General features: G+C 40.3%; 4 protein-coding genes across 4 annotated transcripts in view; 3 read left to right on the top strand and 1 right to left on the bottom strand.

The window, feature by feature from the left end:
- The window catches only part of LOC133645336 (uncharacterized protein YafE-like), a 21,974-nt gene extending 7,655 nt beyond the window's left edge, over positions 1-14,319 (top strand). The window contains exons 3-6 of the mRNA XM_062040235.1: positions 5,152-5,368; positions 7,936-8,039; positions 8,118-8,255; positions 14,095-14,319. Of these exons, the coding sequence (XP_061896219.1) occupies positions 5,152-5,368; positions 7,936-8,039; positions 8,118-8,255; positions 14,095-14,182 (547 nt within the window). The 3' untranslated portion in view covers positions 14,183-14,319. The remainder of the gene's footprint in view (positions 1-5,151; positions 5,369-7,935; positions 8,040-8,117; positions 8,256-14,094) is intronic.
- A 7,643-nt stretch (positions 14,320-21,962) lies between these two features.
- On the top strand, positions 21,963-31,597 carry LOC133645267 (uncharacterized methyltransferase Mb3374-like). Its single transcript, XM_062040178.1, has 6 exons — positions 21,963-22,070; positions 22,217-22,383; positions 25,513-25,729; positions 28,030-28,127; positions 28,206-28,343; positions 31,510-31,597. Exons 1-6 carry the CDS (start codon positions 21,963-21,965, stop codon positions 31,595-31,597), a joined length of 816 nt encoding a protein of 271 aa, XP_061896162.1.
- Positions 31,598-34,867: 3,270 nt separating this feature from the next.
- Positions 34,868-45,551, top strand: LOC133645193 (uncharacterized methyltransferase Mb3374-like). The gene is made up of 6 exons (XM_062040095.1): positions 34,868-34,975; positions 35,111-35,289; positions 39,020-39,236; positions 41,900-41,997; positions 42,076-42,213; positions 45,464-45,551. Exons 1-6 carry the CDS (start codon positions 34,868-34,870, stop codon positions 45,549-45,551), a joined length of 828 nt encoding a protein of 275 aa, XP_061896079.1.
- A 3,849-nt stretch (positions 45,552-49,400) lies between these two features.
- Positions 49,401-65,085, bottom strand: LOC133645120 (receptor activity-modifying protein 1-like). Its single transcript, XM_062039979.1, has 3 exons — positions 64,926-65,085; positions 55,418-55,544; positions 49,401-50,198 (listed from the first exon to the last, which is right to left on the bottom strand). Exons 1-3 carry the CDS (start codon positions 64,975-64,977, stop codon positions 49,943-49,945), a joined length of 435 nt encoding a protein of 144 aa, XP_061895963.1. The 5' UTR covers positions 64,978-65,085; the 3' UTR covers positions 49,401-49,942.
- Between the last annotated feature and the right edge of the window lie 7,004 nt (positions 65,086-72,089).

The raw sequence follows: 72,089 nt of genomic DNA, 5'->3' as shown, positions 1-72,089 counted from the left end.
AGCCAATTAGTTTTTGATATTCTGGTCCTTTCTTTCAACCTTACCTTGGGACTTAGGATGGTACCCCAAACTTGTGTTCTAGTCCGAGTCTTTTTGACCAAGGCTAAGTGAGTATTTTTAAAATGGGTGCCGTTGTCTGATCTAATGTTTTTGGGGAAACTATGTGGGGGAATTAGGTAATTCACAAGTCATTTAATTACTGATATTGCATCCTCTTTTGAGATTGGGGTTGCTTCCGGCCAACCACTGTAATTGTCAACACAAGTCAGCAAGTACCTTTTACCGGATTGATCATATCAATGAAATCAAAAACTATACATGCTTCACCCTCACCTCCTCCATATTCCAAATGAATCTACTAAACTACTATCAATGTGCAAAATCGTTATTTTCAAATAACATTTAGTTATAACTTCTTACCCACGGGAAAAATGTTTAAAACTATGGAATGTGTCAGAGTCGGATGATTGTCGATTTTGTTGTAAGGAGTCTGTATCCACCCTCAGTCACCCCATTCTGTTTCTGAAAAAAGGGACTGTGTTAGTAATACTATTACTTTCAGAAACATCTAAGAAAAAGGGCAACTGATAGTCAAGTACAGCAAGAGTAGAGGCGGAAGACAGGTCATGTTTGAGGTCAATGAAAGTAATTTAAGCCTCTGTGGACCACTGGAGGGTGGTATTAGGGTAGGAGACCCCTTAGCAAAATCAGAAATAACTCAAACTCAACTAAACCCTAAATTTTATGTAACTTATTCAATATGGTGAAAGCGACAAAATATGCTTATATTTATATTGACACAAATACTAGAAAAATACTAACCTTATGGCGGATGCTTTAGCAATAGTATTTTGATATTTTACCACATCTGGTGGCCCCAATAATTCATTAAGTCAAGCTCATGTTGTAGAAAGTTGAATGATGCGGACACGTTTGTTACTAAATACTTTCTATCAGACTTCTGTCATGGCAACTTTGTGTATGTAATGAGCAACTATAATTATTTGACATGCTTAAATGTGTCGTTTTAGCTCAGCTGTTGTGTAGCTGCTAGCTCCTCGTAGTCTACAGCCGGTGTCTAAAGTGCAGCCCATAGCTATGTGTTTAACAGAAAACTTAAACAATTGAAAATGTGGTATTTGGGTGTTGGTGCAATGTGTGGCAGCTATGCCGTGTCTTACCATTGGACCTAAGTTCTTTGGTTTTGTAGGTGAGACACAGAGCAAGGGAACAATGTGGGACAGCAATTGGGTCCATTTTACACCATGCTAGTTGTTGCAAAGATAGGTCAACATGAGCAGCCACACCTTGAGTTCCAACATATATAAATATAAAAGTGTCAAAGGCCTCCTAGTATGAGTGTCTAATTGGCTATCATAATATGAGGCGGGTCGGGTGGCGGTACACACGGAAACAGCTCAGTCAGCCAGGGTTGTCACTGTTAGAGCAGTTGGATGTCAGCCATTCCTGTTGTTTCAGGCTGTGGTATGAGCTCATGGAGGAGCCTTGGTAGTGGTGTTGCAGCTTGGTGGTTGAGCCGTCAGGTAACACCAGGAAGGTTCCTTCTGTGCGATATTGAATGTCAGGGTACAGTCTGTAAAGGAGGTCATTACCAATTAGGCAGGGTGTGTGCAGGTCAACCACGAAGGGGTGCTTCAGTGTGTGTCATGCAACCTGAACCAATTCTGCATGTGGTGGATAAGATGTCCCTGCCATGTGTTGTTTTTGGCACCGTGTATATCACGGTTAGCTTCGTCCAAAGTGTTTAGCCAAAGGTTCCCTCCCTGTGTTCCATAGCGTGTTTAATAAGAATGTATGTCATGTTTCAAAAATGTCTGGTGTGCACCGCCATCTGCCGGAGGAAAATGGTCAGTCGTGCAAGAGAAGTGGTTAATAATTTGAGTCATTTTAAGTTTCGGAGGTGGAGTCAATCTTAGAGGGGGCGTGTGAGTACCTCCTTCGCTTGTCACTAGAGTTGGGGGCGGTGGCTTAGTCAAAGTCTGGGTGGGTTGTTTAAATATTTTGACGCCTGTGTGACAGGCGAAAGACCAGTCAGTCCATTTTTTCATACATCCATCCATTTTCTACCGCTTATTCCCTTCGGGGTCAGCTACAATCGGGCAGAAGGCGGGGTACACCCTGGAAAAGTCGCCACCTCATCACATATTCGTCTCAATAATTATCAGTTATTTCGCTGCATTTCTTTTTTCCACGTAATCCCCGCTTACTTTTATCATACGCCAAACTCTTAAATTCTCGAGCACCAACTTTCTCCCTGCGTGTTTCATTGCCACCATCGCACACACACACACGAGCAAGCAAGCGCTCACGCACACACACATGCACACACACATACATACACACACACACACACACGTGTAAGCACTCACGCACACACACATGTGCAACCAGCAGCACATATACACACACACACACACACACACTCACACACACACACACACACACACACACACACACACACACACACACACACACACACACACACACACACACACACACACACACACACACACACACACACACACACACGCACATGTAAACACTCACGCACACACACACACAAGCAAGCGCACACACACACGCACGTTTAAACACTCACACAGACACACACGCACGAGCAACACACACGCACGTGTAAGCACTCACAAACACACAGGCACAAGCAAGCGCACACACACACACACACACACACACAAGAAAAAGCTGCACAAAATCTCTTTCTCTGCGTTTCACTTTACCATAAAACTTCCAGTTACTTTTCTTAATTTACCAGACGTTTGAGTTCACGACTTTACGAGTGTTGTAAACTTCCTCTTAACCCTTTCAAGGAACGTTCTCTTTTTTTTTCTTTTTTCTTTTTAAACTCTACCTGCTAATTTCATTGTCAACAACAGTACATTCAATTGATCATTAAACAGTAATGATTCATCACATTTCTCCCCACCCGCCATCACATCTGTTCTCGTCAAACTCCGTGGTCATTGTGTCTCTTTTGTCTCAGAATTTATCGTACCATACGAAGGGTCTCGAACCCGTTACTCAGAATTTATCGTACCATATGAAGGGTCTCGAACCCGTTACTCAGAATTTATCCTACCATACGAAGGGTCTCGAACCCTGGAACTTTATCTTATGAAAGGTCTCCAACCCTGAAACTTTATCTTACGAAGGGTCTTCAACCCTGGAACTTTATCTTACGAAGGGTCTCCAACCCGTTACTCTTTTAGGCGAGACCAAATCCCCAGGGCGAGCCACACTCAACTATTTGCTTACTCGTCAGTGAAGCAGCCCGTCACGGTAATCTTGACACAATGACGTGAGCCGACCACTATCCACAGCCACCATGCAATGGCGGGCACAGCAAAAATGCAATCAATCCATCAAAATCACCACTCTGTGTCTGGGGCACAAAACAGTGTTTGACTTACAGACTTCTGGGCAGACTCCTAAAGCAGTTTTTAGAAAAAGGCTCTGCTTACCTTAATTTATGTTTGGCCACATGAGTCTGTCCAAAAGAGTGCAAGAGATTTCCAATTGTCATCGTGTCGTCTCGGACGAAGCCCCCAAATTGTTGCGTCCCAGCAGATCTTCCTCCCAGAGAAATTAAGTTGTGCTGGCTGCTCCCAAGTTCTTTTTATGACACATAAGCTGAGTTCAATTTGACCACCAGACAGAATGGGTATTTTGTGATTTATTTTCAATGCTTTGAAAATAAATGTGAGACCAATCCAGTACAGAAGCGTTCACTAGCGCAGCTAAGATCGATCTGCCCCCCCCCCCCCCCCCCCCTATCCCAGCGTTGCTCTCTCTCCCTGTCTCTTGCCCCCACCTTCTTGGTCCTCGCTCCAGAATCACTACAGATGCCCATTGTGTTCGTTATCTCAATTCGGCCCGAGAAGGAAGAAAGGAGGACTCCTCTTCTCTGCCTCCTTCTTCAAGGCCGTCCACAGTGCAAGCACTTTGTCATGAGACGAACAAAAAGGAAACGAGTACAAGATGGAACATTAGCTATTTAAAATATGGCTATAGAAATATAAAAGAAGTAACACTTAAATATGGATATATGTAATTATTCACTTCTGTCACTATTAACGCCTTATTCTGCATGGCCTTATTATACAACCTGTAAGCCATTAACTAAGAGTCTTCCCTAACCCTAACCCCAACCCCAACCCCAACCTTTACCCTAACCGTAACTCTATGTTAAGCAACTAATTAATGGTTCATATATTCCCCATACTGAAGTGCTACCATTATTTTACTATGCAGAATAAACTGCAAAACATTACTACTTTAAACTTTGCAACTACTTCATAAAACTACTGTACTTGTTCGTAGTACATTCTTTTGTATTGTTTTTATACAATAGTTCTTATCCAAAAGTTTTTTTAAATTAAAAATGAAAATGTTACATGTTAAAAATGTGCTGTTTTGGGGGGCAAAAACCAATACATTTAACTTAATTAATATTAATGGAATAGGTTGATTTTGGATACAAGTGTCTTGAGTTAAGAACTCTGTTATAGAACCAAGTAACTTTGTAAGTTGTGGTGCCTCTGTAACTCTTTTTGCATCGCATGATTATTTCAAAAGGAATTTGTCAGGAGTATTTGTATGGCGTTTATTTAAATTCGGAAATGGCGTCATTAGCGGTGACGCCGGTGAGCTACAGTGTGTAGTGAAGCATGTTTAGCTATTCCTCGTCCTGCAGGGATGATACTTGTAAGAAACTTCCTTACTTTGTCGCCATGGAGGCGAATATTAGTGATTTAGAAGTAGCTAAAACACTGCCGACTGCGGATGTTTTAAGGCACCTCTTCCTGAGGGCGTTTCAGTGTTATAACTTAACCTTTATTGTTAGTTTTTAAGCCAAAATGTGTCCGTTCTCCCTTTTGTGTCTACACACTGTGTCTGCTTGTAAGTACTCCGTGTGTGTACGCTGCCGGACATGTTCCTCTGCTCATAAACCAGCAATGTCATGACGTGACGACGACGGGTGGTATACAATGCTGGCAAACACTGTCTTCAAAAAACAAACCATATGTAAAGTGGGGCGTACAAAAAACAAGTTCATTGGATTTGTAAAATGGTCTCTGTCAAACCTTTCAACCTCTCTCCACACGTCTGTAGGCAGTGTCCTGCAGAGGAACTACCGTTCGAGCCGAACCAGGTGGACCTCCTGGTGGCCATGACGGCGGCCCACTGGTTCGACCGACAGCGCTTCCTGAAGGAGGTCGACCGTGTGCTGAAGCCCGGTGGCTGCCTGGCCCTGCTAAGCTATGCCACAAATGACTTGGAGCTGGAATATGGCGATGCCACAAGTGCGCTTAACAAAATCTGTGAAGAGGTGATTTTTTTTAATTGTCTTTAACTGTGGCCAACAGTGGACTTCAGAAATAGAGGTGGGGAAACTGATCGATTCGTCGCATCAAGGTTATGTAGACCACAAGGAAGCATTTAAAAAGTAGGGACACATATTATAATTTCACCTCTTTAACATCCCTTGTCATCTTTTGGATGAACAAAAGCCTAAAGTAAAATAAGAAAACAAGCCTGCTGGCTTAACAAAACCAGAAATCATGATACTGATACAATTATTGTTTTAATTACTTTCCCTATACATCTAAAAGTATTCATATTCTCTTCATGTCATATTATACTCCTTCCAGTGCTGTTGTTTTTAGGTTAGAGTTTGTGTCCTATCAGAATTACGCTAGCTAATGTTGCCTTCAGAATCAACAATGCGGGCGTCCGTGCACTGTAAGTGAACGGGCACATACAGTTGATAGACAATTGCCATAGCCAATGAGATCACAAGTTGTTGTAAGTAAGGCCTTCTAGATGGCCTCACGTTGAACGTGACATTTACGCGTCCTGTGATTGAATACTCAGTAGGACCGTTAGCGGATTAATTTCAGTACGCATAGAGTTCACAGATAGTTGCGATAGCCAATCAGATCGCAGGTTGTTGACAGTAGCCTATCTGGGTAGCCTGATGTTAACGAGACTGTGATTGTATACTCACTTGTCATTCCAAAATGAGTATCCATTCACAAGTTTCAATACAGCAGGAAGCGGGAGGTGTTGCGCCTTAGCCATACCGGGATAGCAGAGAAGGAGAACAAAACGTTGATTAGGTAGCAGATATATATTTGCAAGGCCATTTTCAAGAAGGATATTTAAAGACAAACCACATCTTGCGAGACGATGTCGGCTAACCCCAGAAGCTAGCTCAGCTGTTCTGGCGATGAAATGGGGAAATGCTCGCCATTTCCACTCGAATAAGCCGATGACAAGGTTTACCACTGGCTTATATGGCGTTGAATGGGTTCTACACATTGTGAGTTCAAATATTTAATTTTTTCACTTTTAATATGTTTTTTACTATTTTAATTTTGACAGTACCACATACTATATGTTTAAATTGCTGATGCGTTTTAAATGCGACAAAAAATAACACTGTTTTGTACACTGTTGATGTGTTTCAATGAACAGTAGGGTGTAAATGTGTTCCTGTATAGTGTTTCTCCAGAAATGGTCATGTGGTGACATCAATCATGGTATATTGAGAGGTAATCATTGAAGTCGGACATGACTGAAGGACTGAAGGAGGGAAACGCACGACCCACCACTGGTGAAAGATCATGTGAGATAAGCTCATGCCTTGCACAATGTGGTGTACCCTGCTTAATGGCATGCATGATTGTAATTACTGTAGTATTTTGAGTAGTATAACAGTAGCAGTATACCCAGCTGGCACAATATATTGATGCACCTTTGATTATACATACATGTCCTTTAAAACTGACTTCCAAATAGTTTTGCAAAATAGTTATATTTATGAACTGAGACAACGTTGATGTCTAACGTTGGATCCACATTGTTGTTTGGGAAATGACCAAATTTCAATGGTCAAGTCAACGTCACAACCTGATATTGACTAAACATTGTCAGAAAGTATGTTGTTTCAACATTGTATATGTGTTGTAGAATATTGGTTGGAAAATAACTATAATTGAATGGTCAAATCAACGTCAGAACCCTACATTAATTAAACTGTTATGGTTACTAAGGGGAGGTAACGGCAACTGACACCAAGAAGCTGTATGTACAATGATTTATTATATATATTAACCATATATATAATAATAATCAAACAATATAAATAAACAATATAATGGAGTGTGAACTAGATCCAAAAGTGTATGTGGTGTAAGGCTATGTGTGTAGTTAGCTGAAGTGTGTGTTACCAAGTGTTGAACGAGCGATGAGGAAGTCCAGGGGAAGAGGGGAATCCGTGCCAAGCGAAGGAAGTCAAGGATCGAGGGAGGCAGTCAGAGTCCAGAGGGAGATCCAGGGAAAAGTGAGACGCACAGCTCACTTTCAAGGTGACGGAGGGTACTGCGGGGACGACACAAGAAAACACGCACTGAAAACACGAAGGGGCAAAACACATAGAGAGCAGGATTGTGTCAAGCAGGATGATAGCGTACTGAACGCCAACAGAAGACTATACCCCGGCGAGCGATGGCAGGTTGTCCAGGCTTAAGAAGACAGCTTGATCATCACAGGCAGGTGTGCCGATTGCCGGTGAATGATTGCAGCTGGCGGCTTCTGCTGGGCGGAGACGCGTGCGGTGCGTCCCTGGCTGTGCGCGGCCGTGGGCGTGTCCCGAGGTGCACTCACTGGAACGCACAGATAGATGAACGGCGTTGGCAGGAGACTGAGCCGTAACATAAACGTCGCCAAAAAGCATGTTGAGTTTGAGTTGCTCAACATCAGGACCTAATGCAACAAGTTCTCAACGTTGTTTCAATGTCTTTTGGGTAACATGCCTAGGACGTGCCAGTGGCTCATTGTTGAAATAGTTTTCACCTTCATGTTTTGTGTGCCTTAATTATTATTTATGATTAGTTTTCTGCAGTGTTGCAACCCTTCAGACACCCTCTGGCCTCCGCTTCCACTTCAAAGATCTACCTAGAACTGTTTGAATCCTGCTCCTATACGGACAAAGAGTGGTGAGTTTCTCAGATAACTGATTCCATACTGCAATATCTCAGCAGCTATATTTTAAACTTTATTGTTTTTAAATCCAGGAATGGCCGTCTAAGAGCTACAAGGACGGTGACTGTGAACAGTTACATCGGGATGGTCGAGACGCTCGCCATCTACCAGATTTTTAAGCAACAGGATCCCGCTGGGGCCAAACTTCTTTCTGACAACATCAGGAACAAGTGAGGCATTAACACATTCCTCCTGTTTCCCCTCAGCTCATCTGCATCTGAACATTGAATCCCTCTCCCTCCTGTACACATAACATGTCTGTGCTGGTATACTGTCGTTTATGGTGAATCACAGCTTTGTTACTCTTGAAAAATTGAAGGCACTGATGCCATGCATTTTTCTACTGAAGAGAAAAATGATGACATAGGATAAAACTATTGCAGTGTTATTAATTATTTGCAACAATGTATTTTGAGTCCAGCAGTGAAAACAATATAAAACAATATAGTAATGCTGCTTGAGGCTGAGCCAATCAGTGGCCACAATACTGATACTCTGTGGTATTGATATTTCTAATTTATTTAGCCATTTTTTTTCAGTGAAAGCAAATATTTAAAGAGCCTTGTGGCCAGTCATGGGCTAGCCTGGCCCAGAGGGTCAAAAGAACCCGCCCTTGGCTTTAGGCTGTTTATTTTATTTTTTGAATTTTTTTTTTTTAACATAGGAGCAGGTAAAAATAGAACACTATTTAATCAAAACAAAGGCACTTTGAGTAAGACGATAACACAAATAACTGACATTTTAGTTAACGAGTAAAAAAGAGCCGGAAATGTTGACAGAAATGAAATCCAATCATATTTAATTTTGTTTTATTGATGGGTGGGACAAGTCGGGAATATATCCAATCACAACTCTATAACGGCGTACTTAAGAAAGAAGGTAGGGGTTGGTTATGAAGCACAGACGATTAAATGGTTTTCCCTTTTGAGATGAGAAATTCAGTTGTCACCTTCAAAAACAAAACCCAAATGTGTGACTTTGACATGTTCCACATCCTAATATGTGTAGAACTGGAATAATGTGAAGAAGACATGCTATCATGCCATCAGGAGTCAGGTCATTGATCGTGACATCACAACTGTTAACAATCTATTACTCCCGCCGCGTGAGTGCGCATCACTCGCTAAACCTTCACTAAGACAAACTCTTATATTTGTGATTATTGTAAGGATATGTGTTGTAAATTATTCAAGCCTTTATAGCAGGGGTCCCCAAACTACGGCCCACCAACGTCCGAAATCCAGCCCGCGGGAAATCCCAAGTTTAAAAAAATAAAATAAAATGTCCTTTCTAATCCATTTCCTACTGCTTGTTACTCTCGGTGTCTCCTAGCCACTCAGGCAAATCATATTGTCTAAAAATGCATTTTCCCATCGATAACGTGATATCATCGGTAAAGTGCGTGCTCTTTCAATCAATTAGTGCGCGAGAAATAAATATATTGTTTGTATTACATCCGAAGATGCTTTCCTCTTCATTCACCTTAGGTGAATGGAGCCTTGGCCAGGAGGACTTGATATCATCAAACGGTTTCCAGCGGTCATTGGGTGTTTCGACCCTAAACCATAACACCCTACCGCTGGTGGGCCGGCAGTGGTGGCCAAGTCACTGCCTATCTCCTCCTCCTGGCTTCCAGCTCATCTCGTCTCTCCTACTCCATAACCAGCAAGAGGCTCTCTCTGCTGCCTCCCCCTCCTGTGAGCTGCTGTCTTTCTCTCCTTCCCTGTTATTCCCAAGGCTGTTGTCATAATCCCTTACCCGGATCATGGCATGATTTATGTTGGTAATGTTTCTGTTTTAGTCTGTTTACTGGGTGCACCCTCTTTCCCTGTTTACTGTTGGTTTCCATGGGCACTTATTCTCCTCACCTGTCTTAGTTTAACAATTAGTGTTCCCACCAGGTGTTTTGGTTAATCACTCCCCTTTATAGTTTCCTGTCACCCAGCAATAGTGGCTGGGTCAATGTTTGCTATAGGCAACATTTACATTCTCCTGTTTTTTTCTCCTCGGTGCATGTAGTAAGTTTGTACACACTAGCATTCCTTGTTTTTCACCCTTGGTGACATTTTGTGTTTTTTAGCTCCATGCTTGCTAGTATCCTTATTTTTATTTTTGATCCTGCCTTAAAATAATTAAATAACCTTAAATCTTACCTACACTCCCTCCTGCTTGTTTCCTGCGTTGGAGGAGAACACGACAATCGCAGCCATGCGTCGAAGACGTAACAGCTGTGAGCATTCTCCATACCGACTGGGCACGGAATCCTCTGCAGCCGACCTCGACCGGGAACAACCAAGCCTGCCATCCTTTTCCCCTGGAGTCATTCAAAAGGTCCTGGTATTTGGCACTTTTCCTTTCAAAGGCTTGGTCGCACCCTTATTCCCATGGGACTGTGAGTTCTATGAGAATGATCTTCTTTGCCTCTTCAGACCACAGCACCACATCTGGTCTCAGGGTTGTCTGGACAACCTGGGGGAACTGCAGCCTTCCTCTCAGGTCTACCTTAATGTCCCAAGAACGGCCATTTGCAATAGGCTCTTCCTTGATGTTGCTGTGGTTGGTGGCGTTTCTCCCTCCCTCACAAACTGGATTGATCTTGTTATCCCTTGTGGTTGCTGTTTCTTACATCTCTGCTGCTCCAAGGTGTTAGCCAGTGACATGAGCACCTTGTCATGACGCCATCTGTATCTCCCTTGGATGAGTGCTGTTTTACACCCTGACAGGATGTGCGCCATGGTACCCTTCTGCCCGCAGAGCTTGCATAATGGATCCTCTCTCATGCCCCATCTGTGCAAGTTTGTTGGAGTCGGGAGTGTGTCATACACTGATCTCAGCAAGAAAGAGATGCGGAAAAATTCCAGCTTCCATAGATCTGCCCACATGATCTTTCTCTTAGGGAGGTCCCATTTGGTCCAGGCTCCCTGGGACGCTAGTTCCACTGCTCTTGATTTTCGACCTTCCTCTTCCAGGTTTGTACTTCCTCCTGGATCATAGCTCTTCTTTCCCTGGGTTCTGCCTTACTCCACTGTTGGACATGGGAAGTTCCAAGACCTTGTCTTCCTGTGTATGGTGTTCCTATGATGTCACGTAGCCTCAACATGCTCTCAGCTTGTGCAACAGATGTGTCAGCGGCCCACTTGCGTCCGGTTCTCATAGTGACGCCTGCGTGTCTGACTTGTTCGTCCTGGGAGTCTCTGTATGTCATTAACACTCTGCACTTTGTTACCTTGAATTCCTCCACCACGGATGACAAGGGAAGCTGGAGCTGTCCTGATCTTATGTAGAGGCCTACTGATGTGAAGCTTGGAGGGATTCCCAGCCATTTTCTGAGGTACTTATTGATCTTTCTCTCCACTCTTTCTACGCATGTCATAGGGATGTCGTACACCGTCAACAGCCACATGAGTCTTGGTAACAGTCCATGTTGGTAGAGCCAATTTTAATTTTACCAGGGAGTCCTGATTTTTCAATCCTCCTCAGCCACTCCTCTGTCTGCTTTTCTGTACTGGTGATGTTGTTCCTGTCAGTAAGTGAGCCGTTGAACCACTTTCCAAGGCACTTTATAGGGTTCTCCTCAATCGATGCAATCACTTCTCCTTGCACTTGCAGTTTGAACCTGTTCATCAGTTTACCTTTCCGGATCACCAGGCTCCTTGAATTTTTGGGCTTAAACTTCATTCTGGACCATGTTGCCATGTGGTCCCAATGCGACCCCCCGAGTCTAAAAGTTTGGGGACCCCTGCTTTGTAGTGTCCGAAAAATGAAAGAGTTGCCCATTTCTATGGCATTACTAGATTTGGGTAGTAACATTTAATCTGTTATTTTTACTTAAGTAAAATTTTTGAAAAAATTGTATTTGTCTTGTTACTTTTGTGAGGAAGAAACTGTATATTTTTACACCGTTACATTGAGTTTTATTCCAATCGTTACATTTATTTGTATTACTATTATTTGTAATCTATTTATTAGGGCTTGCAAAGAGGAATTCATTCGTCAGCAAGCCTTCTTCGGGCAGACGCTGTCCCATGACTCTGTTGTGCCAATCCAACGTAAGCTTTAGTGACGTTTGACTGCATTCCACCCATCAAACGGCGCCTGACATTATACCTATCAAGCAATAACAATCCGGTGGTATGCTAAAAGGCAAAACTACTTGTTTAACAAGAGTCAGAAAGTTCCCAAAGAAGAGTTGAGTTGAGTTGAGTTTGACTTTATTTCGAACATGCAATCATACAACATAATACATCACAATTTCCAGACACTTTGACATGACACCTGTTGGAGACAACTGGTAAGCAGACACCTCCTAAAACCGTTGACTAAAATAGCTATATTTTTATATGTTCCGGGTGATGCTAATAACCCCGAGTGTCATTTAAACACATTAAAACATTACCAACAACACCAAATAGCAGTGGAAAAGTGTACAAATATTTTAGATTCATAGCTTGAAAGTTACTAGCTCTAGCTTATTAGAATGCAGCATTCTCTTTTTCTACAGTATTTACATTCCCAAATAGTTAAAAAAGCTGAAATGAGCACAATCACTCTCTGGTGTACAGGAGGCACACTGCGTTTGGCCATCAGTCACATTAATGATAATGGAAAGTATACTTTCACAAGCATGTGTGAAAATAGAAGAAACTATTATTTGACAAATCCGACTCATTATGTACATAGAAACGTACTGACTATAAAAAGTGACATGGCGTCAGACAAGGCAGCCAAATCTTCAATTACTACTCTCAAACTAATAAAAATAACATTTATATCAAGTGCTGTCATCTGTGTCAGTAAACATGTTACGCTGCAGTAAATTGTTTTTGATTTTTATATTTTACACACGCATGCTTACACCAACTACAATTGTAGTCCAAGAAACATTAAAGAATAGCTACTAAATAAATCAGACGTTACTCAGAAGTTACTCAATGCTTGCGTAGTTTGTTTCACGGATTACTTACTTACTTTTACTCAATTATTTATTTTCATGACTAAGTTTTACTTTTACTCGAGTCATATTACTCTAAAGTAATGGTACTCCTACTTGAGTACAATTTTTGGGTACTATACCCATTTTTGGGTAATAATGAGATTGTAAAGGACTGTTATTGATCCGATGTTGATGGGCTAAAACGTATTTCTTGTTTAGAAGCTACATACAATATTAACTGCTCTTTGCTCATGCATATAATAAATAATAATACAGTTTGGATGTATTCATTAAATCAATGTCTTGGTTGCCAAAAAGTGATTCGATGTAATATTTTGATATTAAACATGATGCATAAATTATTAGATTACCTTTTAAAAAAGTTATATATGATAATAAATTACATACTGTGCTGTTTACATGTTGAGGTACCCTTTAAAAAGCTGAAATCTACCCCCAAACGACAACTTATGATGATGTTTTGATTTGGACACGTCTCATCTGGGCATATCCTATGGGTAATATATTAATTAATGCACAGATGAGATGGTCAATATCAATATATTAAATCACTCTTTGGCAACCAATACTAAATTGATTTATTGAATACATCCAAACACTAATATTTAATATGTGCATGAACAAAGAACCATAATATTGAATGTGGCTTTTAAACAAGAAAGAGGTGTGAGCCCGTCAACAATCAAATCAATACCAGTCCTTGAGAATCTCATTAATACCTTAGAAATGGCCAACTCTTTCATTTGTCAGACACAATAAAATTTCAAACACATATTATCCTTGCAATAACTATGAATATAAGTGTTTGTCTTACACAAAGTAATCAGTTGTGGACAGACAAAGCCCCAGCAGTGCAGCTCTACTAGAGTGTGCGCGCTCACACGGCGTGCTCAACTTTTGGCAATGGCACCCCTGAAAAAATGTATTGCTCCCACCCAATATTTTTTTGAAGGCGAGTCTGGATGTGGCGAGGGATGACTGTACAGTAATAAGATAGATACAGTTATGCAAACATAGTACAACATATAATGACCTTAAGCTGTCTCCTATCTCAGGTTGTTGGGCGCCATGCAGGTGTCCTCACCAGAAACGGAGCTCACCATGGTGATCAAGTATTTCTACATGCTTGCACGCAAACCTTAAAGCTTGAGACTGGCGCAAAGACAGACAAGATAAAGGTCTTATCTGTGGCCGCTGATTTGAGATGCTAGAAAATAAAATCTCTGGGAAAAAAAGGAGTTGCAGAAGCTGTTTGATTTGCCATGATTTCCTAGTGCATATTAAAGGCTCCCTTTATGTTTTGCTTCAGCTGCTGTGGATACATTTTATTGTATGTATAAAAATATTCTGTAATGGGAAATTGTGTCCCAATACAACTTTTTCAATTCCAAAACCGATATTGCATTGGATTATATCACGGTACTGATACTGATACAACTGTTATAATATATCAGCACAAAATCACACATAATTTTAGGATTTTGTAGTTAGGGATCTTGGAAAACAATTGATCAAGTGAAAATAGTCAAACAATTGAGGTAAATTGTACCATGTACATTTTTCTTATATGTTTGTTAACTAGCATGCATTTGTATTTGGGCACAGAATATTTTAGGGGATTATTCTATTAAGGAAATATGCCCTTATATAGCTTCAGGTGCAGTTGTCCATCACAGCTCATCCAGAAAGTGATGGCCCTTGCTCCCAGGACATTGGGGAACTTAAAGGATAGCAGCGATTGGATTTTAGGAAGAAGTGTAAACACTGGTAAGAACCCCCACCGGTAGGAGTAGCGATCAGGGGTTGGAAGTCACCCGACTCCATTTAGAAAAGTGACAACACCCAAGTGTTGTCTTCATTTGTATAAACAAACTGGGTGTTGTCCAAACTGGCCCGGCCAAAGGCAAGAACAACAAAGAGTAATTGTCTTTGTGTAAAAGGTATTTAAGGTTGTCCAAAAAGACAGGAGGAGAGGAATCAGGCCCATACTCTTTCTCCTGGAAGCTGCGGTTCCGGTCTGAGGCTTGCAGAAACAAATACAGCTTTTTCTTTGATGATTCATCATTGGCGTCTCCTTGGCTCATCACCCATCAACAAGTCACTCTGTCCTGGGAGAGCGACACGACCAGAAATATACCACACACTCAACAACGGTAGGTCTAGCTTGGGTGCTACTGTGTCCTTAGCTGTTGTGTAGCTGCTCGCTCCTTAAAGCCTATAACCAACCATGTTTACCGTTTGCAAATGACTTGACTAAAATACTGTACAAGAAACATTTGTGGACTTACAAAGCGACTCCAAGCCTATAGATATAACACACACACACCTGTAACTGCAGATATGCACATAAAACCCCACCCCCTTTCCTCGCCTTTGCCACCGCTTAACTCCTTAGGTGCAACGGATGGTTGGAGCAGCACCATGAGGGTTTCCGCTTCGTCACCAGAGGGCTCCCCCCCTTCCTTTATGTTGCAAGTCTCATGATTTCTGTGTCGTAACATGTGTATGTGTGCTTATTGTGGCTATATTTTTTTTTCCTGGCCCCAGACTGAGGTCCCCACATAGAAGCTTCGTCTGGGATCGACTTTTATTTTGAACTATCCTCCCAGCCAGGTCCACCATTCCTGTTTCTTTACAATGTATGTGTTACGGCGCGTGCACAGTCAGCCTTTCTTTCCTCAGCCTGCGCCACAGGACATGCCCATGCACGCTCTGCTTCTGCTGCCACGCGCCTGCACAGCTGTGCGCAATCATCAATCAACACACCTGCTGCTGATGACACCACTCCCCATAAAAGCCAGCGTGTCCAGAGACCCAACTCTGGAACGTAGTCTCTGCTTGCAGTAAGCTTCACGTCTCTGGCTCCTCACCTTGTTTGCTCGCTCTCAGTGTCCTTCTGCCCTTGTGCTCATTTGTCCTTGTCGCTTCCCTTGTTTCCTCAGAATTCCTTCCGTCGTCTTGGAAGTTAGCTGTGTGCCTCACTTCCGAAGACCCCCTCTGGATTCTGACTGCCTCCCTCGATCCTCGACCCCCACTTTGGACACGGACCTCTTGACGCCTCCCTCAGCCCCACAGACCCCCTGCTTGTATCACGGATTCTCCTACCTGCCTCGCCCTACTGGATTTGTCGCCTTCTCACTCAACACGCTCTTACAACAACCACTGGTATATGCATTGTAACGCTTCACATAGTCCTGCAACATACAAAGTAGCATACACACTCCACCGCATCATCAAGCTCACAATAAAGCTGTTGAGCTTTACCCCTGTTGCTGTGTCGTCTCCTTCCCCCCGCCGTACACAACAGTGTGTTTCCTGTTGAACGGGTCTGTGCATCCTGGAGGACTTTTAGATGTTGACTCACTCTTGAGTTTTGCACAAGTAAACACGCTGTTACTGCTTGTATTGAAGTGCTGATATTGGAGATACTTTTTGTTTTGCTGATATCAGGCCGATATTGTTATCATATTAGTACACCCCAAATCATTATTTTCTGACATTTTCAGAGTTTTTGTATTGCACTATTTTCACTGATAACCTTGCAGTGCAACATATTTTTACGTTGCATGAAATAAATTGACATTGCAGAAAAGGCGGAACAAATTACAATTGCACAAACCACAATAGGAAATGTACCAAATCCCTGACTGGGTTGAGAGTCAAAGTGATGTTCATGCAATTAAACGGTGTATGCCATTGAAATATGCACAGTGTGTTGGATAAAGACATGGGGAAAGAAAGACTCCTCTGCCAAATCACTTAGACTTAGAGACTTAGACTTCCTTTTATTGTCATTCAAATTTGAACTTTGCAGTACGTAGCAATTGAAAATAGCACTTCTAACATGTGTGTCTGCATTTTTACTCCAAATCAATTGGCATGAATAATTATTTCTATGTGTCCTTCATCCTTTCACTGCACTATTATTCCATGAGGGTGTCACTTATGATCATTAATTTGGTGGAAACAATTATTGGACACTTGTGTAGTTAGAACATTTAGATAAGGCAATATGAGTTAATCTTATCATTTCCGGTCACTCCAAGATTCTGTATATTCCCTTTCCAGTTTGTGTAACTGAAATTTCTCCTTTTTTTTGTTCATTTGATTTACAGACACGCTAAAAATGGATTGCATTACTTATTCTGCTCATTTATGAGACACAATCCCCTGTGCACACGTTAGTAAATCAGCTAGGTGTGTGCAATCAAGTTTGCACGTCTTTTAGTACACTCAAAGCTGTAGTTGATCGGGCCCTTGCTGTATAAACATTTTGTAGGGTACAACAAAAGAAAATACCGGGGCATTCAACCTAATGACAATGATTACTGTTGCGTCGATCAGTTCTTCCTCCAAGGGAATCTAAGTTACTGGTCAATCCCAAGTTATTTCGATGACATATATGCTGAGTTAGAAGGACCATCAAGACAGAATTGGAATATTTTCAAGTTTTACTAAAGCTTTAGGAGATTATCTTAACCAATACATTCATATTGGCTACTCTAGTTGATCTGACATTCAAATGGAAAAGCCAACTCCTTGCACAAAAAGAAAGCCCCCACCTCTCCCCCTCGCAACACTGATAAGGAACAGGTGGGGGAGGTATTCACATTCCAATGTTTAAGACACTAAACAGGCATCTGAGGACAAAGAGAAACTGGTAGAATATACAAAGGAAAAGTACTAGCTTCTCCAAACATGGCTATGAATAGAGAAACAACTCAAACAATTATGTATTCTCCACATTACCTAGTGTTTAAAGCAACACACAGTAATGTATGCACGCTGTCTTTTAAAAATTTTAGAATTGCAACTGCATGCAAAGTCTACTATATAATACTTGCAAATGAGACAAGAGTTTAAGAAAAGATAACTAGGACAGTACAGCTTAATGTAAAATGATAAAATAATATTTATATTATTTTGAACATTTAACATTTATTAACAAACTTGAACACACTTAAATACTGAAAATTGGTACTGTGAGTACTGGTATCAAGTCCTAGGTACTAGGAATGTGTACTGTATTTATTGAAATGTGAAAGGTACCCCTCCCTAAGAGTAAATGAATGCAACACTTCATATTCTGCAAAATAGAAACAAAACATCTTGTGTCCACCAAGCAATACATTTTGGTTTGATTTGGTATGTAAAACAATATCACGCCTTTCTTTTGTCAAAAATTGCAAAGTGTCACGGCCAGGGTGCATTCCAATGCGTCATCATCTGTGCCTCATGACGAGCGCACCACGGGCCATGCCCACATGCGCTCTCTCATCTTTGCGCCCTGCTTGTCTCACCTTGGGACACGGCCGCGGCCGCGGCGCACTTCCAGGGACGCGCTGTGCGCGTCTCTGCTCGGCAGCAGCCACCAGCTGCAATCATTCACTAAAAATCGGCGCACCTGTCGGTAATGAGGACGCTGCCTTCATAAGCCTGCTGAACCGGCCATCAGGCGCCGGAATTTAGTCTACTGTACAGTAAGCGATCATCTCCTGCTTTATCTATCTTGCTCTCTCAGTGTTTTCCCTTCCGTGTTTCATTGTCGTGTCATCCTACCGCAGACCTCCGTTCCCGTGTTTTGGCGTTGCTGTGTGTCTCGTCATTCCTCGTCGTTCCCCTGCTTCTCGGACTGCCCCCTTGGATCTCGACCTCCCGCTTGGACACGGATTCTCCTCTTCCCCTGGACTTCCTCATCTCTCGTTCAACACTTGGTAACACACACTTCAGCTAACTACACACATAGCCTAACACCTCATACACTTTTGGATCTAGTTCACACTCCACTCTATTGTTTATTTGTATAGTTTGATTATTATATATATATATATATATATATATATATAGTTAATATATATAATAAATCATTGTTCACACTGCCATCTAGTGTCTGTCGCCGTCACCTCCCCTTAGTCCAACCATAACAGTATATTCCGGCCGATTGATTAGGGACCTGACAGCACAGTTCCTTAGCCCCGCCCCAGGGACATTTTTTTTTCTTTTTTTTTTTTTCTTCCGTTTTTCTTTTTCTTTTGACCCCTCTCACTATGGCTTTTTGTTTTCATTCCACCCGGGAGAATTTTTCTAGACCACCTCAACATTCTTGTGATGGACTGTTTTCCTTCAATACGGGGAAGGAGGAATTTACCCGCCGCCTGGCCACCCACCTCCCACCCTTAGTGACTGTTCCCCAGTCAGCTGGTAGCGTCTGGCATCCGCGTTGGGAGGGGGGGATAGTACTGGTGGATGTGCTGATGTGGTGGTGCAGCTGCACCCAGCCAGGCTACCCCCTGCCAGACCAATACCATCTATTTTTCATTTTAGCACTGGTGGCTGTGCTGATGTGGTAGCACAGCTGCACCCAGACAGGCTACCCCCTGCCAGAGAAATACCACCTGTCTTCTGTTTTTCCCAGCCACAGTCCCCAGCCAGACATTCGGTCACCCAGCTAGCCTCCGAGCTAGCACCCGTCACCCAGCTAGCACCCGTCACCCAGGTAGCCTCCGAGCTAGCACCCGTCACCCAGCTAGCCTCCGAGCTAGCACCCGTCACCCAGCTAGCCTCCAAGCTATCACCCGTCACCAAGCCAGCCCCCGTGTCTCCACCAGCTCCCAGGCTGGCCCCCGTGTCCCCGCCTCGGCCAGCAGCGCCGACCCCTCCGCCTCGGCCGGCAGCGCCAACCTCTCCGCCTCTGCCTGCTCCTCAGCTGCCCTCCTCGTCTCCGGCTCTGATGACGTCCGCTTCCAGGCCTCCGATGACATCATCCTCCTCGACTCTGGCTCCAAGGTCTTCATCCTACTCGTCTTTGGTGGGCCTTTCCACAGCGCCGCCAGCCCCCTTGTCTCCTGCATCGTCGCTACCGCGACCTCCGGCTGGCCGGCCGCAAGGGCAGCCAACAGGCGCCCGCACACGGTGCCCTCTGTGGCCAGGGCAGGGACACTTTCTGCGCCAACAGCAACGCCCAAGACATGGATATATTTCCCGTAGGCTGCTGTGGTTCTGGCCCCACTCGTGTCCGCCCTCCCGACGTCCAAGAAGGTGGCTGTTCCTTGGTCATCCACCTCGCAGGCTGCTGCGGCGGTCTACTCGCCGCCGCCACCAGACTCGTCCCCGGTGGATTCGGGGACACTTGGGCTGGCGACCCACCACCAGTTCGCCCCTCCACCCTCCCTTGACTTTTGTTCTTGTTTTTTGGGGGGCTCGACTTCTAGGACATCTAGAAGCTGTCCATAGGGGGGGGATACTGTCACGGCCAGGGCGCATTCCAATGCGTCCTCATCTGTGCCTCATGACGAGCGCACCGCGGGCCACGCCCACATGCGCTCTCTCATCCTTGCGCCCTGCTTGTCTCACCTTGGGACACTCCCACGGCCGCGGCACACTTCCAGGGACGCGCCGTAGGCGTCTCCGCTCGGCAGCAGCCACCAGCTGCAATCATTCACTAAAAATCGGCGCACCTGTCGGTAATGAGGACGCTGCCTTCATAAGCCTGCTGAACCGGCCATCAGGCGCCGGAATATAGTCTACTGTACAGTAAGCGATCATCTCCTGCTTTATGGAGCTTGCTCTCTCAGTGTTTTCCCTTCCGTGTTTCATTGTCGTGTCATCCTACCGCAGACCTCCGTTCCCGTGTTTTGGCGTTGCTGTGTGTCTCGTCATTCCTCGTCGTTCCCCTGCTTCTCGGACTGCCCCCTAGGATCTCGACCTCCCGCTTGGACACGGATTCCCCTCTTCCCCTGGACTTCCTCATCTCTCGTTCAACACTTGGTAACACACACTTCAGCTAACTACACACATAGCCTAACACCACATACACTTTTGGATCTAGTTCACACTCCACTCTATTGTTTATTTGTATAGTTTGATTATTATAAATATATATATATATATATATATATATAGTTAATATATATAATAAATCATTGTTCACACTGCCATCTAGTGTCTGTCGCCGTCACCTCCCCTTAGTCCAACCATAACACAAAGAGTGCCAACATTATTCATCTGGATCTCCGCACGTTACCCTAACATACTACGAGGTCACATTGTTATGGGAGACGCACTGCATCTTGTCAGTAAGACCGAAGTTAAACCAAGAAAAGGCTAAGTCTGACATACCAATAAGTTTTTTGATACCTTCTAATAGAATGTTATGATTGACGGTATATTTTGTTCGTACAAAATAACATTTTTCCAAAAATGTGATGATTGCGGTTTACATTTAGGTGTGTCCTATAGCCCAGAAGCTAGAATGGATCAATGGATATGCAAACATAAACTAGTCGGCGGTGTTCTTGTTATGTTTTTTGTTGTGAAAAATTTTAACTTTTCAGCAAGTTGCAAACAACCATTTTGAAAGACTAACAGCACAAACCAACCAAAACAGCACAAACAAATTGCAGTGGTATTTAAAGATTCTCAATGACAAGGTGGGGCAGCTTTACGCAATGTTCGCATGGGCGGTGTTTGGAGTGATTTATGGTCTGTGCTCACCTGTTTAACAGCAGCACTGCGGCCATTGCATCAGTTTTTTTAATATTTCTTACAACTATCTTTGCATGTGACAAGCCAGCTGGGATTGACAAGAATGAAAGCCAACATTCCATTGGTTCCTTGTGGAATTGCTTTACAACGTCTAAATGAAACAACTATAGAATTTTTTTTTTTTCTGGTAAATCTGCAAACCTATGCCAGCCATAGGTGGTGTTGTGTGTTTTGGTTTTAAAAAAAGAAACTTGTAATCTTGACACTTTTAACATAACCCCACCAGAAAAGCACCAACCATACATGTTCTTATACTGACATCTACTGTTAATTCAATGCAAATGCATATGCAAATAAGAGAAAATGACAACCCTCCACCTATCTTAATGTATTCGGCTAACATGGAACAACAAGCTCATTGAGTTCATTCTGAGGAATCATGGCAGTGAGATTGTTTGAAGAAAGCGACCATGCTGCTGCTTACCTGCAGTACAGAATGACACCTAAGGAAATGGTCACAAGGATTATGGACTTCATGAAACCAAAGGTATGTTTGTAAATGTGAATGATGTATATATGATCTTATGCAAACTATTCAAATTCAGCTTGTTTGCTTTGGATGCACACGTAACATGAAAAAGCACACTTATTTGATGTTTCATGTATTTTATTTTTTTTCAGGTGGAAGGCAAGTTCAACCACTGCGACAAGTTCAACCTCGCAGTGGATGTTGGATGCGGTTGCGGTCAGGGGACCGTACTCTTGGCCCCCTTCTTTGACCAGGTTGTTGGGATAGACATTAGTCCTGCCCAGCTGGACGTGGCTCAGGCTAATAATGCGCGCCCAAATGTGACGTACAGGTGAGACATACTGTAACTAGGGCTGGTCCAGGTGGAATGCAGGTAATCGGGATTTTAGGGCCAATGGTACCGATTTGAACTTGTACATACAGCCCCTGATTAAAGACCTCTAGGCAGTGAAACTTTTACTTTGACGTGGATTTTATACAACTGGTACCTCAAGCTGTCACAAAAAAATCCCATCAACCAGTTATTTTAAAACAAGCCTGGCAGGCACACCACGTTTGTGAAAGTCGGCTTACTTGTACAGTAAAAGTAAAACAGCATATACATATATCATTTTGGTAACACTTTAGTATGGGGAACATATGAACCATTAATTAGTTGCTTATTAACATGCAAATTAGTAACATATTGGCTGTCAATCAGTCATTATTAGGTACTTACTGAGTACTTATTAAGTACTCAGTAAGTACCTATTAATGCCTTATTCTGCATGGCCTTATTATACAACCAGTAAGCCATTAACTAAGGGTCTTCCCTAACCCTAACCCCAACCCCAACCCTTACCCTAACCCTAACTCTATGTTAAGCAACTAATTAATGGTTCATATGTTCCCCATACTGAAGTGCTACCATTATTTTACTATGCAGAATGAACTGCAAAACATTACTACTTTAAACTTTGCAACTACTTCATAAAACTACTGTACTGGTTCGTAGTACATTATTTTGTATTGTTTTTATACAATAGTTCTTATCCAAAAGTTTATTTCTTTGTAAAAATGAAAATGTTACATGTTAAAAATGTGCTGTTTTGGGGTGCAAGAACCAATAAATTGAACGTAATTCATTTGAATGGAATAGGTTGATTTAGGATACAAGTGTCTTGAGTTAAGAACTCTGTTATAGAACCAAGTAACTTTGTAAGTTGTGGTGCCTATGTAACTCTTTTGGCATCGCATGACTATTTCAAAAGGAATTTGTAGGGTGTGACGTTTATTTAAATTCGGGAATGGCGTCATTAGCGGTGATGCCGGTGAGCTACAGTGTGTAGTGAAGTAGGTTTAGCTATTCCTCGTCCTACAGGGATGATACTTGTAAGAAACTTACTTTATTTGTCGCCATGGAGGCAAGGATTAGTGATTTAGAAGTAGCTAAAACACTGCCGACTGCGGATGTCTTAAGACACCTCTTCCTGAGGGCGTTTCAGTGTTATAACTAGGGTTGGGTATCGTTTGAATTTGAACGATTCCGATTCCGATTCCGATTCCGATTCCGATTCTTTGTTTCGATTTTGATTCCTGACAATTCTCGATTCCGATTCTTTTAAGAGGCAGGGTCAAAAAAAAGTTTAGGATATTTTAAATGAGCTAGCTAACCTACAGTCTTTCTGAATGAAATAGTCTGACATTCTCCATCAATTTTAATTCTATTAACTTTTTATGAACGTTACTATAAATTCCTCACAGGGCTGTTTTTAACTAGAATATAAATATCAAATCTATGAACTTGAATATAAATATTATAAATTATGAATACATTTTCCCAGGGGTACACTTTCCTCAAGAGAGCTTTATTTTTCAATCAATCAATCAAATAAATAAATAAAATAAACATTGATTGATTTTTGAAAACCTCATGAAAACACATTTACACATAAGTGTATGATGCTGCAGGAAACCTCATGAAAACACATTTACACACACAAGTGTATGATGCTGCAGGTACTTAAAAATGTTACCGTGCTCCCACTGATGGGCTAACCTGGTGCAGAAAAGCAAATAAACAATAAGAAACAACTTGCAAAACCCAGTCCAGATTAGCAGCAGGTACAGTATAAAATCAGAGACAGTTCTTGTTTAGGAAAATGACCATATCCGCCTTCTCAGGCAGGATGCGTGAGCGTTCTGGACAGATAGTGTCTCCTGCTGTGGAAAATACACGTTCGCTGGGTGTGGAAGAAGCTTGAACGCATAAATAGGAGAAAGCGAGATATGACAGCAAAGGATAAGTCTTTTGTTGGTTCCACCGGACCACCACCATGTAGCAAGGTCGTCAGACATAAGTATCGGTGGAACGTCCTGGTACATCTGCAGCTCTCTCTCCACTCGTTTCTTGATGGACATGGAGCTCTGTTATTTCGCGGTTATTTCATTTTTTTTTTATAAAGTAAAGCCACACTTTCGACCGCCGACGCCCGCTATCCATGCTTGAGCTTGACTGACTCGCTCGGCTATGCTAACACTTCCGGCGGTGGGCGCTTCTTCGTTGGTGTTCAGCGGCTTCTTCTTCCGGTTCGGCGGACATATTTTTTTCCGGTCGGCTGACTGGGTATCGAAAATAGGAATCGAAATTTAAACTTTTGAACGATTCCGGGAGAATCGGAAAGTTAGTCCCGGTTCCAATCGATACTCAAAACTCGATACCCAACCTTAGTTATAACTTAACCTTTATTGTTAGTTTTTAAGCCAAAATGTGTCTGTTCTCCCTTTTGTGTCTACACACTGTGTCTGCTTGTAAGTACTCTGTGTGCGCGCTGCCGAACATGCTTCTCTGCTCATAAACGAGCAATGTCATGACGTGACGACGGCGGGTGGACGGGGAGGTGGGGGACCGGTACCCTTCAGAATATGATTCAATAGTATCGCGGTACTATATCAATACCGGAATACCATACAAACCTAGTTTGGAGACCTCTGTCACAGAACCAATTAAACTCGTACATTGAGGGAGTACTGTATATTTGAATGATAAATTAACTCACTAATTCCCCCTTTATTGAAAACGTGTTGGTAGGGAGAAGTATTACGTGTAATAACTTACAAAGGTTGCAAAAACCAGGGTATACAATTCTGGCAAAAACTGTCTTCAAAAAACAAACCCACCTTCTACCATCCTAGTCACGTCCGTTGTGTCCTTGGGCAAGACACTTCACCCTTGCTCCTGATGGGTGCTGGTAGCGCCTTGCATGGCAGCTCCCTCCATCAGTGTGTGAATGTGTGTGTGAATGGGTGAATGTGGAAATACTGTCAAAGCGCTTTGAGTACCTTGAAGGTAGAAAAGCGCTATACAAGTATAACCCATTTATCATTTATTTATGTAAAGTGGGGCGTACAAAAAACAAGTTCATTGGATTTGCAAAATGGTCTCTGTCAAACCTTTCAACCTCTCTCCACACGTCTGTAGGCAGTGTCCTGCAGAGGAACTATCGTTCGAGCCGAACCGGGTGGACCTCCTGGTGGCCATGACGGCGGCCCACTGGTTCGACCGACAGCGCTTCCCGAAGGAAGTCGACCGTGTGCTGAAGCCCGGTGGCTGCCTGGCCCTGCTAAGCTATGCCACAAATGACATGGAGCTGGAATATGGCGATGCCACAAGTGCGCTGAACAACATCTGTGAAGAGGTGATTTTTTCAATTGTCTTTAACTGTGGCCAACAGTGTATTTCAGAAATAGAGGTGGGGAAACTGATCGATTCGTCGCATCAAGGTTATGTAGACCAGTGGTCCCCAACCTTTTTGTAGCTGTGGACCGGTCAACACTTGAAAATTTGTGCCACGGACCGGTGTGTGTGTGTGTGTGTGTGGGGGGGGGGGGGGGGTAGTATTTAAAATGTTTTTATAAATATATATATATATATATTTTTTTTACATAAATAAATACACTCATGTGTGCTTACGGACTGTATCCCTGCAGACTGTATTGATCTATATTGATATATAATGTATATATTGTGTTTTTTATGTTGATTTCATTTTAAAAAAAAAAAAAAAAAAAAATTTTTTTTTTTGTTGTGTTTTTTGTCCTGCTTAGCTTCTCAGGCAAATCATTTAGTAGATGTAGATGCCCATGTCGGCTGTTCAGATTTACTTTACAAAAGAGAAGTGTAGGATACTTCTCTTGTTGCCTTATTTGTATTTTGACTTTATTAAATGTATTTATATTATCATTTGGTGCAGCCGGGCCGGAGCAGGAGGGGATAGAAAGAGAAAAAAAGGAAGACAGAGGGGGAAATTGTGGGGACAAGAGGGGGATTAGACAGAGAAACAAAAACAACAACAGCAAACACAACAACAACAACAACAACATTTACTCTTTTACTTTTACTTAAGTAAAATTTTTAATTTCTTGTGCGGCCCGGTACCAATCGGTCCGGTGGTTGGGGACCACTGATGTAGACCACAAGGAAGCGTTTAAAAAGTAGGGACACATATTATAACTTGTCGTCTTTCGGATGAACAACTGGCACATACAGTTAATAGACAATTGCCATAGCCAATGAGATCACAAGTTGTTGTCAGTAAGGCCTTCTAGATGGCCTCACGTTGAACGTGACATTTACGCGTCCTGTGATTGGATACTCACTGGGACCGTTAGCGGATGAATTTGAGTATGCATAGAGTTCACAGACAGTTGCGATAGCCAATCAGATCGCAGGTTGTTGACAGTAGCCTATCTAAGTAGCCTGATGTTAACGAGACAGTGATTGGATACTCACTTGTCATTCCAAAGTGAGTATCCATTCACAAGTTTCAATACAGCAGGAAGCGGGAAGTGTTGCGCCTTAGCCATATCGGGATAGCAGAGAAGGAGAACAAAATGTTGATTATGTAGCAGATATATATTTGCAAGGCCATTTTCAAGAAGGATATTTAAAGACAAACTAAATCTTGCGAGACGATGTCGGCTAACCCCAGAAGCTAGCTCAGCTGTTCTGGCGATGAAATGGGGAAATGCTCACCATTTCCATTAGAATAAGCCGACGACGAGGTGTACCACTGGCTTATATGGCGTCGAATGGGTTCTACACATTGTGAGTTCAAATATTTAATGTTTTCACTTTTATTATATGTTTTTTACTATTTTAATTTTGACGGTACCACATAATATATGTTTAAATTGCTGATGCGTTTTCAATGCGACAGAAAATAACACTGTTTTGTACACTGTTGATGTGATTAAATGAACAGTAGGGTGTAAATGTGTTCCTGTATAGTGTTTCTCCAGAAATGGTCATGTGGTGACATCAATCATGGTATTTTGAGAGGTAATCATTTAAGTCGGACATCACTGAAGGCCTAGGTGGGAAACGCACGACCCACCACTGGTGAAAGATCATGTGAAATACGCTCAGGCCTTACGCAATGTGGTGTACCCTGCTTAACGGCATGCATGATTGTAATTACTGTAGTATTTTGAGTAGTATAACAGTAGCAGTATGCCCAGCAGGCACAATATATTGATGCACCTTTGATTATACATACATGTCCTTTAAAACTGACTTCCAAATAGCTTTGCAAAATAGTTATATTTATGAATTGAGACAACGTTGATGTCTAACGTTGGATCCACATTGTTGGTTGGGAAATGACCAAACTTCAACGGTCAAGTCAACGTCGCAACCTTATATGGACTAGACATTGTCAGAAATGCATGTTGTTTCAACATTGTATATGTGTTGTAGAATATTGGTTGGAAAATGACCAAAATGTAATGGTCAAATCAACGTCAGAACCCAACATTGATTAAACGTCGCCAAAAAGCATGTTGGGTTTGAGTTGCTCAACATCAGGACCTAATGCAGCAAGTTCTCAACGTTGTTTCAATGTCTTTTGGGTAACATGCCTAGGACGTGCCAGTGGCTCATTGTTGAAATAGTTTTCAGCTTCATGTTTTGTGTGCCTTAATTATTGTTTTTGATTAGCTTTATGCAGTGTTGCAACCCTTCAGACACCCTCTGGCCCACACTTCAAATATCTACTTAGAACTGTTTGAATCCTGCTCCTATACGGACAAAGAGTGGTGAGTTTCGCAGATGACTGATTCCATACTGCAATATCTCAGCAGCTATATTTTAAACATTATTGTTTTTAAATCCAGGAATGGCCGTCTAAGAGCTAAAAGGAGGGTGACTGTGAACAGTTACATTGGAATGGTCGAGACGCTCTCCTCCTACCAGACTCTTAAGCAACAGAATGCCGCTGGGGCCAAACTTCTTTCTGACAACATCAGGAACAAGTGAGGCATTAACACCTTCCTCCTGTTTCCCCTCAGCTCATCTGCATCTGAACATTGAATCCCTCCCCCTCCTGTACACATATACACATAACATGTCTGTGCTGGTATACTGTCGTTTATGGTGAATCACCGCTTTGTTACTCCTGAAAAATTGAAGACACTGATGCCATGCAATTTTCAACTGAAGAGACGATGAGAAAAAATGTGATACAATAGGATAGGAAATTATGACATAGGAAAAAACTATTGCAGTGTTATTAATTATTTGCAACAAGGTATTTGGAGTCTATCAGTGAAAACAATATAAAAAAATATAGTAATGCTGCTTGAGGCTGAGCCAATCAGTGACCACGATACTGATACTCTGTGGTATTGATATTTCTAGTTTATTTAGCCATTTTCTTTCAGTGAAAGCAAATATTTAAAGAGCGTTGTGGCCAGTCATGGGCTAGCCTGGCCCAGAGGGTCAAGAGAACCCGCCCTTGGCTTTAGGCTGTTTATTTTATTTGTTTTTTTGTTTTTTTTTACATAGGAGCAGGTAAAAATAAAACACTATTTAATCAAAACAAAGGCACTTTGACTAAGATGATAACACAAATAACTGACATTTTAGTTAACAAGTAAAAAAAAGCCGAAAATGTTGACAGAAATGAAATCCAACCATATTTAATTTTGTTTTTTCAATGGGTTGGACAAGTCGGGAATATATCCAATCACAGCTCTATAACGGCATACTTAAGAAAGAAGGTAGGGGTTGGTTATGAAGCACAGACAATTCCCGTATTTCCTTGAATTACCGCCGGGTATATAGTATGCGCCTGCCTAGAATTACCGCCGGGTCAAACTCGTTTCGCAAAATAATTAGCGCATGCTTAGCATTACCGCCGGGTCAGAATTACCGCCGGGTTGAACTCGTTTCGCAAAATATTATTTTTATTAGCGCATGTCTAGAATTACTACCGGGTCAAACTCGTTTCGCAAAATAATTAGCATATGCCTAGAATGTCCGCCGGGTCAAACTCGTCACGTCACGAGTGACACTTCACTTGTCATCATTTTCAAAATGGAGGAGGCTGATTTCAATCATTTAAAATCGCATAAAGGGAAGAAGTTAAAGAGCTATTCAGTAGGATTTAAGGTCCAAGCTATTGAATATGCTAAAAAGAACAGTAAGCAGCTATGTTTTATTAATATACCGTAGCTGCGTGTGTCAAATATGAGTCATTAAATAACTCCCGCCTCCTGGTGGTAGAGGGCGCTACTCGGCTGCAGATGAAGTGACAACAAGCAGCAACAGTTAGCAGCGATCGTTTATTTTTTCCTCTCGCTTGCACTTTTAACATGGAGGATTACATATCTAAAATAAAACAGTTTTCTAAACTGGACTTTCAATCGAAGCAGGAGGTAATAATTAAAGGAAGATCTCCATCGAGACAGAGAGACTTTTAAAACTGAAGAAAGATAAGGAAGACTTCTATAAACAAGTTATCGATGCTTTTGTTCAAGAGGAGCTGCGCATGGACTTCATTTATAAGTAAAGGTAAGACCATAATAACGTTTTTTTTTATCAAATGTGCTTTTCATGATGGTATCCTTACATCACACTCAAATTTATAAGCGCAGGCCAAAATTTACCGCATGCCTTTGGTAAGCGCCGGAGTGAGAAGAGGGTTTTAAAATAATTAGCGCATGCTTACCTTTACCGCATGCCTTTGGTAAGCGCCGGAGTGAGAAGAGGTTTTAAATTAATTACCGCCCCGGCGCTAATTCAAGGAAATACGGTAAATGGTTTTTCCTTTTGAGATGAGAAAGTCAGTTGTCACTGTCAATCTTTCTCTCCACTCCTTCCACGCATGTCATCGGGATGTCATCCACCGTCAACAACCACATGAGTCTTGGTAACAGTCCATGTTGGTAGAGCCATATTTAAAATTTACCAGGGAGTCCTGATTTTTCAATCCTCCTCAGCCACTCCTCTGTCTGCTTTTCTGTACTGGTGATGTTGTTCCTGTCAGTAAGTGAGCTGTCAAACCACTTTCCAATGGACTTTATAGGGTTCTTCGCCTGAGGGAAGAAGCTGTTACAGAACCTGGAGGTTCTGCTTCAGAGGTTGCGGAACCTCTTTCTAGAGTCCAGCAGTGAAAACAGTCCTTGGTGGGGGTGGGGTGGGAGGAGTATTTGCAGATTTCCTGAGCCCTGGTCAGGCAGCGGCTTTTTGCGATCTTCTGGATAGGAGGAAGAGGAGTCCTGATTTTCTTTTCCAAGGCACTTTATAGGGTTCTCCTCAATCGATGGAATCACTTCTCCTTGCACTTGCAGCTTGACCCTGTTCGTCAGTTTACCTTTCCGGATCCCCATGCTCCTTGATTTTTTGGGCTTAAACTTCATTCTGGACCATGTTGCCATGTGGTCCAGAACTGTTAGCACTCATCTCGCCTCCACATGGGTTGTGGTCGTCATATATATATATATATATATATATATATATATATATATATATATATATATATATATATATATATATATATATATATATATATATATATATATATATATATATATATATAAATACACACAGCCCGGCCCCCGGTCAAATCAAATTGTTTTAACCCAATGCGGCCCCCCGAGTCAAAAAGTTTGGGGACCCCTGCTTTGTAGTTTCCGAAAAATGAAAGTGTTGCCCATTTCTATGGCATTACTAGAGTTGGGTAGCAACATTTACTCTTTTACTTTTACTTAAGTAAAATTTTTGAAAAAATTGTACTTGTCTTGTTACTTTTGTGAGGAAGAAACTGTATACTTTTAGACCGTTACATTGAGTTGTATTCCAATCGTTACATTTATTTGTATTACTATTATTTGTAATCTATTGATTAGGGCTTACAAAGAGGAATTCATTCGTCAGCAAGCCTTCTTCTGGCAGACGCTGTCACATCACTCTGTTGCCCCAGCAGTGCAGCTCTACTAGAGCGTGCGCGCTCACACAGCGTGCTCGACTTTTGGCAATGGCCCACCTGAAAAAATGTATTGCTCCCACCCAATATTTTTTTGAAGGCGAGTCTGAATGTGGCGAGGGATGACTGTACAGTAATAAGATAGATACAGTTACCAGGGTTATGCAAACATGGTACAACATATAATGACCTTAAGCTGTCTCCTATCTCAGGTTGTTGGGCGCCATGCAGGTGTCCTCACCAGAAACGGAGCTCACCATGATCATCAACTATTTCTACATGCTTGCACGCAAACCTTAAAGCTTGCGACTGGCGCAAAGACACACAAGCTAAAGGTCTTATCTGTGGCCGCTGATTTGAGTTGCTAGAAAATAAAATCTCTGGAAAAAAAATGAGTTGCAGAAGCTGTTTGATTTGACATGATTTCCTAATGCATATTAAAGGCTCCCTCTATGTTTTGCTTCAGCTGCTGTGGATACATTTTATTGTATGTATAAAAATATTCTCTAATGGTGTCCCGATACAACTTTTTCAATTCCAAAACCGATATTGCATTGGAGTATATCCCTGTACTGATACTGATACAACTTTTATAATATATCAGCACAAAATCACACATAAATGTATTAATTTGTAGTTAGGGTTCTTGGAAAACATCTGATCAAGTGAAAATAGTCAAACAAATTAGGTAAATTGTACTGTGTACATTTTTCTCATACGTTTGTTAACTAGCATGCATTTGTATTTGGGCACAGAATATTTTAGGGGATTATTCTATCAAGGAAATATGCCCTTATATAGCTTCAGGTGCAGTTGTCCATCACAGCTCATCCAGAGAGTGATGGCCCTTGCTCCCAGGACATTGGGGAACTTAAAGGATAGCAGCGATTGGATTTTAGGAAGAAGTGTAAACACTGGTAAGAGCCCCCACCGGTAGGAGTAGCGATCAGGGGTTGGAAGTCACCCGACTCCATTTAGCAAAGTGACAACGCCCAAGTGTTGTCTGCATTTGTATAAACAAACTGGGTGTTGTCCAAACTGGCCCGGCCAAAGGCAAGAACAACCAAGAGTAACTGTCTATGTGTAAAAGGTATTTAAGGTTGTCCAAAAAGACAGGAATAGAGGAATCAGGCCCATACACTTTCTCCTGGAAGCTGCAGTTCCGGTCTGAGGCTCGCTGAAACAAATAAAGCTTTTTGTTTGACGATTCCTCGTTGGCGTTTTCTTGGCTTCTTGGCTCATCACCCATCAACAAGTCACTCTGTCCTGGGAGAGCGACACGGCCAGAAATATACCACGTCGACAACAACGGTAGGTCTAGCATGTGTGCTACTGTGTCCTTAGCTGTTGTGTAGCTGCTCGCTACTTAAAGCCTATAACCAACCATGTTTACCTTTTGTAAATGACTTGACTAAAATACTGTACAAGAAACATTTGTGGACTTACAAAGCGACTCCAAGCCTATAGATATAACACACACACACCTGTAACTGCAGATATGCACATAAAACCCCACCCCCACTCCTCGCCTTTGCCACCGCTTAACTTCTTAGGTGCCACGGATGGCTGGAGCAGCACCATGAGGGTTTCAGCCTTGTCACTAGAGGGCTTCCCCCCCCTTCCTTTATGTTGCAAGTCTCATGATTTCTGTGTCGTAACATGTTGCTATCATTTTTTTTCCTGGCCCCAGACTGAGGCACCCATGGGAGCCTAGTCTGGGATCGACTATCTTTTTTTAAACTCTCCTCCCAGCCAGGTCCACCTTTTACGGGACGCCCTAAGGATTCCTGTTTCTTTACAATGTATGTTTCCTGTTGAACGGGTCTGCGCTGAAAAAAAAAAGTGCAATGGCAATTAAGTCTCTCTTTCCTTCCATCCTGGAGGACTTTTAGATATTGACTGGCTCTTGAGCTTTGCATAAGTAAACACGCTGTTACTATTTGTATCGAAGTGCTGATATTGGAGATATTTTTTGTTTTGCTGATATCAGGCCGATATCGTTATCTTATTAGTACACCCCAAATGATTATTTTCTGACATTTTCAGAGTTTTTGTATTGCACTATTTTCACTGATGACCTTGCAGTGCAACATATTGAGGTAGGAAATTGATGGGTGAATGGATGAAAAAAATTGACATTGCAGAAAAGGCGGAACAAATTACAATTGCACAAACTACAATAGGAAATGTACCAAAAGGCTGCTGTGGCGGTCTACTCGCCGCCGCCACCAGACTCGTCCCCGGTGGATTCGGGGACACTTGGGCTGGCGACCCACCACCAGTTCGCCCCTCCACCCTCCCTTGACTTTTGTTCTTGTTTTTTGGGGGGCTCCACTTCTAGGACATCTAGAAGCTGTCCATAGGGGGGGGGATACTGTCACGGCCAGGGCGCATTCCAATGCGTCCTCATCTGTGCCTCATGACGAGCGCACCGCGGGCCACGCCCACATGCGCTCTCTAACACCACATACACTTTTGGATCTAGTTCACACTCCACTCTATTGTTTATTTGTATAGTTTGATTATTATAAATATATATATATATATAGTTAATATATATAATAAATCATTGTTCACACTGCCATCTAGTGTCTGTCGCCGTCACCTCCCCTTAGTCCAACCATAACACAAAGAGTGCCAACATTATTCATCTGGATCTCCGCACGTTACCCTAACATACTACGAGGTCACATTGTTATGGGAGACGCACTGCATCTTGTCAGTAAGACCGAAGTTAAACCAAGAAAAGGCTAAGTCTGACATACCAATAAGTTTGTTGATACCTTCTAATAGAATGTTATGATTGACGGTATATTTTGTTTGTACAAAATAAATTTTTTCCACAAATGTGATGATTGCGGTTTACATTTAGGTGTGTCCTATAGCCCAGAAGCTAGAATGGATCAATGGATATGCAAACATAAACTAGTCGGCGGTGTTCTTGTTATGTTTTTTGTTGTGAAAAATTTTAACTTTTCAGCAAGTTGCAAACAACCATTTTGAAAGACTAACAGCACAAACCAACCAAAACAGCACAAACAAATGGCAGTGGTATTTAAAGATTCTCAATGACAAGGTGGGGCAGCTTTACGCAATGTTCGCATGGGCGGTGTTTGGAGTGTTTTATGGTCTGTGCTCACCTGTTTAACAGCAGCACTGCGGCCATTGCATCAGTTTTTTTAATATTTCTTACAACTATCTTTGCATGTGACAAGCCAGCTGGGATTGACAAGAATGAAAGCCAACATTCCATTGGTTCCGTGTGGAATTGCTTTACAACGTCTAAATGAAACAACTATAGAATTTTTTTTTTTTCTGGTAAATCTGCAAACCTATGCCAGCCATAGGTGGTGTTGTGTGTTTTGGTTTAAAAAAAAGAAACTTGTAATCTTGACACTTTTAACATAAGCCCACCAGAAAAGCACCAACCATACATGTTCTTATACTGACATCTACTGTTAATTCAATGCAAATGCATATGCAAATAAGAGAAAATGACAACCCTCCACCTATCTTAATGTATTCGGCTAACATGGAACAACAAGCTCATTGAGTTCATTCTGAGGAATCATGGCAGTGAGATTGTTTGAAGAAAGCGACCATGCTGCTGCTTACCTGCAGTACAGAATGACACCTAAGGAAATGGTCACAAGGATTATGGACTTCATGAAACCAAAGGTATGTTTCTAAATGTGAACAGCCATTGGAATGATCTTATGCAAACTATTCAAAATCAGCTTGTTTGCTTTGGATGCACACGTAACATGAAAAAGCACACTTATTTGATGTTTCATGTATTTTTTTTTTTTTCAGGTGGAAAACAAGTTCAACCACTGCGACAAGTTCAACCTCGCAGTGGATGTTGGATGCGGTTGCGGTCAGGGGACCGTACTCTTGGCCCCCTTCTTTGACCAGGTTGTTGGGACAGACATTAGTCCTGCCCAGCTGGACGTGGCTCAGGCTAATAATGCGCGCCCAAATGTGACGTACAGGTGAGACATACTGTAACTAGGGCTGGTCCAGGTGGAATGCAGGTAATCGGGATTTTAGGGCCAATGGTACCGATTTGAACTTGTACATACAGCCCCTGATTAACACTAGAAGTCCCAGCATTTTTCTGTCTACCTAGAAGACCCAGAGAGGGGTCATTTGGCCCGACGCTTTTCCCGAATACACTAATCACTCATTTTGTTATGGTAATGAGGCTGTTAGGGGCAGTTTGTCTAGGTAGACAGAAAAATTATACATGTGGGAAATGCCGAAAGGAGCAATGGCAGTGCCAGGATTGTGAGTGACTGCTCAAATGTATGTCAGTCACGTTTACATGGACATGGTTTTTCATTCTTTGTAAATATGCTTTTTTCTTTGTAAATTTTTTTTTTTAAACTATTTTTGGCACACAAAAATAACAATTGCTTCTGCAACAACCCTCCACACCAAAACTGGGAAAACAGTTGCTTTTTCATTCTTTGTAAATATGTTTTGTTTTGTTTTTTTTTTAACAATAAATGTCAGAGTGTTGATCCCTTCATTCTGTTGATCCTTGCAAAAACACACACAACCTACCTCAGAACTAAAGCTTGAGCTGTAAGGTCCCCTCCCCCACACAGGCTCAAGTGGCCCCCTGCCGTGTGCCACTAACAGCCACATTTTCATAACAAAAGGAGTGTCCACAGGGGGGACTAGGGGTCAAATGACCCTCTTGTGTGTTTTCTAGGTAAAAATGTAAATTGACCCTTCTCTGGGACTTCGCGTGTTAAAGACCTCTAGGCAGTGAAACTTTTACTTTGACGTGGATTTTATACAACTGGTACCTCAAGCTGTCACAAAAAAATCCCATCAACCAGTTATTTTAAAACAAGCCTGGCAGGCACACCACGTTTGTGAAAGTCGGCTTACGTGTACAGTAAAAGTAAAACAGCATATACATATATCATTTTGGTAACACTTTAGTATGGGGAACATATGAACCATTAATTAGTTGCTTATTAACATGCAAATTAGTAACATATTGGCTGTCAATCAGTCATTATTAGGTACTTACTGAGTACTTATTAAGTACTCAGTAAGTACCTATTAATGCCTTATTCTGCATGGCCTTATTATACAACCAGTAAGCCATTAACTAAGAGTCTTCCCTAACCCTAACCCCAACCCCAACCCTTACCCTAACCCTAACTCTATGTTAAGCAACTAATTAATGGTTCATATGTTCCCCATACTGAAGTGCTACCATTATTTTACTATGCAGAATGAACTGCAAAACATTACTACTTCAAACTTTGCAACTACTTCATAAAACTACTGTACTGGTTCGTAGTACATTATTTTGTATTGTTTTTATACAATAGTTCTTATCCAAAAGTTTATTTCTTTGTAAAAATGAAAATGTTACATGTTAAAAATGTGCTGTTTTGGGGTGCAAGAACCAATAAATTGAACGTAATTCATTTGAATGGAATAGGTTGATTTAGGATACAAGTGTCTTGAGTTAAGAACTCTGTTATAGAACCAAGTAACTTTGTAAGTTGTGGTGCCTATGTAACTCTTTTGGCATCGCATGACTATTTCAAAAGGAATTTGTAGGGTGTGACGTTTATTTAAATTCGGGAATGGCGTCATTAGCGGTGACGCCGGTGAGCTACACTGTGTAGTGAAGCATGTTTAGCTATTCCTCGTCCTACAGGGATGATACTTGTAAGAAACTTACTTTATTTGTCGCCATGGAGGCGAGGATTAGTGATTTAGAAGTAGCTAAAACACTGCCGACTGCGGATGTCTTAAGACACCTCTTCCTGAGGGCGTTTCAGTGTTATAACTAGGGTTGGGTATCGTTTGAATTTGAATGATTCCGATTCCGATTCCGATTCTTTGTTTCGATTCCGATTCCTGACAATTCTCGGTTCCGATTCTTTTAAGAGGCAGGGTCAAAAAAAGTTTAGGATATTTTAAATGAGCTAGCTAACCTACAGTCTTTCTGAATGAAATAGTCTGACATTCTCCATCAATTTTAATTCTATTAACTTTTTATGAACGTTACTATAAATTCCTCACAGGGCTGTTTTCAACTAGAATATAAATATCAAATCTATGAACTTGAATATAAATATTATAAATTATGAATACATTTTCCCAGGGTACACTTTCCTCAAGAGAGCTTTATTTTTGAAAACCTCATGAAAACACATTTACACATAAGTGTATGATGCTGCAGGAAACCTCATGAAAACACATTTACACACACAAGTGTATGATGCTGCAGGTACTTAAAAATGTTACCGTGCTCCCACTGATGGGCTAACCTGGTGCAGAAAAGCAAATAAACAATAAGAAACAACTTGCAAAACCCAGTCCAGATTAGCAGCAGGTACAGTATAAAATCAGAGACAGTTCTTGTTTAGGAAAATGACCATATCCGCCTTCTCAGGCAGGATGCGTGAGCGTTCTGGACAGATAGTGTCTCCTGCTGTGGAAAATACACCTTCGCTGGGTGTGGAAGAAGCTTGAACGCATAAATAGGAGAAAGCGAGATATGACAGCAAAGGATAAGTCTTTTGTTGGTTCCACCGGACCACCACCATGTAGCAAGGTCGTCAGACATAAGTATCGGTGGAACGTCCTGGTACATCTGCAGCTCTCTCTCCACTCGTTTCTTGATGGACATGGAGCTCTGTTATTTTGCGGTTATTTCATTTTTTTTTTATAAAGTAAAGCCACACTTTCGACCGCCGACGCCCGCTATCCATGCTTGAGCTTGACTGACTCGCTCGGCTATGCTAACACTTCCGGCGGTGGGCGCTTCTTCGTTGGTGTTCAGCGGCTTCTTCTTCCGGTTCGGCGGACATATTTTTTTCCAGTCGGCTGACTGGGTATCGAAAATAGGAATCGAAATTTAAACTTTTGAACGATTCCGGGAGAATCGGAAAGTTAGTCCCGGTTCCAATCGATACTCAAAACTCGATACCCAACCTTAGTTATAACTTAACCTTTATTGTTAGTTTTTAAGCCGAAATGTGTCTGTTCTCCCTTTTGTGTCTACACACTGTGTCTGCTTGTAAGTACTCTGTGTGCGCGCTGCCGAACATGCTTCTCTGCTCATAAACGAGCAATGTCATGACGTGACGACGGCGTGGACGGGGAGGTGGGGGACCGGTACCCTTCAGAATATGATTCAATAGTATCGCGGTACTATATCAATACCGGAATACCATACAAACCTAGTTTGGAGACCTCTGTCACAGAACCAATTAAACTCGTACATTGAGGGAGTACTGTATATTTGAATGATAAATTAACTCACTAATTCCCCCTTTATTGAAAACGTGTTGGTAGGGAGAAGTACTACGTGTAATAACTTACAAAGGTTGCAAAAACCAGGGTATACAATTCTGGCAAAAACTGTCTTCAAAAAACAAACCCACCTTCTACCATCCTAGTCACGTCCGTTGTGTCCTTGGGCAAGACACTTCACCCTTGCTCCTGATGGGTGCTGGTAGCGCCTTGCATGGCAGCCCCCTCCATCAGTGTGTGAATGTGTGTGTGAATGGGTGAATGTGGAAATACTGTCAAAGCGCTTTGAGTACCTTGAAGGTAGAAAAGCGCTATACAAGTATAACCCATTTATCATTTATTTATGTAAAGTGGGGCGTACAAAAAACAAGTTCATTGGATTTGTAAAATGGTCTCTGTCAAACCTTTCAACCTCTCTCCACACGTCTGTAGGCAGTGTCCTGCAGAGGAACTACCGCTCGAGTCGAACCAGGTGGACCTCCTGGTGGCCATGACGGCGGCCCACTGGTTCGACCGACAGCGCTTCCCGAAGGAAGTCGACCGTGTGCTGAAGCCCGGTGGCTGCCTGGCCCTGCTAAGCTATGCCACAAATGACATGGAGCTGGAATATGGCGATGCCACAAGTGCGCTGAACAACATCTGTGAAGAGGTGATTTTTTCAATTGTCTTTAACTGTGGCCAACAGTGGATTTCAGAAATAGAGGTGGGGAAACTGATCGATTCGTCGCATCAAGGTTATGTAGACCAGAGGTCCCCAACCTTTTTGTAGCTGCGGACCGGTCAACACTTGAAAATTTGTCCCACGGACCGGTGTGTGTGTGTGTGTGTGTGTGTGTGTGTGTGTGTGTGTGTGTGGGGGGGGGGGGGGGGGTAGTATCTAAAAAAATTTAATAAATATATATATATATATTTTTTTTTTTACATAAATAAATACACTCATGTGTGCTTACGGACTGTATCCCTGCAGACTGTAATGATCTATATTGATATATAATGTATATATTGTGTTTTTTATGTTGATTTCATAAAAAAAAAAAAAAAAAAAAAAAATACTTTTTTTTTTTTTTTTTTTTTTTGTCCTGCTTAGCTTCTCAGGCAAATCATATAGTAGATGTAGATGCCCATATCGGCTGTTCAGATTTACTTTACAAAAGAGAAGTGTAGGATACTTCTCTTGTTGCCTTATTTGTATTTTGACTTTATTAAATGTATTTATATTATCATTTGGTGCAGCCGGGCCGGAGCAGGAGGGGATAGAAAGAGAAAAAATGGAAGACAGAGGGGGAAATTGTGGGGACAAGAGGGGGATTAGACAGAGAAACAAAAACAACAACAGCAAACACAACAACAACAACAACAACATTTACTCTTTTACTTTTACTTAAGTAAAATTTTTAATTTCTTGTGCGGCCCGGTACCAATCGGTCCGGTGGTTGGGGACCACTGATGTTGACCACAAGGAAGCGCTTAAAAAGTAGGGACACATATTATAACTTGTCGTCTTTCGGATGAACAAAAGCCTAAAGTAAAATAAAATCAAAGAAAGAGCAAAGTATGACCTGAGATAAGCTGGGTTATGACCTTTGATGCTCTGTGAAAGACATGGGTGTGCCATCAGGGCCAGCAAGACCTTTTCCTGCTGGCCTAACATAACCAGAAATCATGATACTGATACAATTATTGTTTTAATGAGTTTCCTTAAATATCTAAAAGTATTCATATTCTCTTCATGTCATATTATACTCCTTCCAGTGCTGTTGTTTTTAGGTTAGAGTTTGTGTCCAATCAGAATTCTGTTAGCTTATGTTGCCTTCAGAATCAACAATGCGGGCGTCCGTGCACTGTAAGTGAACGGGCACATACAGTTGATAGACAATTGCCATAGCCAATGAGATCACAAGTTGTTGTCAGTAAGGCCTTCTAGTTGGCCTCACGTTGAACGTGACATTTACGCGTCCTGTGATTGGATACTCACCGGGACCGTTAGCGGATGAATTTGAGTATGCATAGAGTTCACAGACAGTTGCGATAGCCAATCAGATCGCAGGTTGTTGACAGTAGCCTATCTAAGTAGCCTGATGTTAACGAGACAGTGATTGTATACTCACTTGTCATTCCAAAGTGAGTACCCATTCACAAGTTTCAATACAGTAGGAAGCGGGAAGTGTTGCGCCTTAGCCATACCGGGATAGCAGAGAAGGAGAACAAAATGTTGATTATGTAGCAGATATATATTTGCAAGGCCATTTTCAAGAAGGATATTTAAAGACAAACTACATCTTGCGAGACGATGTCGGTTAACCCCAGAAGCTAGCTCAGCTGTTCTGGCGATGAAATGGGGAAATGGTGCATTTCCATTAGAATAAGCCTACGACGAGGTGTACCACTGGCTTATATGGCGTCGAATGGGTTCTACACATTGTGAGTTCAAATATTGAATTTTTTCACTTTTATTATATGTTTTTTACTATTTTAATTTTGACGGTACCACATAATACATGTTTAAATTGCTGATGCGTTTTAAATGCGACATAAAATAACACTGCTTTGTACACTGTTGATGTGATTCAATGAACAGTAGGGTGTAAATGTGTTCCTGTATAGTGTTTCTCCAGAAATGGTCATGTGGTGACATCAATTATGGTATTTTGAGAGGTAATCATTTAAGTCGGACATCACTGAAGGCCTAGGTGGGAAACGCACGACCCACCACTGGTGAAAGATCATGTGAGATACGCTCAGGCCTTACGCAATGTGGTGTACCCTGCTTAACGGCATGCATGATTGTAATTACTGTAGTATTTTGAGTAGTATAACAGTAGCAGTATGCCCAGCAGGCACAATATATTGATGCACCTTTGATTATACATACATGTCCTTTAAAACTGACTTCCAAATAGCTTTGCAAAATAGTTAAATTTATGAATTGAGACAACGTTGATGTCAAACGTTGGATCCACATTGTTGGTTGGGAAATGACCAAACTTCAATGGTCAAGTCAACGTCGCAACCTTATATGGACTAAACATTGTCAGAAATGCATGTTGTTACAACATTGTATATGTGTTGTAGAGTATTGGTTGGAAAATGACCAAAATGTAATGGTCAAATCAACGTCACAACCCAACATTGATTAAACGTCGCCAAAAAGCATGTTGGCTTTGAGTTGCTCAACATCAGGACCTAATGCAACAAGTTCTCAACGTTGTTTCAATGTCTTTTGGGTAACATGCCTAGGACGTGCCAGTGGCTCATTGTTGAAATAGTTTTCACCTTCATGTTTTGTGTGCCTTAATTATTGTTTATGATTAGCTTTATGCAGTGTTGCAACCCTTCAGACACCCTCTGGCTTCCACTTCAAATATCTACCTAGAACTGTTTGAATCCTGCTCCTATACGGACAAAGAGTGGTGAGTTTCGCAGATGACTGATTCCATACTGCAATATCTCAGCAGCTATATTTTAAACATTATTGTTTTTAAATCCAGGAATGGCCGTCTAAGAGCTAAAAGGACGGTGACTGTGAACAGTTACATTGGAATGGTCGAGACGCTCTCCTCCTACCAGACTCTTAAGCAACAGAATGCCGCTGGGGCCAAACTTCTTTCTGACAACATCAGGAACAAGTGAGGCATTAACACCTTCCTCCTGTTTCCCCTCAGCTCATCTGCATCTGAACATTGAATCCCTCCCCCTCCTGTACACATATACACATAACATGTCTGTGCTGGTATACTGTCGTTTATGGTGAATCACCGCTTTGTTACTCCTGAAAAATTGAAGACACTGATGCCATGCAATTTTCAACTGAAGAGACGATGAGAAAAAATGTGATACAATAGGATAGGAAATTATGACATAGGAAAAAACTATTGCAGTGTTATTAATTATTTGCAACAAGGTATTTGGAGTCTATCAGTGAAAACAATATAAAAAAATATAGTAATGCTGCTTGAGGCTGAGCCAATCAGTGACCACGATACTGATACTCTGTGGTATTGATATTTCTAGTTTATTTAGCCATTTTCTTTCAGTGAAAGCAAATATTTAAAGAGCGTTGTGGCCAGTCATGGGCTAGCCTGGCCCAGAGGGTCAAGAGAACCCGCCCTTGGCTTTAGGCTGTTTATTTTATTTGTTTTTTTGTTTTTTTTTACATAGGAGCAGGTAAAAATAAAACACTATTTAATCAAAACAAAGGCACTTTGACTAAGATGATAACACAAATAACTGACATTTTAGTTAACAAGTAAAAAAAAGCCGAAAATGTTGACAGAAATGAAATCCAACCATATTTAATTTTGTTTTTTCAATGGGTTGGACAAGTCGGGAATAAATCCAATCACAGCTCTATAACGGCGTACTTAAGAAAGAAGGTAGGGGTTGGTTATGAAGCACAGACAATTCCCGTATTTCCTTGAATTACCGCCGGGTATATAGTATGCGCCTGCCTAGAATTACCGCCGGGTCAAACTCGTTTCGCAAAATAATTAGCGCATGCTTAGCATTACCGCCGGGTCAGAATTACCGCCGGGTTGAACTCGTTTCGCAAAATATTATTTTTATTAGCGCATGTCTAGAATTACTACCGGGTCAAACTCGTTTCGCAAAATAATCAGCATATGCCTAGATTTTCGGCCGGGTCAAACTCGTTTCGCAAAATAATTAGCATATGCCTAGAATGTCCGCCGGGTCAAACTCGTCACGTCACGAGTGACACTTCACTTGTCATCATTTTCAAAATGGAGGAGGCTGATTTCAATCATTTAAAATCGCATAAAGGGAAGAAGTTAAAGAGCTATTCAGTAGGATTTAAGGTCCAAGCTATTGAATATGCTAAAAAGAACAGTAAGCAGCTATGTTTTATTAATATACCGTAGCTGCGTGTGTCAAATATGAGTCATTAAATAACTCCCACCTCCTGGTGGTAGAGGGCGCTACTCGGCTGCAGAAGAAGTGACAACAAGCAGCAACAGTTAGCAGCGATCGTTTATTTTTTCCTCTCGCTTGCACTTTTAACATGGAGGATTACATATCTAAAATAAAACAGTTTTCTAAACTGGACTTTCAATCGAAGCAGGAGGTAATAATTAAAGGAAGATCTCCATCGAGACAGAGAGACTTTTAAAACTGAAGAAAGATAAGGAAGACTTCTATAAACAAGTTATCGATGCTTTTGTTCAAGAGGAGCTGCGCATGGACTTCATTTATAAGTAAAGGTAAGACCATAATAACGTTTTTTTTTATCAAATGTGCTTTTCATGATGGTATCCTTACATCACACTCAAATTTATAAGCGCAGGCCAAAATTTACCGCATGCCTTTGGTAAGCGCCGGAGTGAGAAGAGGGTTTTAAAATAATTAGCGCATGCTTACCTTTACCGCATGCCTTTGGTAAGCGCCGGAGTGAGAAGAGGTTTTAAATTAATTACCGCCCCGGCGCTAATTCAAGGAAATACGGTAAATGTTTTTTCCTTTTGAGATGAGAAAGTCAGTTGTCACTGTCAATCTTTCTCTCCACTCCTTCCACGCATGTCATCGGGATGTCATCCACCGTCAACAACCACATGAGTCTTGGTAACAGTCCATGTTGGTAGAGCCATATTTAAAATTTACCAGGGAGTCCTGATTTTTCAATCCTCCTCAGCCACTCCTCTGTCTGCTTTTCTGTACTGGTGATGTTGTTCCTGTCAGTAAGTGAGCTGTCAAACCACTTTCCAAGGGACTTTATAGGGTTCTTCGCCTGAGGGAAGAAGCTGTTACAGAACCTGGAGGTTCTGCTTCAGAGGTTGCGGAACCTCTTTCTAGAGTCCAGCAGTGAAAACAGTCCTTGGTGGGGGTGGGAGGAGTATTTGCAGATTTCCTGAGCCCTGGTCAGGCAGCGGCTTTTTGCGATCTTCTGGATAGGAGGAAGAGGAGTCCTGATTTTCTTTTCCAAGGCACTTTATAGGGTTCTCCTCAATCAATGGAATCACTTCTCCTTGCATTTGCAGCTTGACCCTGTTCGTCAGTTTACCTTTCCGGATCCCCATGCTCCTTGATTTTTTGGGCTTAAACTTCATTCTGGACCATGTTGCCATGTGGTCCAGAACTGTTAGCACTCATCTCGCCTCCACATGGGTTCTGGTCGTCATATATATATATATATATATATATATATATATATATATATATATATATATATATATATATATATATATATACATATATATATATATATATATATATATATATATATATATATATATATATATATATATATATATATATATATATATATAATACACACAGCCCGGCCCCCGGTCAAATCAAATTGTTTTAACCCAATGCGGCCCCCCGAGTCAAAAAGTTTGGGGACCCCTGCTTTGTAGTTTCCGAAAAATGAAAGTGTTGCCCATTTCTATGGCATTACTAGAGTTGGGTAGCAACATTTACTCTTTTACTTTTACTTAAGTAAAATTTTTGAAAAAATTGTACTTGTCTTGTTACTTTTGTGAGGAAGAAACTGTATACTTTTAGACCGTTACATTGAGTTGTATTCCAATCGGTACATTTATTTGTATTACTATTATTTGTAATCTATTGATTAGGGCTTACAAAGAGGAATTCATTCGTCAGCAAGCCTTCTTCTGGCAGACGCTGTCACATCACTCTGTTGCCCCAGCAGTGCAGCTCTACTAGAGCGTGCGCGCTAACACAGCGTGCTCGACTTTTGGCAATGGCCCACCTGAAAAAATGTATTGCTCCCACCCAATATTTTTTTGAAGGCGAGTCTGGATGTGGCGAGGGATGACTGTACAGTAATAAGATAGATACAGTTACCAGGGTTATGCAAACATGGTACAACATATAATGACCTTAAGCTGTCTCCTATCTCAGGTTGTTGGGCGCCATGCAGGTGTCCTCACCAGAAACGGAGCTCACCATGATCATCAACTATTTCTACATGCTTGCACGCAAACCTTAAAGCTTGCGACTGGCGCAAAGACAGACAAGCTAAAGGTCTTATCTGTGGCCGCTGATTTGAGTTGCTAGAAAATAAAATCTCTGGAAAAAAAATGAGTTGCAGAAGCTGTTTGATTTGACATGATTTCCTAATGCATATTAAAGGCTCCCTCTATGTTTTGCTTCAGCTGCTGTGGATACATTTTATTGTATGTATAAAAATATTCTCTAATGGTGTCCCGATACAACTTTTTCAATTCCAAAACCGATATTGCATTGGAGTATATCCCTGTACTGATACTGATACAACTGTTATAATATATCAGCACAAAATCACACATAAATGTATGAATTTGTAGTTAGGGTTCTTGGAAAACATCTGATCAAGTGAAAATAGTCAAACAAATTTCCCAGGACATTGGGGAACTTAAAGGATAGCAGCGATTGGATTTTAGGAAGAAGTGTAAACACTGGTAAGAGCCCCCACCGGTAGGAGTAGCGATCAGGGGTTGGAAGTCACCCGACTCTATTTAGCAAAGTGACAACGCCCAAGTGTTGTCTGCATTTGTATAAACAAACTGGTTGTTGTCCAAACTGGCCCGGCCAAAGGCAAGAACAACCAAGAGTAACTGTCTATGTGTAAAAGGTATTTAGGGTTGTCCAAAAAGACAGGAATAGAGGAATCAGGCCCATACACTTTCTCCTGGAAGCTGCAGTTCCGGTCTGAGGCTCGCTGAAACAAATAAAGCTTTTTGTTTGACGATTCCTCGTTGGCGTTTTCTTGGCTTCTTGGCTCATCACCCATCAACAAGTCACTCTGTCCTGGGAGAGCGACACGGCCAGAAATGTACCACGTCGACAACAACGGTAGGTCTAGCATGTGTGCTACTGTGTCCTTAGCTGTTGTGTAGCTGCTCGCTACTTAAAGCCTATAACCTACCCTGTTTACCTTTTGTAATTGACTTGACTAAAATACTGTACAAGAAACATTTGTGGACTTACAAAGCGACTCCAAGCCTATAGATTTAACACACACACACCTGTAACTGCAGATATGCACATAAAACCCCACCCCCACTCCTCGCCTTTGCCACCGCTTAACTTCTTAGGTGCCACGGATGGCTGGAGCAGCACCATAAGGGTTTCAGCTTCGTCACTAGAGGGCTTCCCCCCCCCCTTCCTTTATGTTGCAAGTCTCATGATTTCTGTGTCGTAACATGTTGCTATAATTTTTTTCCTGGCCCCAGACTGAGGCACCCATGGGAGCCTAGTCTGGGATCGACTATCTTTTTTTAAACTCTCCTCCCAGCCAGGTCCACCTTTTACGGGACGCCCTAAGGATTCCTGTTTCTTTACAATGTATGTTTCCTGTTGAACGGGTCTGCGCTGAAAAAAAAAAAGTGCAATGGCAATTAAGTCTCTCTTTCCTTACATCCTGGAGGACTTTTAGATGTTGACTGGCTCTTGAGCTTTGCATAAGTAAACACGCTGTTACTATTTGTATCGAAGTGCTGATATTGGAGATATTTTTTGTTTTGCTGATATCAGGCCGATATCGTTATCTTATTAGTACACCCCAAATGATTATTTTCTGACATTTTCAGAGTTTTTGTATTGCACTATTTTCACTGATGACCTTGCAGTGCAACATATTGAGGTAGGAAATTGATGGGTGAATGGATGAAAAAAATTGACATTGCAGAAAAGGCGGAACAAATTACAATTGCACAAACTACAATAGGAAATGTACCAAATCCCTGACTGACTGTAAGTGACCGTTAATGAGAGTCAAAGTGATGTTCATGCAATTAAACGGTGTAGGCCATTGAAATATGCACGGTGTGTTGGATAAAGACAGGGAAAAAAAGACTCCTCTGCCAAGTCACACGAAAATGTATAGCAATTGAAAATAGCACTTCTAACATGCATGTCTGCATTTTTACTCCAAACCAATTTGCATGAATAATTATTTCTATGTGTCCTTCATCCTTTCACTGCACTACTACTCCATGGGGGTGTCGCTTATGATCATTAATTTGGTGGAAACAATTATTGGACACTTCTGCAGTTAGAACATTTAAATAAGGCAATATGAGTTAAAGGCCTACTGGAATCCACTACTATCGACCACGCAGTCTGATAGTTTATATATCAATGATGAAATCTTAACATTGCAACACATGCCAATACGGCCGGGTTAATTTATAAAGTGCAATTTTAAATTTCCCGCTAAACTTCCGGTTGAAAAACTCCTTTGGATATGACGTATGCGTGTGACGTCACGAGGGCAAGGGAAGTATTCGGAGCCCGTAGAACCCTATACAAAAAGCTGTTTTCATTTCATAATTCCACAGTATTCTGGACATCTGTGTTGGTGAATCTTTTGCAATTTGTTTAATGAACAATGGAGGCTGCAAAGAAGAACATTGTAGGTGGGATCGGTGTATTAGCGGCTGGCTGTAGCAACACAACAAGGACTACTTACTTGGATAGCAGACGCCTAGCCGATGCTAGCCGCCCACCCCACGGATGATCGGGTGAAGTCCTTCGTCGCGCCGTCGATCGCTGGAACGCAGGTGAGCACGGGTGTTGATGAGCAGATGAGGGCTGGCTGGCGTAGGTGGAGCGCTAATGTTTTTATCATAGCTCTGTGAGGTCCGGTTGCTAAGTTAGCTTCAGCGTTGTTAGCAAAAGCATTGTTAAGCTTTGCCAGGCTGAGAATTATTAACCGTGTAGTTACATGTCCATGGTTTAATAGTATTGTTGATCTTCTGTCTATCCTTCCAGTCAGGGATTTATGTATTTTGTTTCTCTCTGCATTTGAGAACGATGCTATCACGTTAGCTCAGTAGCTAAGTGTGTCATCGATGTATTGTCGTGGAGATAAAAGTCACTGTGAATGTCCATTTCGCGTGCTCGACTCTCATTTTCAAGAGGATATCGTATCCGAGGTGGTTTAAAATACAAATCTGTGATCCACAATAGAAAAAGGAGAGTGTGGAATCCAATGAGCCAGCTTGTACCTAAGTTACGGTCAGAGCAAAAAAAGATACGTCCTGCACTGCCTCTAGTTCTTCACTCTAACGTTCCTCATCCACAAATCTTTCATCCTCGCTCAAATTAATGGGGTAATCGTCGCTTTGTCGCTCCGAATCTCTCTCGCTCCATTGTAAACAATGGGGAATTGTGAGGAATATTACCTCCTGTGACGTCACGCTACTTCCGGTACAGGCAAGGCTTTTTTTTTATCAGCGAGCAAAAGTTGCGAACTTTATCGTCGATTTTTTCTACTAAATCCTTTTAGCAAAAATATGGCAATATCGCGAAATGATCAAGTATGACACATAGAATGGATCTGCTATTCCCGTTTAAATAAAAATAAATCATTTCAGTAGGCCTTTAATGTTATAATTTCCTGTCACTCCAAGATTCTGTATATTCCCTTTCCAGTTTGTGTAACTGAAATTTCTCCTTTTGTATAGGACATGCTAAAAATGGATTGCGTTCCTTATTCTGCTCATTTAAGAGATGCATTCCCCTGTGCACACGTTAGTAAATCAGCTCGGTGTGTACAATCAAGTTTGCACGTGTTTTAGTACACTCAAAGCTGTAGTTGATCGCGCCCTTGCTGTATAAACATTTTGTAGGGCACAACCTAATGGCAACGATTACCTAGTGTTAAAAGCAACACACAGTAATGTATGCACACTGTCATTTAAAATGTTAGAATTGCAACTGCATGCATAGTCTACTATATAATACTTGCAAATGAGACAAGAGTTTAAAAAAAGATAACTAGGACAGCACATCTCCATGTAAAATGATAAAATAATATTTTGATCATTTTAAACATTTAACATTTATTAACAAATTTGAACACACACAAATACTGAAAATTGGTACTGTGAGTACTGGTATCAAGTCCTAGGTACTAGGAATTTGTACTGTATTTATTGAAATGCGAAAGGTACCCCGCCCTAAGAGTAAGTGAATGCAACACGTCATATTCTGCAAAATAGAAACAAAACATCTTGTGTCCACCAAGCAATACACTTTGGTTTGATTTGGTATGTAACACAATATCACTCCTTTCTTTTGTCAAAATTGCCAACATTATTCATCTGTAACATATGATTTTTTTGGTGCAAACTGGTACCCAATGCTCATTACTGGGCACTACCTAGAGGGCTGTGGTGGACACACTTCCGAATAATCTGTTTTGTGCAAGAGTGGGACTGGAATGGGAAGAATGCAAAATGTTTCTTTTCTAAGGTACTATGATGTCACACTATGATAACTAATTTAGCTATCACCATGGAAAAACACACCAGGGTTTTCCATTACCAACTTTACAGTGGCGAGCTGAACTGAACTGTACCACTTTGCAGAAATGTAAGGGGTCTATGCATAATGTTATAGAACTCCCTCCGTGTGTTTACTCCTCCACACCACGAGAGCAGTCACAAGAAGGGTGACCAATACCGGCACACCGATAAACGGCGCAAGGACTTTGGCCGACGGGTCATGAATGAGTCGTCCAGTCGGCGCGCAGTCGTGGAAGTACTTTCCATGGATCTCCACAAAGAAGCGGTCAACAATCTGATCAGGCCAGAAGCAGTCCATTCTCAACGCCACTTGGTAGGTGCAATTGGTCAGTCCCTCGTAGATCCTGAAAGGGGCACAGTAAACACTGAAGGTGAGAGTAGACAAAAACAACAGGACAGTGTGAGTCAAAAAGAAAAAAAACCCTGAACTGTCATGGCTCCTTTCACTGTGACACCAGAGGAGCATCCGGTCTTAACGCTGCTAAAAATATCCATGCGATGTTTGGCATCTCGAGAATGTCATGTAAGGCCTTGATGAACCATGCGGTAGATATTCTTTTCACACTGAAATATAAATACCGTAGTAATAGACCAATGGCAGAGATTTAAGAAAACATTTTCTTTACGTAATTTGCTGCTCCTGAAAATGAATCTGGCAGGTAATTCCCATAATATCAATTTATTATTGAGTAGTTGGTAGACAGTGTTTGGAAAATTACTTGATAAAACAAACAGCTCAATTTTTGTTTCGTCTGACATCACATGGACAAAGATAAGACCTTCTGGAGGAAAGTTCTGTGGTCAGGGGAAACAAAAATTGAGCTGTTTGGCCACAAAAAAATTAGAGTTGTAGAAATTATTGGAAACTCAAGACAGCCATGACATTATGGCCTTCACAAGTGTATATAAACTTTTGACCACGACTTTTATATATATATATATATATATATATATATATATATATATATATATATATATATATATATATATATATATATATATATATATATATATATATATATATATATATATATATATATATATTTTTATTTTTTTTTTATTTTTTTTTTAAAGTAGCGCAATATTTACTTTTCCAAGTAATTAATTGAATTTATTAAAGAGTAATTCTAATTCTAATCCTCTTACTAATTCAATTACTTTTTTGTCAAAAGTAATTAAAGTAGTAAGATAATTAGAATTACAATTACTGCTGTCTTGAGTTTCCAATAATTTCTACAACTCTAATTTTTTTGTTGCCAAACAACTCTAATTCTCTTACTAATTCAATTATTTTTGCCAAAAAAGTAATTGAATTAGTAAGAGAATTAGAATTAGAATTACTCTTTAATAAATGAAATTAATTACTTGGAAAAGTAATTATTGTGTTAATTAAAATTTTTTTGAAAAATAAAATAGAAATAAAAATAAAAATATATAAGTATATATCTATATATATATATATATATATATATATATATATATATATATATATATATATATATATATATATATATATATATATATATATGTATATATATATATATATATATATATATATATATATATATATATATATATATATATATATATATATATATATATATATATATATATATATTTACATATATATATAGGTCGTGGTCAAAAGTTTATATACACTTGTGAAGAACATAATGTCATGGCTGTCTTGAGTTTACAATAATTTCTACAACTCTAATTTGTTTGTGGCCAAACAACTCTAATTCTCTTACTAATTCAATTATTTTTGCCAAAAAAGTAATTGAATTAGTAAGAGAATTGGAATTAGAATTACTCTTTAATAAATGAAATTAATTACTTGGAAAAGTAATTATTGCGTTAATTTAAAAAAATAAAACTTAAAAAAATAAATAAATAAATAAATAAATTTAAAAAAAAATAAAAAAATAAAAATATATATAGGTCGTGGTCAAAAGCTTACATACACTTGTGAAGAACATAATGTCATGGCTGTCTTGAGTTTACAATAATTTCTACAACTCAAATTTTTTTGTGGCCAAACAACTATAATTCTCTTACTAATTCAATTATTTTTGCCAAAAAAGTAATTGAATTAGTAAGAGAATTAGAATTAGAATTACTCTTTAATAAATGAAATTAATTACTTGGAAAAGTAATTATTGTGTTAATTAAATTTTTTTTGAAAAAAAAAAAAAAAAAAAAAAAAAAAAATATATATATATATATATATATATATATATATATATATATATATATATATATATATATATATATATATTTACATATATATATAGGTCGTGGTCAAAAGTTTACATACACTTGTGAAGAACATAATGTCATGGCTGTCTTGAGTTTACAATAATTTCTACAACTCAAATTTTTTTGTGGCCAAACAACTCTAATTCTCTTACACATTCAATTATTTTTGCCAAAAAAGTAATTGAATTAGTAAGAGAATTAGAATTAGAATTACTCTTTAATAAATGAAATTAATTACTTGGAAAAGTAATTATTGCGTTAATTTAAAAAAAAAAAAAAAAATATATATATATATATATATATATATATATATATATATATATATATATATATATATATATATATATATATATATATATATATATAGGTCGTGGTCAAAAGTTTACATACACTTGTGAAGAACATAATGTCATGGCTGTCTTGAGTTTACAATAATTTCTACAACTCTAATTTTTTTGTGGCCAAACAACTCTAATTCTCTTACACATTCAATTATTTTTGCCAAAAAAGTAATTGAATTAGTAAGAGAATTAGAATTAGAATTACTCTTTAATAAATGAAATTAATTACTTGGAAAAGTAATTATTGCGTTAATTTAAAAAAAAAAAAAAAAAAAAAAAAAATATATATATATATATATATATATATATATATATATATATATATAGGTCGTGGTCAAAAGTTTACATACACTTGTGAAGAACATAATGTCATGGCTGTCTTGAGTTTACAATAATTTCTACAACTCTAATTTTTTTGTGGCCAAACAACTCTAATTCTCTTACTAATTCAATTATTTTTGCCAAAAAAGTAATTGAATTAGTAAGAGAATTAGAATTAGAATTACTCTTTAATAAATGAAATTAATTACTTGGAAAAGTAATTATTGCGTTAATTAAAAAAAAAAAAAAAAAAAATATATATATATATATATATATATATATATATATATATATATATATATATATATATATATATATATATATATATATATATATACATATATATATAGGTCGTGGTCAAAAGTTTACATACACTTGTGAAGAACATAATGTTATGGCTGTCTCGAGTTTCCAATTATTTTTACAACTCAAATTTTTTTGTGGCCAAACAGCTAAATTTTTGTTTCCTCTGACCACAGAAGTTTCCTCCAGAGGGTCTTATCTTTGTCCACGTGATGTCAAATGAAACACAAATTGAGCTGTTTGGCCACAATACCCAGCAATATGTTTGGAGGAGAAAAGGCGAGGCCTTTAATCCCAGGAACACCAAGCCTACCGTCAAGCATGGTGGGCCAGTTTTGCTGCCAATGGAACTGGCGCTTTACAGAGCAAATGGGACAATGAAAAACTAAATAATTACTATACTTTTTTTTTATCCAACCATAAATTGCGGGCCAACAAAACTGTGTTAAAATAATGTTTTTTCCACGATCAGATAGTTCTCAAGTTTAAAAGACATGCAGTTTTATGCAGTAGATGTAATTTTTCTGTCAAAATTAAAAGAACGGATAAACTTAGTAAAAACATAAAGTGCTTTTTTTAATTCACATTATTTCCAGGACAAGACATAGGCCAGGTCTGGTCCCTGGGCCTTGAGTTTGACACATGTGCCATATGATGTACAACACCCAAAACCAGTGAAGTTGGTACGTTGTGTAATTCGTAAATAAAAACAGAATAAAATGATTTGCAAATCCTTTTCAACTTATATTCAATTGAATAGACTGCAAAGACAAGATATTTAATGTTCAAACTTTGTTTGCAAATAATAACTAACTTATAATTTAATGGCAGCAACACATTGTAAAAAAGTTGGCACAGGGGCATTTTTACCACTGTGTTACATGGCCTTTCCTTTTAACAACACTCAGTAAATGTTTGGGAACTGAGGAGACAAATTTTTGAAGCTTTTCAGGTGGAATTATTTCCCATTCTTGCTTGATGTACAGCTTAAGTTGTTCAACAGTCCGGGGGTCTCCATTGTCGTATTTTTGGCTTCATATTACGCCACACATTTTCAATAAGAGACAAGTCTGGACTACAGGCAGGCCAGTCTAGTACCCGCACTCTTTTACTATGAAGCCACACTGTTGTAACACGTGGCTTGGCATTGTCTTGCTGAAATAAGCAGGGGCGTCCATGGTAACGTTGCTTGGATGGCAACATATGTTGCTCCAAAACCTGTATGTACCTTTCAGCATTAATGGTGCCTTCACAGATGTGTAAGTTACCCATGCCTTGGGCACTAATACACCCCCATACCATTACAGATGCTAGCTTTTCAACTTTGCGCCAAGAACAATCCGGACGGTTCTTTTCCTCTTTGTTCCGGAGGACACGACATCCACAGTTTTCAAAAACAATTTGAAATGTGGACTCGTCAGACCACCGAACACTTTTCCACTTTGCATCAGTCCATCTTAGATGAGCTCGGGCCAAGCGAAGCCGGCGGCGTTTCTGGGTGTTGTTGATAAATGGCTTTGGCTTTGCATAGTAGAGTTTTAACTTGCACTTAGAGATGTAGCAACTAACTGTAGCTACTGACAGTGTTTTTCTGAAGTGTTCCTGAGCCCATGTGGTGATATCCTTTACACACTGATGTCGCTTTTTGATGCAGTACCGCCTGAGAGATCGAAGGTCCTTAATATCATCGCTTACGTGCAGTGATTTCTCCAGATTCTATGAACTTTTTGACGATATTACGGACCGTAGATGGTGAAATCCCTAAATTCCTTCTTGAGAAATGTTGTTCTTAAACTGTTCGACAATTTGCTGACGCTTTTGGTCAAAAAGTGGCGACCCTCGCCGCGTCCTTGTTTGTGAATGACTGAGCATTTCATGGAAGCTGCTTTTATACCCAATCATGTTCCCAATTAGCCCGTTCACCTGTGGGAAGTTCCAAAATAAGTGTTTGATGAGCATTCCTCAACTTTCTCAGTCTTTTTTTTTGCCACTTGTGCCAGCTTTTTGGAAACATGTTGCAGGCATCAAATTCCAAATGAGCTAATTATTGCAAACAATAACAACGTTTTCCAGTATGGAACGTTAAGTATATTGTCTTTGCAGTCTATTGAACTGAATATAAGTTGAAAAGGATTTGCAAATCATTGTATTCTGTTTTTATTCACGATTTACACAACACTGGTTTTGGGTTTTATACTTTTTCGAGGCGGAAGACCCAAATGCTTGAAGCAGCAAACAATACTTAATTTTTTTTAAAGCTCCGTGATTCGTATCGTCATTGATTACAATTTTTTTTTTTTTTTTTTAAATGAGTGAGACTTAGCAGTAGGTCAACTTACTCGCTGGTGTCCGGCCAGCTGCACCACAGACCTCGGTCCACTGAGCCCATGTCAAAGTGGAACTTAGCCAGGCAGAGTTTATCGATCTCGCTCTCGTAGTGCCCTCTGTTGCAGCCGGACACGGATGCTACGGAGCAGGAGAAGAGATGATGATGATGAGCCTAACTTGCTGACTTGGCATTTAAATGGGAAGATTTAACAAATGCAAAGTCAGATTTTCCTTTCTTAGCCGCAAACATCACTGCAGAAGACAACGCTCAAGAGTTCCCTATTGCTCTTTAAAAAGGTGGGTGTCAAATACGTGCAATGTAAACCAGGGACATCAGGCTGATAAAATCCAAGTTAATACTGCCAAGCTTACTTTGCACTGAACAGGAAGTCACGGTTTGCACTATTTATGCTGTGTCGACAGGAGAGTATGTTCCTCAAGTGAGTAAAAAACAATCAGTGATATCTATTGCCTAGTTTATTGATAACCACACAGGACATTGTGCAATGTTTGGTGTACAATAAAAGCCTGTTTTGTTTTAATTTTGTAATCATGGCTTAATAGTATTTTTTATGATTGTGGGGGGGCGTGGCCTGCGGACCTGCAGCGAAGCGAAGTGTGCCAGGACCGGTTTCGAGATTAGCGACAGGTGCGTGGATGGCACTCCTGGCCTGGCTTATCTAATCACCGGTCGCTCTGTTAAAGGGCAGCAGCCGGGAAGGAGAGGGGTGGTTGATGGTGGAGAGAAAACCCGAGCACGAACGAGAGTGAGGGCGAGACGGACAGAAATGACTGAAAACGAACACAAAAAACATTTATTGCAAAATAAATCATTGTTCATTGTTACTTCTAGACCTCCACCCCAGATCCCACCTCACTCCTACCCACTTCTCCAAAGCAGGCTGGCTCAGGGTGGAGGACAGAGTTAAACAACTTGCACTGAGCCTAGTCTATAAAATCCGCTACACCTCCCTGATACCGAAGTACATGTCAAACTACTTCCTTAACGTAAATGACCGCCATAGCCACAACACCAGGGGGAGCTCCACTAACCACGTTAAACCCAGATTCCGATCTAACAAAGGTCTTAACTCATTCTCTTTCTGCACATCAATATGGAATGCGCTCCCAACAGGTATAAAAGAAAGGGCATCTCTATCCTCCTTCAAAACCGCAATAAAAGTTCACCTCCAGGCAGCTACAACCCTAAACTAACACCCTCCCCGGATTGTTAATAATCAAATGTAAACAATCAAATGCAGATACTTTTTCTTATGCCTTCTGATCTCTCTCTCTCTCTCTCTCTCTCTCTCTCTCTCTCTCTCTCTCTCTCTCTCTCTCTCTCTCTCTCTCTCTCTCTCTCTCTCTCTCTCTGTCCACTACTTGCTGTCCATATCCTACCAAGTCAGACCTACAATGTTCCAAAATCCATTTCTCTGTTCTCAATTGTTGATGACTGATGAAAACAACCAAACCTAACCCCCACTCCCCCCTCCACACCCCGGATTGTAAATAATGTAAATAGTGCAATGTGATTATCTTGCGTGATGACTGTATTATGATGATAGTATATATCTGATAGTATATATCTGTATCACGAATCAATTTAAGTGGACCCCGACTTAAACAAGTTGTAAAACTTATTCGGGTGTTACCATTTAGTGGTCAATTCACTGTGCAACCTACTAATAAAAGTCTCAATCAATTAATCAATAGAAGATGAACGATGTCCGTAATTGGTGGTCTGAAGAACCCGGAAGAGCAAGTCTTCCACAATGATATTTGCGTGAATGCTCCAAAGCATTCACACATATGGTTTTCTACACCAGTGTTTTTCAACCATTTTTGAGCCAAGGCACATTTTTTGCATTGAAAAAATCCGGAGGCACACCTCCACCAGAAATCTTTAAAAAAACGAAACTCAATTGACAGTAAAAAGTCGTCGCAATTGTTGGATATGACTTTAAACCATAACCAAGCATGCATCACTATAGCTCTTGTCTCAAAGTAGGTGGACTGTCACGACCTGTCACATCACACCCTGACTTATTTTGAGTTTTGCTGTTTTCCTGTGCGTTGTGTTTTAGTTCTTGTCTTGCGCTCCTATTTTGGTGGCTTTTTCTCTTTTTTCTGTATTTTCCTGTAGCAGTTTCATGTCTTCCTTTGAGCGATATTTCCCTCATCTACTTTGTTTTAGCAACCAAGGATATTTCAGTTGTTTGTATTCTTCTTTGTGGGGGCATTGTTGATTGTCATGTCATGTTCGGATCTACATTGTGGACGCCGTCTTTGCTGCACTGTAAGTCTTTGCTGTTGTCCAGCATTCTGTTTTTGTTTACTTTGTAGCCAGTTCAGTTTTAGTTTCGTTCTGCATAGCCTTCCGTAAGCTTCAATGCCTTTTCTTAGGGGCACTCACCTTTTGTTTAGCATTAGCATTAGACACTTTTTTACCTGCACACTGCCTCCCGCTGTTTCCGACATCTATAAAGCAATTAGCTACCGGCTGCCACCTACTGATATGGAAGAATATTACACGGTTACTCTGCCGAGCTCTAGACAGCACCGACACTCAACAACAACACATAAATTGGAGACTATAATTACTGGTTTGCAAAAAATATTTTTAACCCAAATAGGTGACATTAGATAATCTCTCACGGCACACCAGACTGTATCTCACGGCACACTAGTGTGCCACGGCACAGTGGTTGAAAAACACTGTTCTACACCACTCAGTGGTCTAGTGGTTAGAGTGTCCGCCCTGAGATCGGTAGGTTGTGAGTTCATACCCCGGCCGAGTCATACCAAAGACTATAAAAAATGGGACCCATTACCTCCCTGCATGGCACTCCGCATCAAGGGTTGGAATTGGGGATTAAATCACTAAAAATGATTCCCGGGCGCGGCCACTGCTGCTGCTCACTGCTCCCCTCACCTCCCAGGGGGTGATCAAGGGTGATGGGTCAAATGCAGAGAATAATTTCGCCACACCTAGTGTGTGCGTGACAATCATTGGTACTTTAACTTTAACTTTAAACTTCTTCTTCTTCTCCAGATTTTGGCAGGCTTCAAACCGTTCCAACTTTAAACTGTTCAGCCTATCTGGGAATCGCGGGATTTTCCCTTGACAAATTCAAAAAATTCCTAGATCTCCCAGAGTTCACGGTTTTCCGGGACATTTTTCCCATTCTACCTTCAACACATTCCACCATTCTGGAAATTTAGAATATCTTTCCTCTTAATTAGAACAAAAAAACAAAGTTGTTTTTTTAAATGAAAAAATTTCCTTTTTTCCCGAAATTCCAGGAATTTTGGAATACCATTTTTCAATTCAACATTTCTCAAACGACCTGAAACATTTCAACACCAACCATTTCAACTCATTTAGACCATTCAAGTTTTTTTTACCATTTTCCCAAAAATTCCAGCTTTTCCCAAGATTCCCAAATTTTTTGGAAACTCCAATTGAAATAAATGGGGCATTCTTCAAAGTTCCACAACTCCTACATTTTTCATTTGATTCAAACTGTTCCAACTTCAAAATATTCAGCCTGTTTGGGAATTGTGTGCTCCACTTCAACAATTCTAAAAATAATTCCAGGATTTCAGATCAACTTCCGCATGGAGCATTCACACGCAATTCCTTCAGGAATTGCCTCATCTAGTTAATATATAATATTTTATTATGAATTTTTCCTCAACAGATCCCCTATTATATTTACACAGAGGGGGGAAAGGGTAGCTATTTATTGACTTTTACCTACATTTTTATAGCATCAAACACCTTAAAACAGTGGTCCCAACCACCGGTCCGTGGACCGATTGGTACCGGGCTGCGGCCGCACAAGAAATAAAAAAAAAAATGTAAAAAATTTTTTTATTTTTAAAATTTTTTTTTTTTAATTAAATCAACATAAAAAACACAATATATACATTATATATCAATATAAATCAATACAGTCTGCAGGGATACAGTCCGTAAGCACACAAGATTGTATTTCTTTATGACAAAAAAAAAAAAATAATAATAATTTACTACCCCCCGGTTTTCAAATTTTCAAGCATTGACCGGTCCGCAAGTACAAAAAGGTTGGGGACCACTGCCTTAAAATACACCGCAAAAGCAGACAAGGTCCACATAATCTAATTGGTTCCACCCTGCAGAATGGTGAATGGAAATTGGAGTTACAGGAAGTGGAATTCAATGAATTGCAATTATTTATTTAGTTTGCCTTTTCTTTGGCCCACCCCTATATAGTTATTTATTTTCTCTGCCTACAGTAAAAAACAGCATCTATCTATATCTTGACAAAAAAACAATGACTTGTGTGTTGTTTGGGAACAGTTGGTAATGGTTATGTGCTGTAAAACTTTCCATGAACTCAACTCACCTTAATGTGTGTTCCACGTCTTCGATGAAGAGAGCAGTTATGATGTTGGTTTACAGAGTAAATAACTAAAAACTATGGTTTTGGGCCTTTTTTTCTTTAAACGCATATATTTGTCTAAAAATGGCCAAGGACACGCATTATTGTGGGTTTTCTGCACGTCATCTTCATCACTAATGGAAACATCTCATCTGTGGGAAATAATTCCTCTGCCATATTTAAGTATGTTTTTTTTTTGTTTTTTTTGTCTTCAGCTTGAAGCGTCCCTCTGTCTCCGACTCCTATGTTGTCATGTGACATGAGTGTGTGACTGTTAAGATGTTGCTTACTTGTTTTGATGTCTCGCCTTATCTTGCCTCTGATTGGCCAGTCCGTAATGTTTTGTCCTAACCTTAGCCAATTGTGACTCATCATAAGAACACCAACCAACCAATCATCATGGATTTTCTCCGAAAGTATGGATTTTCTCATTTATCCAGGTCATTGGATTTTCTCCGTAATTTTTGGCCTGGATTCACAGTCCATTTTCTCTCTTTGTAGCTTGTAGCTTTGATGTAAGCTACCTTGCTACATGTGTCTAAAAGGAGCTAACCTACAGGAAAAGCTACTCGTTAAAAAAGTAGCTAAGCTACCGCCAAGCTACTGGGAAATGTAGTTAAACTACATAGCTTAGCTATATGTAACTTGTTACACAGTGCCTATATGTTAGTTCCCTTCAGGTTCTGGGCAATTTGACAAACCTGACTAGCATGTATGAATGCCCTGCAGCACTAAATGGATACTATGTTGATTTAGTCACATTGACAATTTATTTGGATCCCGTGAACCTCTTCATTAAGTGTATTGTATGCAAATTCAACTTCAGCTGACTTGATGCTAGCTCAGTGGCAGTGGTGTGCCGTCCGGGCCAGCAAGACCTTCTCTGCTGGCCTAACATAAATCATGATCATACATTAAAGGCTTACTGAAATTATTTTTTTTTATTTAAACGGGGATAGCAGATCCATTCTATGTGTCATATTCGATCATTTCACGATATTGCCATATTTTTGCTGAAAGGATTTAGTAGAGAACGACGATAAAGATCGCAACTTTTGGTATCTGATAAAAAAAAGCCTTGCCCCTACCGGAAGTAGCGTGACGACACTGGGGGAAGGACTGTTCATATTTTCCTATTGTTTACACGAGCAGCGAGAGAGATTCGGACCGAGAAAGCGACGGTTACCCCATTAATTTGAGCGAGGATGAAAGATTTGTGGATGAGGAACGTTAGAGTGAAGGACTAGATGCAGTGCAAGACATATATGTTTTCGCTCTGACCGTAACTTAGGTACAAGCTGGCTCATTGGATTCCACACTCTCTCCTTTTTCTATTGTGGATCTCGGATTTGTATTTCAAACCACCTCAGATACTATATCCTCTTGAAAATGAGAGTCGAGAACGCGAAATGGACATTCACAGTGACTTTTATCTCCACGACAATACATCGACGAAACACTTTAGCTACGGAGCTAACGTGATAGCATCGTGCTTAACTGCATATAGAAACAAAATAAATAAATCCCTGACTGGAAGGATAGACAGAAGATCAACAATACTATTAAACCAGGGACATGTAACTACACGGTTAATGCTTTCCAGCCTGGCGAAGGTTAACAATGCTGTTGCTAACGACGCCATTGAAGCTAACTTAGCAACCGGACCTCACAGAGCTATGCTAAAAACATTAGCTATCCACCTACACCAGCCAGCCCTCATCTGCTCCTCAATACCACAATAATGCAATCCAATTTCAAAACCAAACCCGTCCCAGCGACATTAAGAACAACAATAAACAGAGCAATTGAGGACACACAAACATGACACGGAACAATCCAAATGTAGTGAAAAATGAACATTATTGACAACAGCATCAATATGAGTAACAATTTCAAAATAGAAGTGATTAAAAAACCCTCACTGATATTATCATTAAAAATATTAATACAAAATAATAACACAATTAGAAATGAACAATAGTGTCACAGTGGCTTACACTTGAATCACATTTCATAAGCTTGACAACACACAGTGTCCAACATTTTCCACAAAGATATAATAAGTCATATTTTGGTTCATTTAATAGTTGAAACACATTTAAATAATGGATTCCATATTCCAATATATGACTCATTATTATCTAAACTAAATGCAGTTTGTTCTACTGATATCATCTCCATAGCTTGTGTGTACCAGTCAGTATGAGTTGGACTATCAACATCTATCCATTTTTTAAATATTACCCTTTTTGTTATTATGCATATTGAAAGAAAAACATTTTTACTCTTTGATGACACGTTACTAAATTGATGGAGATCCCCAAGAATACAAGTTTGCAGTGTCATTGGGATGTTTATATTAAGGAATGTGATTGCTTCTTTTGTTGTTTTCAACCATAACTCTTTTATTCTCTGTCATTCCCACAATAAATGAACACAAGTTCCTTCAGCTGCCCGGCACTTCATACATAACTTGCTATCTACTACACCAATTTTAAACAGCTGAAAAGATGTAAAATACAATCTATTCAATATTTTAAATTGAGTCACCCTTTTTTTAATGCTTCTAAAGGGCTTATTGGCATTTTTCCAAATATCATTCCATGATATGTCTCTTTCATCTAAAATGTTTAAGTCCATCATCCATTTCCGAACACATGCATCATTTGCATTTCTAGTGTGGTGTTCATTTATTACTCCATAAAATAGTTTAATTAATTTCTTAATTGTATCTTGATTAAAAAGTACATCTTCCAGTTGATGACTATTTAAGGACATTCAGAGGATATGCATTTATTTACAGTGTGTTTTAAAGAGATAAAATGTAAAAAAAAAAGATTTCTGGGTATAAAAAAAACAACAACAAAAAACGCGGTCAGCCGACCCCGGAAACTAGTTAAGCTGTCCTGGCGGTGAAATGGTTTGCCCACCACTTCCACTCCAATCAACCAACTACGAGCGGTACCAATGGCTTACACTGCAAAAACTGAAATCCAAGTAAGATTAAATATCTCAAATAAGGGTGACATTTGCTTATTTTCTGTCTGATAAGATCATTCTTCTCACTAAGCAGATTTTATGTTAGAATGTTTTATTTGTTTTAAGGGTTTTGGTCCAAAATGATCTCAGTAAGATGTTACAGCTTGTTGCTGAGATTTGATGACCTATATTGAGTAAAACATGCTTGAAACTAGAATATCAAGTGTTGCAAAGTTTTTTTTAAAGTAATAATTGTTTTATTTCAAGCATGAAAAAAAAATCATGACTTTGACATAATTGTGTCTCATATTAAAACAGATGACAGCCAAATGGACTTTGCTGTTTTTATTTTCAATGAAAAAATATAAATAACGTACTCATATAGTAGTACACTTGTTATTAGTGAGAATATACTTATTTTAAGGTACTTTTGGGTTCATTGAGGTTAGCTAATTTTACTTGTTTTGGAAATTCTTGACAAGCCAAATTTTCTTGTTCTATTGGAAGATAATTTTGCTTGGTTTAGCCCTTTGAGACACTTGTGATTTAGGGCTATATAAATAAACATTGATTTAGGGCTATATAAATAAACATAGATTGATTGATTGAAAATACCCCTAATTGTTGTATTTTTTGTTCTTGTTTTTGAGCACTGACGTTTTGCAGTGTATATGGCATCAAATGGCCATTACAAATTGTGAATTCAAATATATGTTTTCACATTCAATATGTTTTTTACAATTATTTTTGTTTTGACAGTACCACGTCCGACGCAGGTTTATTGATTTTTAAATGTGCCAATTAAATAGCCCGTTTTGTACACTAGTGACAAATTAAGTTGATTCAATGCCCAGCAGTGAGCAAGTGTGTTTCTGTACAGTAATTTTCAAGCGGTGGTCATGTGGCGACATAAATTATTGTATTTTGAGAGGTATTTATTGAAGTCAGACTAAGCAAAGAGCGGCCCGGGGGCCATTTGCGGCCCGCAGCTAATTGTTTACCGGCACGCCACACATTCTGGAAATACTATTGTAAAAATAAAAAAGAACATTAAAAAAAGTGGAATGAGGTGAAATCTAACGAGAAAAAGTTGCAATGTTGACACAAAAGCTGCCATGCAGGCTGTTTTTTTTTTTTGTGTGTGTGTCTTCATTTTTCTGTTTTTGCCATTGCTCAAAAAAAAAAAAAAAAGACAAAAAATCCATGTTATAATGAATCATTTTCAGGGCTCCAATTATTTCAAATATTTCACTTTAAAATGTTTTATGTGGTAAATATTGCATATATTGTGTAGTAGCCATACAAAAACATCAACGTTTTCTTTGACAAAAGCGCATAAAACGAAAAAAACAATAGTTCCAGCATAAAATGGACAGATATATCTGAAGTTGATCTCGTAACTTAAGTGTTGAAAGTAAAAGAAAAACCTAATAAAAATGTATCACTTTATGAGTGGGGTACCTTTTGGATCCCAAATATATTTAGTGATTTTTTATTTATCTTTTCACTGTGATTACTCAAAAATATGAAATAATTAAAATCAATGGTGTCCTGCATTATTGATCTTTTAGGGCTCTAATTACTAAATACTGCATATTTCAGTTTTACTATAAAAAAACTAAGTTGTTTTTGACAGAAAAGCCATAAAAACATTGTTTTAAAATGCGTATTACTTTATATCAATTTGAAGTTGATATAGAGATTTATTGTAAGCGTTAAATAATTAAAAAAAATAATAATCAGACTTATTTTTAACATTTTAATGACTGAGACCCTAAAGGTAAAATAAATAAAAAATGCATATATTTTGTTATGGTTTGAAAATTAAAAAGATCAAAATGGCCCCCACATGCTTTAATTTTTCCGTGTGCGGCCCTCAGTGGAAAAAGTTTGGACATCCCTGAAGTAAGCCATCATTGAAAGCCTAGGTGGGAAATGCACGGCCCGCCACTGCTCGGTTGTCACTGCAAGTTGAGGCTCAAACCACAATAGCTGCTTGAGCAGGCGACGCAAATAAAAACTCGGTGTTTTTGTGTGCACAAGCACTTTCCAACAGCCAAACATACACCATGACTCACAAGAAGACCTTAAAAAGTAGTTTACAGATACACACCTGTCATCACCATCACAACACAAGCTGCCCCCAGTAGCCATGTGCTTTCCATGATGAAAAGAAGCAACTCCGTTAGTGGCCACAGAGATTTTCTGTGCGTATTTCCCTCTTAGATAAAACAACTGACTAACTCCTACAAACGAATGTGTGCTCAAGCAAAGAAGGTACCAACTGACTGTGGGTAAAAGTGCCTTGACCTTCCACAGTGGAAAACCCACTTCCAATCATAGCAGCCCTGACTGTCATCTGACTCCTTGTTGGGCTGGCCTCCCTTTGGTGCTGCTCTCAGGGGACACAACAAACTAAAATTAGTTGACTGCCAGTCATTTCCGACTAAGAGGGAAAGTCGTATAAAGTCACTTTACAATGTGGTGTGAATCTATAGTCACGCCAGTTTCTGATGTGACAATAGTCAATGCAAATTGACTGTTATGGCAAAACGGTAAGGGTGTAACGGTACGTGTATTTGTATTGAACCATTTCGGTACGGGGGGGTTCGGTTCGGTACGGAGGTGTACCGAACGAGTTTCCACACGAACATGTTAAGTAGCGTACTACACGGACGGACATAAGTAGCGTACCGCACGTTGTGTAAACAATGCACACCGAGGCACAACACACGGCATGCTGGTGTAACGCAGGTGTCAAATACATACTTTTGCGGAGACCATTAGGCTCTTGCTATTACTCTTTGTCACGTGACCGCCGCGGTCCAATCAGCAAGTGCTTATAAGCCGGTAGCAGGAAGTGGCAAGTAGACAGGACGTGATGGGAGACTGATTGTATTTCTGTTCGAGGTAGGTTTCTATTCTCGTTTTCACTCGAAATATTGTGCTGACGGGATTCTAAACTAAATGCCTATTTGTTGACTTTATAGCAGTGACGTGCGGTGAGGTTAAAGGCCTACTGAAACCCATTACTACCGACCACGCAGTCTGATAGTTTATATATCAATGATGAAATCTTAACATTGCAACACATGCCAATACGGCCGGGTTAACTTATAAAGTGCAATTTTAAATTTCCCGCTAAACTTCCGGTTGAAAGCGTCTATGTATGATGACATATGCGCGTGACGTCAATCGTTGAAACGGAAGTATTGGTACCCCATTGAATCCAATACAAAAAAGCTCTGTTTTCATCGCAAAATTCCACAGTATTCTGGACATCTGTGTTAGTGAATCTTTTGCAATTTGTTTAATGAACAATGAAGACTGCAAAGAAGAAAGCTGTAGGTGGGATCGGTGTATTAGCGGCTGGCTGTAGCAACACAACCAGGAGGACTTTGACTTGGATAGCAGATGCGCTAGCCGGCGCTAGCCGCCGACCGCACGGATGATCGGGTGAAGTCCTTCGTTGCTCCGTCGATCGCTGGAACGCAGGTGAGCATGGGTGTTGATGAGCAGATGAGGGCTGGCGTAGGTGGAGCGCTAATGTTTTTATCATGGCTCTGTGAGGTCCCGTTGCTAAGTTAGCTTCAACGGCGTCGTTAGCAACAGCATTGTTAAGCTTTGCCAAGTTGGGAATTATTAACCGTGTAGTTACATGTCCATGGTTTAATAGTATTGTTAATCTTCTGTCTATCCTTCCAGTCAGGGATTTATTTATTTTGTTTCTATCTGCATTTGAGCCCGATGCTATCACGTTAGCTCAGTAGCTAAAGAGCTTCGCCGATGTATTGTCGTGGAGATAAAAGTCACTGTGAATGTCCATTTTGCGTTCTCGACTCTCATTTTCAAGAGGATATAGTATCCGAGGTGGTTTAAAATACAAATCTGTGATCCACAATAGAAAAAGGAGAAAGTGTAGAATCCACTGAACCCTTGTACCTAAGTTGCGGTCAGAGCGAAAAAAGATACGTCCTGCACTGCACTGTAGTCCTTCACTCTCACTTTCCTCATCCACGAATCTTTCATCCTCGCTCAAATTAATGGGGTAATCGTCGCTTTCTCGGTCTGAATCGCTCTCGCTGCATTGTAAACAATGGGAAAATGTGAGGAGTCCTTCCTCCGGTGACGTCACGCTATTTCCGGTACAGGCAAGGCTTTTTTTTATCAGCGACCAAAAGTTGCGACCTTTATCGTCGTTGTTCTATACTAAATCCTTTCAGCAAAAATATGGCAATATCGCGAAATGATCAAGTATGACACATAGAATGGATCTGCTATCCCCGTTTAAATTTTAAAAATTCATTTCAGTAGGCCTTTAATGGCTGGTGAGGCACTGACTTCATCACAGTCAGATTTACAAACATATGAACCCTAAAGAGTATCTTATTCACCATTTAACAGCAGTTAACGGGTTATGTTTAAAAGCTCATACCAGCATTCTTCCCTGCTTGGCACTCAGCATCAAGGGTTGGAATTGGGGGTTAAATCACCAAAAATGATTCCCGGGCGCGGCGCCGCTGCTGCCCACTGCTCCCCTCACCTCCCAGGAGGTGAGCAAGGGGATGGGTCAAATGCAGAGGACTTATTTCACCACAACTGGTGTGTGTGACAATCATTGTTACTTTAACTTAACTTTAACTTTACATATACAAACTGTAGCACACAAAAAAGCACATTTAATTGAAAAAAAAACGTTATTATGGTCTTACCTTTACTTATAAATGAAGTTCATGCGCAGCTCCTTTTGAACAAAAGCATCGATAACTTGTTTATCGAAGTCTTCCTTATCTTTCTTCAGTTTTAAAAGTCTTTCTGTCTCAATGGAGATGATCCTTTAATTAATACCTCCTGCTTCGATTGAAAGTCCAGTTTAGAAAACTGTTTTATTTTAGATATGTAATCCTCCATGTTAATAGTCCAGGCGAGAGGAAAAAATAAAAGATAGCTGCTAACTGTTGCTGCTTGTTGTCACTTCTTCTGCCGCCGAGTAGTCGCAAGAATGATCTCTGGGATCATTACCGCCCTCTACCACCAGGAAGCGGGATTACTGCGAGCCTCACACAGTGCGTCTTTTGCAGCCGTTTTATGATTGCTCAGCACAAGAAATACGTTAAAAAAGCATCTAGTCCAAGGATCGTTCTTGGGAGATTCCAGCCAGGAACCCCACCACTTGTTCTGTCTGGGCTGGTAGGAAGCTCTCGAGCCAACCCTCTACACATTTTCACCCTTAACCGCAGCACATGGACTGTACTGGTTTACTCTCCAAAACCTTTCTCCAAGAACTGTATTATCTGAGCTGAGATATAAACAATATCCAGAGACACTAAATAATTGAATTGGAACACACACAAAGCTGTTTCCTTTTCACCTTCTTTTCTGTGCTCTTTCTTCCTGATGTTATATGCTCTGTCGGTTTTTCCCACGTATGATTTGTTGCACGGCAAACAAGGTATCGCATATATTACCTTGCATTTTAGTTATTGGTCTATTTTGTCTTTGGTGTGAACTCACAACTGTCGTAGTTTGGTGTGAGGTTTGACCGGATTATTGATGTAGGTGTTCATGGTCCTCTTTGTGACCCCCCCTGAAGTTTGGAAGTATGACCATGGCCCTGTTTTCTTTCTCATTACTTTTGTTGGTTTTTTGTTTCCTCTTGATGTGTCAGGTTTGGTCAAAAGATAGGATTCATATGCAGAGTAGGGAATAATTCGGCAGGCTTTTATTTTGAAAGCTTCCTTTCACCTCCAGAGTCGGGGCAATTCAGTATAGGCTATAACTAAACTAGTCTGCGAAAAAGGTTCCAAAAAAAAGGAACAACCGAAAATCACTCCGAAAGGAGAAAAACACAAAAACAATGACAAACTATACTTGGCGCCGTAAATTCTATGAAACTTATTATAAACACAAAATGCTCCAACAGGAGGAAGAAACAATGGATATGAAACTTCTACACTTTCTCTAATCTAATAAAAGTCAACAAAAAATTTCACTTAAAAAATTGAGAAAAAGATAGAACTGTAAGAAAAACTGAAAACTCACCACTTCGGCTGTAAAACTAAATAACACAAAATCACTCTGCCGAGGAGGAGAAAAAGAAAACTCAAAATAGCAACGAAGGAATTCAGGATCAAGGTATTCAAACAAGAGACGAGGCAAGGCATGGACAGGACGCTAGAGAGGCACAAATAAACGAGACACTGAACAAAGGGAGGCATGGGCTTATAAGACACATGAGGGTAATGGGGAACAGGTGGAAACAATCAGGGGTCTGGGATGACGTCAGACTGATGACACAAAAGGAAGGGCAAGTGATCTGAAACGGGAGGAGTTTCTTTTCAAACTAAAACATGCAATTCACAAGACAGAAGAAACCAAGACAAGACATCCCTCACCGCGGTGATACATGATGATGTTTTGTTTAGCTTGTTGCCGCCCTGTATCTATGGCCCACTTTGGGTATGGTTGCAAGTTCTTAGTGCTTTTGTGTGATGTGCTGTTCCTCCTTCTTTCTGTCTTGTCCTTGGGTGATGAGATCGGTGTGTTCAAAAAGTGTTCTCACGACTGAGAGTTTGTGATTTATGGGATGTTCTGATGTCCAAAGGAGGTATTGATCTGTGTGTGTGTGTATTTTCGATATATTAGAATTTTTATACGGCCATCCTCCAAATGTTTTATGTCCAGGTCCAGAAGGTTTATTGTGGGTGAATTGTATATTGTTTGTTTCGTCCAGTGTATTGAGGTGGTCTGTGAGTTCTTCTGTATGTCCTATTTTTATTGTTTACAAGACGTCATCCACATACATTTTCCTTAAGGAGAGGCCGTAGTGTGCTGGTGTTTTCCATGAAGAAGCCAATCATTATGGCCGACAACGGCTCCCCTATAGCAAACTCCTTCTTCTGCTTGTAGATGGTACCCCGGTACTGGAAATAAGTTGAAGTGGGGACAAACTCCAACAGCCTTGTGGTGTCTTCAGCGGTGAGCGCAGTCCGTTTGTATGGCGCTTTGTCCTGTTTGAGGTGGTTATGGACAGGGTGGATGGTGATGGTCATGGGTGTAAGGGTGTTTTTGAATCGTTAGATTCTCGAGTTCCTGGGCCAATTGTTTGGCATTTTTACAGTGTTGGTCTCTGAGTCGTAGGAGAGTGCTTTGGAAAAGTATGAAGTACGAAAACAACACACGGTCTGGCTATAAGAATAACAATTACAAAAATTACTCTAAAAATAAAAATAAATGAACTTATTTTGCCAAAATATTTAGCTTTGGACCAACAATTACGGAGAAATTGTGGCGACTGCCTCCTATGTATTTGTAATCACTGTATGCATCACTCATTATGTATTATTCTAACTGATCTTTCCCTTTTGTAACATGCTAAGTGAATAAGTGGACTGTTGTAGATATTTCACCTTCACCCTGAAAACCTCAAATAAAGCCAGAAATCTTGGGGTTATTTTAGATTCTGATTTACATTTCGACAGTCACATCAAATCAGTAACAAAATCGGCCTACTATCACCTCGAAAATGTAAAAAGACTTAGAGGGCTCATGTCAGCTCAAGACTTTGAAAAACTTGTACATGCCTTTATTACCAGTAGGCTAGACTATTGTAATGGTCTCCTTGCAGGTCTTCCCAAAAAAACTGTCAGGCAGCTACAGCTTGTTCAGAACGCTGCTGCTAGAGTTCTAACAAAGACCAAAAAATGTGAGCACATTACACCAATTCTTAAATCCTTACATTGGCTCCCTGTACATCAGAGAATTGATTTCAAAATCCTCCTGCTCACATATAAATCACTACATGGTCTAGGGCCCAAGTATATCACTGATATGCTCCCACTACATAAGCCCTCTAGATCACTAAGATCTTCTGAGACCAATCTGTTAGCGGTTCCCAGAGTAAACTCAAATCAAGGGAGCGCATCATTCAGTCACTATGCAACACATAGCTGGAATAAACTTCCTGAAGATGTCAGACTCTCCCCAACTCTGACTACTTTTAAAACTACACTGAAAACTTTTATGTTCACCTTAGCTTCCAGTTAATTTTTTTAATCTTTTAACTTTTAACGTCCGCACTGTTTTTATTTTTTATTGTCTGCATTTTAATTTTGCTTTTATTTTCTTTCATTTGACTTTGTTGTCTGTGAAGCACTTTGAGTCTGCCTTGTGTATGAAAAGCACTATACAAATAAAGCTGCCTTGCCTTGCCTTGCCTTGCCTATTCCTGCACAATAACTCAGATATAGTAACAGTGGTGAGGAGTAGAGAATATGGGGTGATTTTTGGTCCAGAGCATATTTTTCGTTATTCATTAGTGACAAATTTATTGCCATTTTATCTTGCATATTTTTAACGCGATTTCCAGTTCATTATATCATCTATTTTTCCATCCTTGGTTGAAACCATTAGCTTAGGTTTGAGGCCCAGATTGTAGAGATCCCTCAAGACGTCCCGGTACACGGCCCGCTGTTCCAGTATTTCAGGGCAGTAGTCTTTGAAGATGTGTATCGGTGAGTCCTTGTACTTTAGTTTGTCTCTGCGTTTCCGAGCTTCTCGCTCCACCAGCTCCCTCGTCTGGAATTGGTGGAAGCATATCACGATATCTCTAGGTCTCTCACCGGGGCCTGGCTTCGCTGTTAGCGAGCGGTGGGCACGGTCCAGCTCCGGGGTCGACGATAACGTGTGTTCACCTAAGACTTCGACCAGAAGTTGAGAGAAGAACGCTGTTGGGTTTTTTACCTTCAATGTTTTCAGGTACGCCGACAATTCTTATGTTGTTCCAACGACTTCTGCTCTCCAAGTCTATTAGCTTAGCTTTTTGCCTGGCGTTGTCCTCGGCTACAGATGTTAGCTTGGCGTCCATGGCAAGCACATCCTGGCTGGTCGTGTCGGCAGACAGTTGTAGTTAGGAGAGCCATTTCTGGTGTTCCAGAAGTGTGGTCTGAATACAATCTGGCGTGTTGTCGAGTTTAGAAAAGGCAGAGTTAAACTCCGACGAGAGAGAAGTCTTGTGGTCCACTAGCATTGTAGTTAGCGTAGCCATGATGGTGCTGGCCGCCAAGTCCTCCTTCTTTTGCTCTTCCTTCTTAGATCTGTTAGACATTGTCTCATTCAGCGCGAAAAGGTACTAGTATTATTAAACGTTAGTAGCAGTTACTGCATTCAGTCGAGCTATACAGAATAGTAGTAGTTAAATTAGCGGGAGCGTGAAAAAGTGTGACTACTCCATCTTGTCGCCAACTGGAAGTCCTCTATATGATCTATTTTTAAACTC

The sequence above is a fragment of the Entelurus aequoreus genome, linkage group LG01 (genome assembly GCF_033978785.1).
Source record: "Entelurus aequoreus isolate RoL-2023_Sb linkage group LG01, RoL_Eaeq_v1.1, whole genome shotgun sequence".
Lineage (NCBI taxonomy): Eukaryota > Metazoa > Chordata > Actinopteri > Syngnathiformes > Syngnathidae > Entelurus > Entelurus aequoreus.
This window is presented reverse-complemented; position numbering and strand designations above follow the sequence as displayed.

Coding starts and splice junctions, on each gene's coding strand:
- LOC133645267 (XM_062040178.1), top strand. CDS start 21,963: ATGGCAGTGAGATTGTTTGAAGAAAGCGACCATGCTGCTGCTTACCTG. Junction 22,384..25,512: donor CGCCCAAATGTGACGTACAG/GTGAGACATACT, acceptor ACACGTCTGTAG/GCAGTGTCCTGCAGAGGAAC. Junction 25,730..28,029: donor TGAACAACATCTGTGAAGAG/GTGATTTTTTCA, acceptor GTTTTTGATTAG/CTTTATGCAGTGTTGCAACC.
- LOC133645193 (XM_062040095.1), top strand. CDS start 34,868: ATGGCAGTGAGATTGTTTGAAGAAAGCGACCATGCTGCTGCTTACCTG. Junction 39,237..41,899: donor TGAACAACATCTGTGAAGAG/GTGATTTTTTCA, acceptor GTTTATGATTAG/CTTTATGCAGTGTTGCAACC. Junction 41,998..42,075: donor TCCTATACGGACAAAGAGTG/GTGAGTTTCGCA, acceptor TTTTAAATCCAG/GAATGGCCGTCTAAGAGCTA.
- LOC133645120 (XM_062039979.1), bottom strand. CDS start 64,977: ATGGAAAGCACATGGCTACTGGGGGCAGCTTGTGTTGTGATGGTGATG. Junction 55,545..64,925: donor TGTTGTGATGGTGATGACAG/GTGTGTATCTGT, acceptor CCTGCTCCGTAG/CATCCGTGTCCGGCTGCAAC. Junction 50,199..55,417: donor AGCTGGCCGGACACCAGCGA/GTAAGTTGACCT, acceptor TGCCCCTTTCAG/GATCTACGAGGGACTGACCA.